Source organism: Spea bombifrons, chromosome 7 (genome assembly GCF_027358695.1).
Source record: "Spea bombifrons isolate aSpeBom1 chromosome 7, aSpeBom1.2.pri, whole genome shotgun sequence".
Taxonomy (NCBI): domain Eukaryota; kingdom Metazoa; phylum Chordata; class Amphibia; order Anura; family Pelobatidae; genus Spea; species Spea bombifrons.
In genome coordinates this window covers 13,010,150-13,071,097 of record NC_071093.1, presented here as the reverse complement: position 1 = coordinate 13,071,097, position 60,948 = coordinate 13,010,150, and the positions used below count along the sequence as shown (strand labels likewise).

The 60,948-nt window shown below is 38.5% G+C and overlaps 2 protein-coding genes across 2 annotated transcripts; one reads left to right on the top strand and one right to left on the bottom strand.

The window, feature by feature from the left end:
* The first annotated feature begins 3,268 nt into the window (after positions 1 to 3,268).
* Positions 3,269 to 16,628, top strand: NFE2L2 (NFE2 like bZIP transcription factor 2). The gene is made up of 5 exons (XM_053471749.1): positions 3,269 to 3,476; positions 12,451 to 12,723; positions 12,823 to 12,915; positions 13,879 to 14,058; positions 14,659 to 16,628. The coding sequence occupies exons 1-5, from the start codon at positions 3,435 to 3,437 to the stop codon at positions 15,835 to 15,837; spliced, it is 1,767 nt and encodes a 588-aa protein (XP_053327724.1). The 5' UTR covers positions 3,269 to 3,434; the 3' UTR covers positions 15,838 to 16,628.
* A 7,112-nt stretch (positions 16,629 to 23,740) lies between these two features.
* Positions 23,741 to 28,292, bottom strand: HNRNPA3 (heterogeneous nuclear ribonucleoprotein A3). The gene is made up of 12 exons (XM_053470644.1): positions 28,165 to 28,292; positions 27,334 to 27,357; positions 26,956 to 27,078; positions 26,698 to 26,844; positions 26,406 to 26,616; positions 26,018 to 26,107; positions 25,832 to 25,924; positions 25,333 to 25,404; positions 25,104 to 25,244; positions 24,617 to 24,733; positions 24,475 to 24,538; positions 23,741 to 24,386 (listed from the first exon to the last, which is right to left on the bottom strand). The coding sequence occupies exons 1-11, from the start codon at positions 28,183 to 28,185 to the stop codon at positions 24,489 to 24,491; spliced, it is 1,089 nt and encodes a 362-aa protein (XP_053326619.1). The 5' UTR covers positions 28,186 to 28,292; the 3' UTR covers positions 23,741 to 24,386; positions 24,475 to 24,488.
* Between the last annotated feature and the right edge of the window lie 32,656 nt (positions 28,293 to 60,948).

Sequence of the window (60,948 nt, the reverse complement as noted above, 5' to 3'; positions counted from 1 at the left end):
AATAAAGACATGGAAGATTATCATTGTTTGTGTGTTATTAGATTAAGCACATTGTGTTTATCAATACTTGTGACTTGTAAGATGTAGATCAAATCACATTTTATGAACAATTAATGTAAAGAACCAGATAATTCCAACAGGTTCATTTACTTTTTCTTGCAACTATATACAGTTGTGTGAAAAAAGCACACCCTCTTTGAATTGTATGGTTTTACATATCAGGACATAATAACAATCCTCTCGTCCAGAGCAGGTCTAAAAATTAGGTAAATTGCAATAAGCAATGACATGCTGCTTGGGGGCAAACAGTGGCCCAGGCTGTTTGGTTGCAAAGATGTAACTGGGAAGCTGTTTGGAGGCAGCGATGGCACAGACAAGCTATTTGAGGGCAAAGATGGGCCAGACAAGCAGTTTTGTGCAAAGATGGCAAGCAGCGGAGGTTGTCTGCGTGCATCGCTGCCAGAGAGGAGAACCCAGGTCCCCTGCAGCGCTGCCGGGGGAACCTCCTCGCTGGTGAACTGGATCTTAGTCTTATAGTCAGACTTCTATTTGAGGTCGGATTATAAAATGACCTTGAATATAAGACAAGGGGTATTTTTCAGAGCATTTGCTCTTTAAAAAACCTCACCTGCATTTGAGGAGTATATATGTACACATTGTTCTTAGCAGTTGATTAAAGTTCTTATATATATATATTTACACACGCATTATGTTCATATTGTCTAAACCTGTCATAATTTAGCAACCCTGCTCTATTCACGCCCTAAATCTGACACATTGATTGACACATGGCAAATATTTGACATAGTACATACAGTTCTCCACTTCTAGTACGGACATGTACAAAGTTTACTGATATGATTTCTCACCACTTTACTTGAATTATTTTTTGTGAACTAATAATAAGGTGTTATTGTGAACAGCATCCTGTAATCATTTTGGTTGATGCTATACAATGTATGCAATCCTTAGAGTACCCAGTTTACTCTGATACAACAAATCCCTACAAGGTAAGTTACAGATTCACATGAGAAAACACTAGATTGAAACATTGCAACATTTTTGCTTTTGCATTTGAAATGCAACAGGACCAGAATAAGGACATTGCTCTTTGTGTATGCACACAGTGTTGCAGACATATATACAGTAGACCCAGAAGTACTGGGAGCTTCTAATAACTTTCTAACTTAGCTCATTCATAGCTTACTTTACTGACAAATATTAGGAATTATTGTCCCTTTAAAGGATGTGACTTTGGATAAGGATATTCCTTTTATCAAATCTCCCAAAAATGTGTATTGTGAATGAGAGAGAAATCAGAATCATTTGGAGTAATCAAGCAAGTTCAGCCCACCTGAAGTAGGTGGGATTCACTGTTCTTATATCCTACCTCTTCAGTTCTTCTAAGTTTCAACTTAACTCATAGACCACAATCTATAGCTAAGTATTAAAGCTGTTGAGCTGGGGTATACGAAATCTTTATGAGTGGCAAGTCTTGCAGTAGATGCATTCCACTTAAAGCTCAGCATTAATATTGCAGGGCGGATGTCACGTTGATATAGATACTCACAAATTACTAATGCAATCTTCAGATTCCAATGTGTCCCATGTTGGATGAAGTTCAGGTTCCTCAGTGTTACAGTGCAAGTGGACCTCCTGGCAGGGTACTGAGTTACTTCTCTGCATGGGGTATTATATGATCAACCCAATCCGACAAAGGCCAGGGGATAAAGCACATACAGTACAATGTTTTTTTCAGTTCTACTCAATAAGACATATTGTCATATTGTAATTGAAGAATATCTCAAGGTCGTATGGATCATTACATTGTGTTAAGTTCTGCTTTGAGCACATAAAAGAAAATCCTCACTTACAGTAGGGATTTGATTCACCCTGATTATGTTGTGGTTTCTTCTAGTATAAAGTAGCTAATAAGGTGGCGGTTTAATTTTCACTCCTTCATAGAACACAGAGCATACAGGTCTATTTCAGGAATACGCTCTGTATATGGAAGAAAAACATGAGAAAGCTCCTAAGGAGAGAACGTTAACAAGAAGTACACAAGAACCCACCCGATCAAATTTAGCACTGAAAAATTTGTATTTTGCATAGGAAGAAAAATGAATTATACATGGTTTTTAAGATATAATTCTGTCCAAAGACTATACATATATTTTGAATCCTGTGTCACACTTCTCAAAACCAGTTGAAAATAACAGAGATAATGATCAGGAACCTTTAATTGTATTATACCATGGACTACGATAACGTTTTCAGGAACAATAGGGTAAAGGTAACATTTTTTACTGCTGATCACAGAAAACGAGCAGGTTAGTCAGGTTCAAGTGAGTTCGTTACACCGAAATATAATTTACATTACAGAATGGAATTTTTAGAATGTTTTGATTTTCTTAAACTTGTAGACTGTAGTCTCAGGAGTTTGCCTGTTTCTATTGCAAAAACATGGCACAGAATACAGTAAACTTTCTTAATTATACTGGTTCAACCTTCCCTTCTGTGCACGGGGACTCACGCCTGTCGCATTAACCATGCGGCATTCCTTTTCAGGTTTGCCTCGTGATTTTTTTTTCTTAACCCTGCCTGTTTACTTTCATTAGCTTTTGTTTGATGACCACATTTTGGAAATTAGGTCAGCTGCTGGTATATTTAGCATATGAGGCACCAGATCCTGCTTTGAGTAAATTCCTCCATAGTACATTTCCGCATCATCTGGGCTTGACGCTGTACCTAGCACTGTACATGAACTTCCCCACTCTTATTACATTCAGCCATGTTGATAAAGAGCAGTTCTGGACTAGGGTTGTAAATGTGGAACATTCATTATGTGGATTCTATTGGTATCCATGGTGATTGCTTCTTATTCAGAACCACCAGAATTTCACTTTACCCATTGGACCCATTATATGTGGCTGGTACAAACAGACCATAAGTTTACACTTAGACAGATAGATAGAAAGATAGATAGATAGATAGATAGATAGATAGATAGATAGACAGATAGACAGATAGAAAATGAATCTAAAATGGTTACAGTCCAGTTTAAATAAAACTATTCCCATTCAAACATAGAGAGTACAGCAACAGGAAGCATTTGTTCTTACACAGACTACCTAAGAGTTAAAATAAAGGGGTGTGGACGAAGGGTGATTGGAGAATATGTCTTACAGTAAACGTTATCGTAGTCTATGTTGTCATGGCAATGTGGGCAGGGCCTGCGTATTCCACCTTCGGATAGGCTGACAGTAGAGGTTTGCTACACGACCGTACTTTCCTGTCACATTACTTGGGACGTCCGCAGGCTGTTGCCGTCGAGGCCGGGTAGAGAGAGTGGGATTTGGGCGTCCAGATACACCAACACGGACATACTGCTAACATATCCGACAGGAGCCACCCGGCCAGGGTCAGGGGCCAACATGACGGAGATTGCCTTACCTCTCTCACAGCAGTCACAACAGGTAAGGTAACGCCCAACGTGGACGGCGAGAGCTGCCACCTGCCCTGCTGCCACCCTTTGGCTAATGGTGGGGAGAGGGAAAGGGTCTCGAAGAGTAAGGGGGTCTCACGGGAGGCTGTGCGTTGGCACTGACACCCTGACAGTCCCCTGAGACTACCCTCCCCCAGCTCTGTAGCTCTTACGCAAGAGCTGTGCATGTGATCATTAGATCTGGTGATCTGAGCACGGGCGGTGGGAGGAGATCTTATTAACACTTCCATAACCACGGGGGTCCTTTGGTACCCGTAGCGTTCGGGAAGATTGACAGATGGCTTTGGTTAAAATAAAGCTTGGAGAAATAAGAATGAATGTATGTGCGACATTCTAATGTGAAACAGGGTATCGCCATCAGTGCATGGATTCAGCACCGAGTAACCAGGAACTTTTCTTTCTACTTTGAACCTCCGATATTAGGGTCTCGTGTAATAAATAGATATATCCTATAAATTGGACCACGGGTGTGTTTAGAAATACTGAATCTCTAAAGGTTCATCGTGATCACGGCCCCCATGTAATAAGGATGGATGGGTTACAGCTGATTTCCAGGCCGGTTGTCTCATTTCCCAGAAGTTGTTCCAGAAGAGGGTGTTTTGGGGTATTTCGAGTTTGTGGAATGCGAGCAGTAAGACTTTATTGGGACAGACGGAGATGGAAATCGCAACAACTGGCTAAAAAATGGCATTCTAGAGATTTCTGTTCCAATGCCATTTAAATGAACCGGCGTTTGTCCTCCAATGTCACTTGGTCACCATTAAAATACTCCTGTTTTATTGGCCGGACTCTGTTTGCACGCTCTATCCTTGCGGTCACCAGGGTTCTCTTTACAGGGTTCATTGATCACATGCCGGGATTAATGTTTCATGTATGGAACATGCTTTTTCTTTATTGTAGGTGTCATTTATTGTTCTTTTCTTGAGTGTAATGTCATTATTTAGACTTTGAGTTATAACGTATTAAGTCGTCGAGTGCCTGCTGGTGTGTTTAATGCCCAGCAAAGAACTGTTAGCATGTGGGAACAGTGCCCTCCTAGGACTTTTACTCCAATAAGTGGCACAAATAAGAGTAGCTCTGCCTGCCCATTGTGTTGCGCTAATCCATAGGTTGCTTTTGTGTGAATAAGCCAATAATATTGATGTCCTGTAGGTAATATTTGCCTTCTGTCATGAATGCAGAGTTGCGATTATCATAATATTAGGTAAATAAATATGTAGGTTGGCTTTGACAAATATATAACCTGGGTACATGATTTCTTTATCTTAACCTCCCTGTGACTTTGAGCCTTGCAGGGAGTGGTTGGTCTAAGAGAATTGCCAAAAAAGATAAGATAGAAAAAAAAATTTACATTTTAGTCTGTGCGCTAAAAGGAACATGACTGCAACTGGCTGCTATTTGACAAACACATCCTAGGGGGATTTGTATAACATTGATGTAAGATGTTACGGATCCCTTTTGTGCCTTTGGTGCAGCTTTAGGACATTCTTTGCTCTTCATGTGTAGAGGATTGATTGCTGGATCATATTTACTATGAACTCCGATATAAATGGTGGTTAAGATGACAAAGTGCTGTGCATCATGTTAGGTGATTGTGTTTGGAGTGCCAAGGTCTATACCATATGGTTTGTCAGGGATGGCTAACACTGATCACCTTGAGTATTCTGTAAAATGGGCCCGGTTACACTCGCCGATTGAGCTCAGACATTTTATCACAAAGTTCCTCCAGTAGAGCTGAAGATATAAAAGCCATGAACGCAAAAAGTTGTGATGCAGACATGTTTCTAAGGACAAGCATGGCGAGCGTGTGCATTCATGTCTATTAGCTGTGACTTTCTCTGCTGGTTTTACTGCGATTGAGATCCCATTTCATAAATGTCTGTCCTGATATGTCCTTGAAACAATGACAATACCTGCAGTATATGTGAGCTCTTGTCACGTGTATAGTCGGATTTCAGGGAGAAAACATAAATAGGTGCCAAACGTGATAGAATGTGAACGTAAACATTATATACGGTTAAAATGCTTTTAATGTAAATAGGGACCAAAAATGCCCAATTTGTCCAGTCTGACAGCAGACTCATGCATTGACTCTCCCTACAGCACCAAGAAGTGCTCATCATTCACCAGTCATCTAGGAGCTCGACACAACGCAGACCTCTGAACCCACAGCTCCTTCATTTTTATACTTTGCTTAATGAGAAAAGGTGTGGGTTGTATAGAGAGAATTTAATGTAATTTTGTAGCAATTTTCTTTTTTTTCCCCTTATACATGGATTAAAAATCCTCTAAAGTAATCAGAATCTGTTTCATCTAGAAGCAAAAATAAAAGAAAGCAAACTTAACCTTACAACATTATCCGGAAGCATGGAAAATGCATTAGAGTGTTGGCATAATTGTTTTCAAAGCACACCAAGTAAGAGACCTGGAATGAAAAGTTCTTGTGTGTATCTTGAGCGTCGTTGAGAGCCGTGGTTGGATGTAGACAATCCCTTTGAAGGATCCCTGTGCGTGCGAGCGTGCGAGGGAGCGCTTATGGTCTCTGTGCACAGCGGGGACTTGTTGGAACTGCTGGGAAGATTGCGCAACCAGTCCTGTGAACTTCCTCTCCACTCCCTCCTGGAAAGGCAACTTTTTTTTTTCTTTTTTTCCCCTTTTATGAAAGTTTCCCCACTCAGAATTGCACAACCACAGCTGCCAACATTTTCACAAATTTTCCACATATGCTCGGTGCTTCAAAAACTGGCCGCTTGCTGTTTCTACTTCCATCCACTTTGACTTGCAGCTCCACTATACGTGGGATAAGGCAGTTTGCTCAGCCTGTATTAACAAATGTCACCTGTCACATTTTATACTTCTGTGTTTCTGAGATTCTCTTTTAGAGATAAAATGTAACAAAGTCTGCGGATCGTCTTTAAACGTCATTTGTTGGGGCAGTATGATTATTATTTAATGACTTATGTAGCGTCATATTCCGCAGGGCTGTACAATGGGTATGAGCCTTTCAATAATGGGTTATTTCATGGTTGCAAATACGTATGCCCTGATTTTAAATGTGAGAAAAAAGGTAGGCTCTTTTTAATTTCCTGTCTTGGGCAGATAATGTTGGTTGAAGTATTTGATAAGCCTTAGTGATGTCACATAAAACATATTTTAAGGCAGTAAACAACATCGCACAGGATATTGTTGGAGCTGAATATGCCATATAATTCATCACTAATATGCTAAATTTCTTAGATGAATATCAAAGCATATTATTTCTCTAGGTTGCATTGTAAATGTAGGATGTATTTGTTTATTTGGTGCAATTACATTTGTATTTACATCTCTTAAAGATATATTTTCTTTTAAAGGAAGGTCACAAAATAAAGGAGGGACATGGACTTTTAATGCATGTTAATTGCCTTCGTAAGTCAAAATATTTTTCAATTTATTATACTTTATAATTGAGCGCTAACACTGCCCAACCCGAATCGGTTGCATTTAGTATAGTCTTTTTAATATTTATAATGGATTGTCAAAACCATCATTGTGGACGTTGCCCATTCTTGTCTGCGCCAGTAAAACTGGAAATGCCTGCTTTTCTTTAAAGGAACTGTTATGGTATTTATTTTCTAAATAAAACTTTCTTTGAGCAACTCTATAGAGAATTCTATTCCATTGTCCCAATGAGATGAAACATTAAGCCACGGCTTAACAAAACCCAAGGGCCAGGCTGCCATGGTGACTAGGAAATGCATCCTGGTGCTGGGGGTTTTACCTGCCGGACACGCAAATTGGCTCTATAGAGCTGGTTTTGTATCCAGCTACTGGCTTATGCTAGGAATTGGGAGCTCGGTGTCATCTTATTACCTCACAGTAGTAGCATGACATTTCCCGGATTGTTTGTCTGGTTCCTGCGTAAGGGACAGTCTACTGGCCCTGACTCTCCTACTATAGAATAATGCGTACTTTAATGCATTCTTCCAAAACAAATAAATAAAGCTGGAAACAGAATTTGTAGCCGTGCTGCTTCCTGGATGATCCAACATCTCTTCCCACTGATTGGCTGCTTGAAGCTTTCCATCAGTGGCAAGAAAGTGTTTCCATTGAAATCAATGGGAAGGCTTTACACATGCGCACCGGGGTCTTAACAGACCCTCTCTACCCAATGTTGACCAGAGCCAGTACTGGTGGTGATTACATTATGTGCAGGGAGGAAGCTGGGAGGGCGGTAAAAGAGGCAAATGCATTTAAATTTTACAAAATGGGTAAACACACTTTTCACCAGAAATCTATATGGGTCACCCCACAAAACATAACTATGCATTCAATACTAACAGCAATAAAACCTACATTTTGCAGCCTTACGCTGTCTGAATTTCTTGCCACTTGTGGCCAGTCGCTTGCAGTCGCTTGCAGTTGAAATCAGTGGGACATCTTCTTGCAAATGCATTCGGCCCCCTGGAACTCTCATGCACCCCACACTGGAGCTGGCTGGTGGAAGGTATACCATGAGTGCACCCTGCTGAACAGGAGATGCATTCTGCATCATTATTCATAGAAGGGAGTTTAAAAAAATCCCTCCACAGGGAAAAAGTTAATTTATTGGTGACAATATGTGTCAATGGTGCTGGGGAAAGAGTAACACAACTCAAGGTAAAGATAGCGGTGTGTGGAAGAGCACTTCACTCCTCAATGCAGGATGGAACTAATCTCAAAAACCAGGTACTCATGGGTCCTAACATCTAATCAGTGATCCCCCAAGTTTATGTGCTCTGTTATGCTAATGCCTAAAAGTTTCTGTCTAGCTTTGCCTATGATTACTGTAATGTAACACTTGATGGTTCAGGTTCATCCCCTGAGGTTCCAAACCCAACATTATTTGCGGTAAATGTGGTTATCATTGTGAGCACAACGTTGCTGAATGCCCATCAGTATGCAGTCTCCGGTTATTACACATAATGTACCAGAATGTGTAGCTGATGTGGAGTGTGCAAGGGTTTCAAATAAAAGGATTAGGGGTAATATGTATGATTTGTTTGTATTTTCTTCTTATTGTTGTCTATAGAGAATCTTCACTTTGCAGTAATGAGCATGTAATCACACCCGTGAAATGCTGGTACACATTTTCCATTAAATGTATTGAAAACAGTTTCTGTATTGTTAATGCCCATTGAACACCTTCTAAACATTGGATGTGTGACATTGGATATGGCGGTTACCAGGCAGCGGTATTTTGCAGTGTTGAAATAAGGGAATTTGAATTCCAAGTGGAGCGGAATTCTAGTCTAAACCAACAATTAGTACTTGCAACAGTGATCAAGGAGTATTGTAATACAGCTAAGTAATGTCGTAATACACACATTAAATATCGTAGTTCCATGTTTATGGAGGAAGCCATCTAGGAGAATATGTTGAATTGATATATTAGGGGATAAGGAATACTTTGGAGTATTCAGAGTCCTTGACGATCAGCAAGTTCTTTTTCTCTACTCTCCTGAAGAACTTCACGGCTTGAGAGAAGCTTTTTACTGGTTCCTGTTTCTTCGTTATTTTGCTGTGATGAGTTTTTTGCTCTCATATCAACCTACCCTCCAGATATTATTGTGTGACAAGTTTTCTGTAATGTGTAAAAGGCTTGCAGTAAATACAGGGCAGCAATTCCTACGGGGCACTTGCATACAGCTCTACATCTTGTAGAGCCAGAGCACTACAAATAGTATATAATCCACCCAATATTACCGTATTATTAGTGCTTTATAAATACAATATGTGTATATAATATACACATTTACATTCACCTTTTATCACAAGTAGGGATACCTAATGGGAGGTTGCTATCTTGTGATGTATCATATACGTAATTGTCCGCCAAGTACATTTTGAAGGACATTGGATCACTTCTCTGGCACGGGAAGGTTTTTGCACAGTTGTACATTTACTTTCTGATTTCCTCCATCCCCGATATTCCAGCAGCGACAGTGTCACTCCATAAAAATTACTAATTATTATTATTATTAATAATAAAACAAAGTACATTTAGTACTTTTTTTATTATTAATAATAATAATAATTAGTAATTTTTATGGAGTGACACTGTCGCTGCTGGAATATCGGGAACGCCTTATTAATGGTTCTGTTTCCAAAACAGCAGATTAAATTTATCATAAGACTAGATAGTTGTCATAATAACAGACATGTCTGTATCTTCCCATATGGGAGGCGCTTTGCAACTAAAGTCTTCTCTGTATTAAGATGAAAACAGAAATGTATGTGGGCCCAACTTCTATATGGAAATTGTGTAATGCTCAACATCAATGTCACTTTTGTTAAAGGTAGAAAGACTATTTTGTGATGGACATAACAAGAGAGTCTATGGCCAAAGAGGGTTTGGCATATCGCTCTTCCTCTTCCTCTGTCATTCATATTAAGGTTTTAAGCAATTCTGTATTAGAATAACATCTAAATACCATATGGGAGCTAATTTTATTATTTCTAAGAGAAAATGATTTGTTAGCCTACAAGAATAAACAAAGATAAACTGTACTATTGCAACATGGATTGATAAAGCTTTCTAAGAGAGATTGTTTTACATAATTAGGTCACGCTGCAAACAAACTTTGTCTCCCACAAACCAGGAGGGGCAGAGCGGAATCATGTAAGATTTGTTTGCAATAGAGACGGGAAAAATTGGGGGAAAAAACATGGAGTGTGGAATATGTTCTTTTACAATGACAAGTAATAAGCATACGATATGGTATTCAGATTATATCAGATGAAGACCTTCATGAAATACTTATTATGTAAAGCCTCAAATGGTGTATCCTGGGTGGAGTTGTTTCCAGGGCCTGCACTCTCTTATCTTAGTGATTTATTATTAGGGAAATAGCGATCAAAATCAGTCTCTTAGTTAAGAGTAACTGGTACCCAATCCCATCCGCTTTGTGCACCATCCACAGAAATCGTCCTGATCGAGAGGGCCTCCTTTTTTTTTTTTTTGCAAGCGTTGGACAAATAGCCATATTGTCCACTGAATGAGGTAGCTGTGCACCGTAAGCGTAGAGCGGAGCTCCCACCGCTATTGTTATCCTGTATTGTCAGTAGGGTACGTAGCATTGGGTGTTATATGTGTTTTTGATACTTGAAACCACACGAGTGTCCCAGTCCCTGTTATCCCAAGGGTGATTGCAGTCAATTCTTTGGACACTTCAGTTGAGTGTTGCTTTTCCAAGATGGACTCTGGACACTACGGGGGGGGGGGCATGAACCTGAGCCGACGTCATACACACGGTACTCTAAGCCAGAGTATCGTCGCACAAAATGTTTTCTTCTTTTGTGTCAATATGTAGCTTGTATAAGAACATTTACACCACAAATGACGTCAAATGTTTATACATTTTTGCTGCACAATTTATGGTGATATGTATTTCATCCATCCTTAGCTGAATTTGGAAAAGGCAAAATTCAACTTCTAAAACATTTTGTACCACTGAACACACATTATCTCTCATGTTCTATCAAAGACACACTTCTATTCTTTAAGACACTTATGGCATAGAAGACAAGTTAGAGCCAAGGTTATTTGTTTTACATAGCGCCATCATATTCCACAGCGCTGTACAAGGTTCAGGGACAAACAGATCTGGTTCATAATCGTATGGGTTATAAGAATGTATATATTTATCTGCTTATTTTGTTTAGCCCTTACCTGGACACCATATTGGTGGGTGGGCCACTTGCAATCCTATTTTTTTTTTTTTTTTTGTGACCTCTCCTGTTTGTGCGCATTATTCAGAATATGATCCTCTCTCTGTTGCTAGCAAGTAGCGTGTAGGAATGTGCACTATCTTGCTTGGCAAGGACAAGGCCAGCCTGTGAATTATGTGTTTTATGCGGTAGAGCTTAATAGTTCTGCGCCCAACCCAATCTACTTTAGTAATTGGAGACCTTTTCAACTTCTGGTATCCCCTCTCCAAATCAGTGCTAATGGTTTTGGCATTGTTTGTTATAAAACAGGAAAAAACATTGGAAATAGGATAAACTCCAGACATTTCACGCAGGTGTATAGACTGTAAGAAACACAATGATAACAAACACAATGATGTGTCCGTGTGACCCAGTGAATAATATAGTGGGAGAAAAAGAAATGTGCTTCTTCACAGCCGTAAGGGGAACTTTCGAAGGTTATGCACAACCATTGGATTACTCATCCCTTTACAATTCCGCAACATGGTTTATTTAAATTGTCAGGCGTTAGGAGGAAATATTAATTTCCAAGTTACGCAATTTATGGTTTTTTTTTTTCTCTTCCAGTTCTCTGAAAAAGTACAACACAATTTTGGTTTAGTTTAAGTTTTAAAACTGGTTATAATGATGTGGTGTCAAGTACAAGCTCACATGGGTGTAGAAAGTACCTTTGTTGCCTACTATTAAAATTGTTTGTTTAGTAAGCAGTCCCAAGCCATGACCGACAATTTGGTTGCACAGTTTTGGTTGTATGAGCTTGGTTAAAATACTTGTGTTTATTTGCCATCCGTTGGCTACAATGAATGCTACGGAAAGCGTTGGTCTTGAGTGAGGTAAGGATACATCGCTGATTAAACGTACAGTTCACTAGGAGTAGGTGTTTTATTCTCTCAAAGGTTTGTTTCACTGACATGTTATTGGAGCAGCCGGTCTCTTATATGTAGCAGTAAATAAAAACTGCAAAGAAGTCGCATACAGACATATAAATGTAGCAAACCATTTAAGCAATAGACAGTAGAAATGTGATATCTCCACCAATAAAAAGGGTGTTTGCTTTTACTTCTATTATGAGTTTAAAGGATAGCCATTTGTGCAAATAAATGTGGACTTGAATCAAATGGAAAAATTTGATTCAACAGGAACAGGAATAATACCCCTGATTAATTTTGTGCGAAAATCTATAGAATAGACTCATTTTCTCTTACTGCTTTTTGTAGGATATGGATCTGATTGATATCCTTTGGAAACAAGACATTGACCTTGGTGTGGGCCGTGAGGTTTTTGACTACCACCAAAGACAGAAAGAATATGAACTGGAGAAACAGAAGAAGCTTGAAAAGGAAAGACTAGAGCAGCTGCAGAAGGAACAGGAACAAGCTTTATACACCCATCTGCAATTAGATGAGGAGACCGGGGAATTCATTCCCATCCAGCACCCGGCACCGGTTGAGCCAGCAGTATCCACACAAGCGCTTACCAGTTCCATGCAGGTAATACGCAGAGTTTTTTTTTTTAATTCTTGAAGAAACTGCTCCCTAAACACATCCTGGCATTAAGAAAATACCTTACTTTTGTTTTTCTCTACGTAGAGTAAAGATGGCATAGGAACAGTAACTGCCTTGTCCTCGGAGGATTTCATAAATCTTTTGACCGATACATTCCCCTTTGTCGTAGAGAATGTTGTAAGTACTGACGAAACGACAAATGTTTTATTCTGCCTTACTAAATATAATGGAGTTTTTGCTTAAATATCAACATTGGCTATTCTTTATATGGGAATTTGTTTTTTACACTTGTAATAATTTTTTGAAAATCACACTGAATAGTTGGATGGATGGAGTATGTATGAATGTACATGTTAATATGTGTGTGACTTCGCTTGAATAGCAACCCCGGGCCAGAAGGGGTCAGCCCTTTCGCGGATTTTCACTGCTCAAACACTACACTGAGCTGGTTTGTAATGAAGTAATTTCCTACATAACCTCATAACGTTCATGAGTGTGATTAAGACTGAGGCATTGTGTTTACCCCAAGGCTGTATTAAAAGGAGTATGTGTCTAGTAAGACTGATACATATGTTAAAACACAAAAGAACACTGTTTTAAACTAACTTTTACACTAGTAATACAAATGTGGTGGAAGTTCCACTTTTAGTTTTGAACCTAATTGTTTTGGTGTAATTATAGGGGTAGCAAATTGCTGCCGTTTTCCAGGGGAGCTTGATTTTCGGCATCTCCTGTAGCCGTGATGTACCGCAGAAGCAGGGGAACCTCTGCTCTCCTGCCGGCCCATGAGTTGGTAGAGACCGAACGAGGAGCATTACGGCATTATGACCAGCAGCATATTCTGACCTTGGCCGCATAGGCCTAGGGTGGTTGGTCCAGGAAGGACAGACACTATGCCACAAAGCCAAAGGGCATATGAGCCTGTTGGGCAGAAGTAAAGGATGACTGCTACAGCTGAATCCCATGGTTGGTTGAGGCACTGCCCTGGATCAGGCCTGAATGCATTGCCAATTATAACTGAGCGCTGTGAGTTTGTTCACTCCGGTCCAGAGTGCATGGTTTACTATTGTAATATTACCAATGAAAAGGTATAAGAAGTGATTTAACAGTTTACCAAAATCATTGTTGTATTGTCCACAGGTACCTAGTGCAGAATACCAAACGTGGGTTCCCGATCCTCCAATAGAAACCAACCCGAACTTCCTGTATACAACAGCAAACTCCGAAGCAGCTCATTTGCAGAACACAACTGCTGATGGAGAGAGCTTGCAAGAAATGGAACAGGCCTGGGAAGAATTAATGTCTATAGCAGAAATGAAGGTAACGTATTAACTCGCCAAAGCCACGACAAGCTGACTAATATTTAGAAGTCAACAAAAGCCCCAAATTAACAGCACAGCTTTATGGAAGATAGAAGTCTGTAGTCTTCTGTCATTCAACTGTACTGGCATGTCAGCCATGAAACCCGATGTATAATTGCAACTCCCGTGTGTTTTGCCATCCTGTGAGGTTTAGTTATAGAGATGCAATTACAAACCCAACAATTGGTGTAGTTCTTCAATCTCTTGGGTGCTGATCCAAGAGTAAGAAAACAACAGCTGCATGATAGCAGTCACCCTGGTTACATCATCTGACATATTTACAATACATTATGCAGGTTCTTACCTTCTTTCATGAGCATATCACTGTAATTGGACCTGGATAATGTATGATTTGGGTAATAAAAAAAAACATCACCATAACAACGAATGTGCCCTGTCAGTTTCCAAATCTGGGGTTGTCCAATGGAATAAGTCCCAATAGGCTTGGAGCTACATTATGTGTTTATTGTCCCTTGCAAGTATCGACAAACGTTTTAAATGTTTTGTTTGCATCTATGTTCCCAAAGTAACATTTCCCCCCATTTTTATTACCCTACAGTGTTTAAACAATGACCTTGATGGTATGGTCAATCTAAGCATGTACTCAAATCCAGAATACCCGGTGCTGGCAGAGACTTCCAATAACTACAGCATGTCCAATCCACAGTCTGGTTTTGAAAAGCCAATTGACAACACCATTTCCACCTTTTCTGGTGAACTTGGGGGTTCATTCTCTACAAACATACCTGCAGTGAACACAAATGATTCCTTTAATTTTTGTGACGACCTGTTGACCCTCATTGACACAAAAGTAGCCAATGTTGTGCCTTTAGAAGAAAGTTTAAACCAGTCTCTAAGCGAGTTTCTAAATGAAACCGTTGACATTACAGACTTATCATTGTGCAAAGCTTTTAACGGAAACAGTCCGCAAGAATTTGATTCTGATTCAGGAATTTCAGTCAATACGAGCCCCCGTATCACATCACCGGATCAATCCATGGGTTCTTCTCTTTACGAAGATGCTCATTATGGCTACAGTGATTCAGAAATGGATGACATTGAGAGCACACCTGGAAGTGTACAGCAAAATCCGCCAGAAAAATTTACACACACACTTTCAGAAGAGGCTTTCTACTCCCTTTCACCTTTAGTTCCTCATGACATGAATTTATTTGAAACCGATGTTCTCAGCCCAACAACAAAAGAATTGCCCACTGAACCTGGTCACAACAAAACCCCATTTGCAAAGGACAAGTCTTTGAGTCGCATGGAAGCTCGTTTCAGTAGAGATGAGCAGAGAGCTAAAGCTCTCAATATACCATTCTCGGTTGAGAAAATTGTTAATCTACCGGTTGACGACTTCAACGCAATGATGTCCAAGCATCAGTTCAATGAAGCCCAGCTTGCCCTGATTAGAGATATACGCAGGCGCGGCAAGAATAAGGTAGCCGCTCAAAACTGCCGGAAGAGGAAAATGGAAAACATAGTAGAGTTGGAGAGTGACCTGGACAAGCTAAAATATGAAAAAGAGAAATTACTTGCAGAGAAAGGAGAATACAATAACAGCCTCCATCAATTGAAAAAACAGATTGGAAGCCTTTACATGGAGGTCTTCGGCAAGTTACGCGATGACGATGGAAAGCCATATTCTTCCAGTGAATACTCTCTACAGCAAACAAAAGATGGAAATATTTTCCTTGTCCCCAAAACAAAAAAGCTTCAAATTAAAACAGAGTAGTGTTGATTTATGTCGGTTTCCTTTCTTTCCTTATTCTGGGGTGGAATTCTTAGGGTCAGTGAACGGGACGTGCATAGCAGGTATCTCACGCACAACTAGCTTTCCGGTGCTGTAGCACTTACATTTATGTGGAAAAAAGACTTTTGTTTTGCAGTTTTATGCAGTTAATGAAAAGTATCTAGTTTTGCCAGCTGAAATGCTACTACATTTATTTTCATATTTCAAGATTTAATGATGTATAGTACAAAATTATTTAAAGAGCATGATGTGTTTAAAGAACTATCATATCCAAATACCACTTTGATTCTACTATAATAATAGGACTTGAACATGTGTGGATTTGGGGTAAGCGCAGGAGAGAAGCATGCTGCCAGAAACCACTAAGAAGTTAACCCCTGTTGCCAGCCTACTGGCACTTAAAAATAATATTCTTTACCTAAGGCTTGGGCTATGCCAATAGTACCAATTTAAGTGCTCGTGGTCTTTCCGATGCCTTTGGAACACGCATGGGATTTATATTAAATGTGTGCAGTCTTTTTATACAGACTATACTTCCCACGATAACCCTATTGTCATTCTAATTAACTGTAAATAGTGCAATACATATTTATATAAATGTATAAAATTCTTATTTTCTTTGTTACGAAGTGTACCAAAATTACATTTACTACACAAAATTTGTTGAAAGAAGTTTGTTTTGCTCTTTTGTAGAAAAAGCTTTGCCTTAATTCTCTCCATTTTTTGTATGTTCTCTTTTTAGCATCAATAAAATCTAAAATTTGGTATTGTAAGGCATGTACGTGGAGTTCATTGTACCCAAGATAAGCCTAACTGCATTGTTACTTATGGAACGTTATTTCATAGAAAGAAAAAAAAATACAGAAGTAACCCAGTGCTTGTCTCTTGTCCAAAAACAAGCGAATGTCAAATCTTTCTTCCTCCTTAAGGAAATACGAGTACATAACGTGTTGTGTGATGCATTCAGGCGGGAGGGTGGGGGTAAGAGGAAAAATGGAGGGAATTCTGCTGAAAGGAAATATATCCCAGATATCTGCCATCTGTAAAGAGCCCCCCCCCAACCAAAACATCACATACTGTGTGATTCATTACCTACTATATTCAAGGATGTTGCTTCATGTTTTCAGCAGCAGCTCCAAACCTGTTTAAGAATTCTTAACCAAAGTGGTGTGTTAACATAGCTTAAAACACAATCTCTTACTGTATGTATGAGACGAGTACACTCCATGAAGAAACGAAGGCAAAAATTGTTTGTAGGTTGTCATTTATTTTTAATTATGCTATATTTACAAAAAGAAAATGAATTGGAAAATTTACTTGAATTTAGGTACACCTTTTTGAAATGAGAAGAGTGTCAGGTTAAAGAAACAGGCTAATAAAGCCCCCATAAACTGTTGAAAGATATTGAGCCAACCTTTAAGTCACCATGAAACCCAAAAATCATTCCGCAAGCCTGTGGGGCTGACGGGGCATTCGTTCAGGATGTCCTCAGATGCCAGGTTACTTCTGAAGTAGACCTGACCACGAGAACAGCCTGTGCTGACAAAGGGAAGACAATGAAAAATGGCTGGAGGTCTTGACTGGTACAGTTTAGTGAACGACTAAACTGTTTTTACAAGGCTGATAAATATCAAGTTTGTAAGGGAATTACTAATTTCTATAAACGGCCATCCAATGAACATTTGCACCCTGTTTAAATAATTTAGAATTTAAGCAAAGCACACATACGATCATTCCACCATGCAGTAAAATAGTTCAAAAACTATCATATACCGTAAACTATTAACTCCCAAGGACCCAGAGCTCACTCCAGTTTCCATTGAGAAGATGAAATTCGGACACTTCTTCAGGAGATCCTTATCTTTTCCATCCCCAGCACCGCTGTCCAGGGATGGAAGTGATTGTCCTCTTACAGTAGAAGATATGAAAAGTGTTTAACCCATTACAGCAATATACAAGTTTTTTGATTTTTTTTAATGCGTCTCAATTATGAAAAGAAAAAAAGCAGGGATTATATGAAGAAAAATTCACTTAGAAAAAGCTGTATGAATTTTAATGTAACTGTCGAAAACCAGTATCTGACAGCGGATAACGACCTCAGGCAGTTTTGTGGCCGGATGCGACAATAATAGCTGCCCGAATAGGGAACACAAGCGATATTTTGCGACCACAAATCTGTTAGGGACTTGGACGTTCCAGTGGAAGACTGCTACTTTTTCTAATGCACTTGCAATGAAATGTTAGCTCTTCTGAATTAGTTATTTTTAACATCTGTAGGTTTAGATTTCAAATTCGGGTAAATAAGAGGGTATGAAGAAATTGGTTTACTTACTAAAGCAGCTGGCAGGAGAGTTACGCTTTTAACATAATTAGGTCTAGACTTGTGCTTTCTGATTTGTAAATTTCATTTGTACACATGCCTGAAAAACAGACACCCAACGAAGAACAAAAACAGCTTGAAATGCTAATTCGCATTGGTTTTTTTCGCTCTCGAGGTCTCCCTTCTCCGCAGCTTCTCTTATACTTTGTTTCTTTGTCTTTCTTGGTCCAGTACCCCCTCCGCTGTCCCATTTGTGAACATGGCTTCAAGGAGCACTTCCACAAGAGGCAGAGCCTCTGCACAAACTTCTCCCAATTGGAGAAATGGGGAGGAGGCTATCCCTGTAGAAGTTCTCCAAGAGGCTGGAATAATGCAGACAGATCCACTGAGAAAGAAGTGTAGAAACTTTTCTCCACAGACCCTTCTACATTCTGACCTGATTTAGGACTTCTGCAAAACGGCAGTACATCACCAATCCAGAGTAATGCAGATAGATCTGCAGACAAAGAAGCGTTTCTACATTGCTTTCTGTGGAGCAGTCTCCATTATTGTGGCCTCGACGGCCATGGAGGGTGCGCCCTTTTAAGTAAGTGATCCGGTAGACCTGGATAACGAGCAGCGGACCAAAAATAAAAAATACCTTAGAAGCAAAGCTGCGGACAAGGAAACAGGTATATAGAAGCAGCTAGCGGAGAAGGCCGGAAAGGCAATGAGAGCGAGTGACAATAAAATTAGTTTCCGTATCGAAAGAGGCCTTTGAATTTCAGCTCAACCAAAAAGGCAGGAAACAGGTGTCCAAAAATGAATGGACCAAAAAACAAAAAATTGGTCCGCGTTGTTTTCGCTCCATGTGCAAGTCTGTGTTCATTATGCAATTATACAGGGTCAAGCAAACCTTTCGCATTAGACCAGGGCTACACAACTAAAGTCCAGAAAAATCCACACTCAAGTAACGTTACTCAAGATGGAATATCCAAAAATTGTGACTTGTTTGCAGCACTTAAGGACTGGAGCTGTACAGCCCAGCATTAGGTGTTCACTGAGGTACCAATTTTAGGATCTTAACTTTTAAAACATGTACATTTTACAGGCTACACTATGCGGACTTTTAATCCATCTTGAGTGATAACAGTTTTATTCATTAAGCTAGGTTAGGACTTTTGGATCCCTGCAAGAACAAGTTTTGTAAACTAATGCAGAAGAGAGATATAGTTAATATGGTGCATTTACAAAAAGCACTCTACATCATTTGTGCGTATACAGCTAGTCCTCACATCACCTATTGCAGATTCCTTGGAATCTGCAACTTTAGGTGAAACGTAATTCAATTCTAAGGTCCCCGTCCTATGTCGCAGCTCTGCCTTAGATGCATCTTTTGTCTTCACCCACTTCTCCCGCATCTTTCTTTGTCCATATCTTTGAATCAGGCCTCCCGGAGGACTTGCAAAAAAAAGGGCGGAGCTTCTGGGAACAGCCTCTCCCCATTTTTCCAATCCAGAGGTTATTCTGAGGAGCTCTGTCCTGTAGCAAAAGTGTGCCGGATGCCTGATGCTAACACATGCACCAAGAAAGAAATATGACCCAAGGAGAAGTGGATGAAGACAGAAGACTTCACAAGAAGATCGGAAGTGGGGCTGCAGGGAAGGCGACAGGGACAATGAGGTGGTCGGTGGAGAAGGCAAGAAGACATTGAGAGCCTGAGTGTTACTCAAGTACTAGCTGTATATGTGCAGAGATCCATATATTACAGAAAGGAGAAATGTTCTACAAGTTTATAGTAATTCTCTCTGGTTCTAGGCCACTAGAACACTATATGTGGAATATCACCAACATTATCAACTAATACTTTACCCCTTAAAACCTTCAGGACGTTTCATGAAGAATGTCATGACGGCATTGAGCAATCCAGACTATTTAAAAGGTTTACCCCATATGTTCTCAATAAACAATGCTCCATCCGTTGTGAATGCTGCTGATCAGGTTGCCAGCTGTCTGGTCCCTGGTGCCATGCAGGGGGATCAGATGTTATGGCAAAGCCAGCCACTGCATATAAAAATCAATAAAATACCCCAGAAGCAAAAACATAACACCCTAGATGTTTAAGAAATTGGCTGATAAGAGCGATGGAAGTTGTGGCCAACAAAAATGCATGCACGAGAAAAAGGAAAACTGGCATTCTTTAGATAAAAAAAAAAAAAAGATACAAAGGTTGTGAAAATGTATTTAACCAATTATTTTCTGTGTTGTTGTGAGTGTCAAAATGCTGCTAGTGAAATACCCTGTGGTTGTCTTCTCTACAAATATATATACTTTACCGAGGGGGATTTTGAGCTGGTGGGCTGCTAATCAATCCTATATAAGACATACAGGCCTTTACAAAATAAAATAAAGTTTGGGCAAAGAAACTGGCATGTTCCATTTTGTGCCACATAACTTTCAGAAAAACATTACAAAAACAATCTATCCATGTTTTCTCAAATGCAAGACACTTGCATTCATATATTTTGTGGTATTTTGGTCAACTGAACTGGTCTGAATACAATTTTCAAAGTAAAACATTAGAAAAAAACTATTTTCATTATTTTAATGTGTTATTCATACTACAAACCATATAAAAATCAAAAGAATGCTATATCTGGGAAAAAAAAACAATTTATATTTTGCATGTATAAAAATGCTGAAGTCTCAGGTATTTGGGCAAAAAACACCCTCACAGTAAGGAAGGGGTTAATCACGGGAGAACCACTACTCAAGCGTAGTTTAAACCTTCACAAAAATCTACTTACCCGCAGGCAGCAGTGCTGAGAGAAGTATTTCTCCTTCCAAACCCTCGGGCATCAGTCGCCTCCTGCAAATGGAAAGGTAGTTACTTTCACAATTCAAATATGACTTTCTTTTGGGTAGAGAATGAAAGCACACCTTACCTATGCTCAAGACCCCTGCTTTCAGGTCTCAGTGCTAGTCCTATCGGTTTTTGGTCACACCTGTAGTAGCTATCATTCTAGAAGACTCCAATAGATGTTGCACTCTTGCTAGACTGTCTTCGTTATTTCAGCTGTAACTAGCCTTGGGAAAGCTGCTCACTACCAGTATAGTTGCTGCCGTTACATCTCAGGAACTTGAAGCTGTTGCTGTAACGCCTTTATTAATGCGGACTGGTTCCATACTGTAAAGGCTGCAGGAGGTCCTGTGCTAGAGAAGTCTCATTTAATCATCCTGTGTGTATGGGGGGGGTGTTGTAATTCTCTTAAATTCAAGCAAACCCCCCCGTTCCGCATGAAGTTAAAGGAACACTCGAGCTAAGGCTCTTTTATAAGCAGAAGCAAGTAAGGCTTTAATCCATCAAATATGTATCCTTTATGTTATTGGGAGAATGTAATAAATCTCATGTGAATAGTAGTTTTTCATTTTTGCTGCTTTTTCAAGCAGATGAGAATGGAAGGAAGTTAATTATGGAGGATTTGTCACTTTAATCACCACATAACTAATAACTACAAAAATTACAGTGCCTCACATCTTGATAAAAGGGTGCGTACCGCGTTAGTCGTTGAGAAAACCGGAGAAAAGTATAGTTACGATACCATTTATTGGCCTAGAGTTTCATTGCGAGCTTTCGAGACCAAGTTGCTAGTCAAACGCTCGCAATTAAACTTTCAGCCAATAAATGGTATTAACTATATTTTTAACATATCTTGGCAATTATAAAAACGATTTAAAAAAGTTGAGTTTGACCACAAACTGAGAATTCTCAAAAAAAAAAAAAAAAGCCAGCAGGATGTAATATTTGGGATTATTTCCAAAAGGCGTGCTTACCAGTTAGCACATGAGCCACCTGCTCAGCCCACACAGCCACAACGCTGTGCATTGCATGAAAGATCAAGAAAGGTTTTACGTTGTACTGGAAAAGGGCAAAACAAGAAAACTAGAACCCAAACAGTATTTACTGTACCATTAACAAAACCAAAATACATTGACAGTTTTAACTTGTTTTCCAAGTTACTTGATATTTAGGAAACACTTTTCCAAAACAAATGAACTAGGCAAGTATTCTATAGAAAAGTAGTAATACTTAAAGTATCTAAAAGCTGCACACAACATGTGAAGCACAATATAGGTCTATTGATTACACATTACAATTGATAAATACACAGGTGGCACTAATGTGTCTCCCAAACAATGCAGTTCCCTTTCTATTTAACTCATCTCAGTAAATGAAAGCCTATTAACCATGTCCTTCGAAAAAAAAATTGTTCCTCTGCTAAATATATTTTTGGGTTCTGTGAGGGACGCTTCATAGAATGTAACATTGAAGGCATCCACACCTGTAGCGTGTTTTATGCTGTGAACCAGTAATGTGTAAAAACAAAAATAAAGCTGGCCTTTGAAAGTCCATAAGGAATATTATGATGTAACTTATGGCACCCCATGGACCCAAGTGGCAGCACAGCATTCAGAAAAACAAAATCATTTTGTTCTAGACTATACTAATTGATTTCTTTGTGTATGAACCAAAGCAAACCCTGTAATGTGTTTATTGCAGAACCTGGCTTTATCTAGATTAATCACCACAATCCTTACATAAAGCGCTGTGGAATCTGCCGGCGCTTTATAAATAAATGTAATCACAATATTTGATTGTGTGTATAGAAGACTCTTTTCCAGTAGTTCTCAGTCATTCTATTTCAATGTAGGAATCATGAGCCGGAATACCACATACTTATGATCTGTGCTTTGGGTTATAGGTTGGTAATTTACAGGGATCAACAAATGTGGTATAATAAAATGTTTTACTCTTTAGTAAACTGTTCCACTGGCTTACAAGAATACAGAGTTTATTTACTGTCAAATGCATTATCTGTAAGCTTTGCTCAAGAATTCTTCCATGAATATATACCAAATGGGCAAACATTTCATTTCTTTCTCACCCATTTATAATCCAGTAATCCCAATTTTTACTGCACTTTCAATAAAAAAAAAAAGAATTCATATCTGCCACTGATCATGCATTTAGTCACATGACCAAAACGCATTGGACTCCTTTGAGGGTGAAGGAAAAAAAAAGCTGCTATAGGCATTAACAAGACTTTGGTATAAAGGAGAAAACATTGATTTTATTACATGGAAGAACTGAGCCCTGAAGAACATGGGGGAAAAAGCAAGCTTACAGATCAAAACTAGTTTATTTAGTAGAAAACATACAGGCGAATGGCGTTTGTTTTTTTCACTTGGCTCAAAAAAAAACCCCATCTTTCAACTGCCAAAGTAGTTTGCATCACAACTTAAGGGATAACAGAAATAGGACTTTAATTAGGCAGACACATACTGTGCCTACTATGCGACAAGCACAAAAAAACCCCAAACAGTAGCAAAGGCCTAAATCAACATGTCACAACAGGACAGCGGGCAGTTGATCCTAGTGTTTTAACACGCAATCCACTAAATTTGATATGCAAATACAGGAGAGGAAAAGAAAGTTTCCCTCAGCGGATTCATTCAATGACTTCCAAGTCACATAACAGTGTGCAGTCAATTAGTACTATTAAAAAAAAAAATAGTATACAAATACTCGTTTTAACATTTAATATAGCTATTGACACACTGATCTTTCACTATAGCGAAAAGGCACAATGCACTCATTTCATACAGACCTAGATGACTGACACGCGCGATACTACTGTAGTTCACAAATCTGATACTTGTAACTTTATATACAGCACGGTTTCATAAACCTTACAACACTAACTCCAACTTAATAAAATAAAAAAGCATGTTTATTTTGGTTGAGCAACACCTTAAGCCCTGATTAATTGTTGAAACACTGAACTACACAAATTGTTTAAAAGTTAAAAATTCCTTAATTCTTTATTCCTGATACGAAGAGCACAAATTTACAGGGCAATATACCTGATGTAATGGGAGAATGGGAGACACTACAACAGATAAGGGGGAAAAAAAAAAAAAATAACTCAGGAATGTACATCTAAATCATGACTACATTGCATTAATTATCAGCTGCACTCTTTGCAAACTGTGGCTATGACAGTTCTGAACAAGAAAAGCCTCCTGTATAAGCTGTGGTAACTTTTCTGACTATGGATCATCACGCCTCCTGTGGTAGATTTTACAGTTCCTCTAATGCACATGGACGACTGTCTCAAAGTAACCTGCAGCTTTCCTGACAACTCCTCGCTCTCTTGCTAAGAACTGTAGCCTGTTGAATAATATAGGACAAGAAAGTTATTACTCAGTTGAACCTTAAACCAGTCCGTAGCACAAAGAAAAAAATTGAGATTAATCACCTCTGTTGCGAGTCCTAAAACCTTCTGCTTCCATAGCTACTGCCACCTCCAGAGCCATAGCCACCTAAAAACAAAAACATGTTTAATACGAGCATGTTCAGGAACCTTTACTTGTCAAGTCTAGTGAAGAAGCTTGACATACCACCATAGGGGCCGCTGCTGCTTCCAGAGCTCCTTCCACTGAAGCTTCCACCACCCTTCATAGGTCCATAGTTAGACTGCTGCTGGCCACCATAATTTCCAAAGTCATTATAGCTTCCTGAAATGACAAATGTGTGAGGATGACCAAACATACAACCGAAGGTAGAATTCAACAGGACATTCTAGATTACCTTTACGCGGCAGTCTATTGCCCCACACAAAGGATGCTTTAATGGAGTAGCAGCATTTGGCAAGAGCAAAGATGAATTCCACACTTTAAAATGTCAACTAATAACTACTTCATTTAAGGCAGTATTGCAAAGGAAGTATAGGAGCATGCACTATGTAATGCATATGTACCTATGATGCTTAATACTGCATACATTACCAATACCTAATAGTCTATTTTCATAATATGGCTTTGCAGAATTTTCAGATTTCTGAATTTGGATTTCTGGAGCTCCTCAGACATTTTGTCAGGAACTTACCACCTCCAAAGTTTCCGCCTTCATTGTAGCCATCATATCCGCCACCACTTCCACTGCCATATCCACTGCCCTGGCTTCCGTACCCTGGACTGCCACCATAACCTCTACCACCATAGCCAGGTCCGCCGCCATAGCTAGCGCCTAAGTAAAGAACAAATATTAGCCTGGTACAATTAACTGTTTATACAAATAAAAATGCATATCATGTCTACATCCATAACATACTCACCATCACTGCCAAAGCCATTGTATCCATCACCGCCACCACCGTAACCACCTCTACCACCACCACCGTAACCACCTGCGGAAGAATGTTATGCAGGACATTTAGACACCGATTTTTGTCACAATAGGAATACAAGATGTTTCCCCCCTAAACAAGCATATAAAGGCTATATACAGAACACAGGTCAGTACAACACAACTAAACTGACTCAACTAGAATCATAATGTATATACACAGCATAACAGCTACACATAATATGAACTGTAATAACCATATGAAATGTTAGAGCTGTGATGGGGCTGAAGACAAATGACCTCAGCTTTTCTGGCATCTGTTGGGAAAGGGTCCCCATCATTCTACTGTAGTAGCTATGCAATGAATCATGATTTACATTATATTGATTAGTGCACTGGATATATTGGGTGTGTGTTTAGTATGGAAAAATAAAGCATTTGCATATGACATACTAAAAACCTGTATACAAATTTAAATATTACCATACCTCTGCTTCCAAATCCCCCTCTGCCAAAGTTACCACTGCCTCCATAATTTCCACCACCTCTGCCCATGAAGTTACTTCCTCCGCCACCACGGCCTAATAAAGAAAAAAAATCAAAGAACAGTTGAATTATTTCATCATGAAAATACTTTTTCCCCCATGCCTTAATCCAAGTAACAAGTAACATACCTCTCTGTGAGCTGGCGGCCTGCATCTCTTGTTTAGAAAGGGCCTTCTTCACTTCACAATTGTGTCCATTAATTGTGTGGTATTTCTGAACTATAAACAAAAAAAAACAAAAGAACAAAACTTCAGTATAATTTTCTAAACGCTAGTAGTCGAACATTCCCCAAAGGATCATTTTGTTTAGTAATGGGTTGGATCAGTGGATACAGATATTAACTTTTTTTATTTTTATATATAGACAGGTGTATTGAGCCTCACTTATTTGTACTCACTACCAAGTGTTCAAACGCTGCTTTGTCATCACATTTAAATTGTACAGTTTAAAATAACAAAGGCACTCAACAGCATCTTACAGTAAGGATATGTTTAAACATGTATAGCCGACACTTACCAACAATTTTATCAACGGTATCATGATCATCAAAGGTAACAAACGCAAAGCCCCTTTTCTTGCCACTCTGTCTATCTTCCATAACTTCAATGGTTTCAATCTTGCCGTAAGTCTCAAAGTAATCTTTCAAATGGTATTCTTCTGTGTCTTCTTTAATGCCACCCACAAATATCTTTTTCACGGTCAAATGCGCACCGGGCCTAACTGAATCCTAAAATAAATCTTGTTTGAATATCCAAAAGAGGAGGACTTCCCTTAAAAAAAATAAAATAAAGCATATAAATTTGCTTACTTCTCTGGAAACTGCTCTTTTTGGCTCCACCACACGACCATCAACCTTATGCGGTCGAGCAGCCATAGCAGCATCTACTTCTTCTACACATGAATAGGTGACAAAGCCAAAGCCCCTGGAGCGCTTTGTCTGTGGATCTCTCATTACCTAAACAAAAAAAAAAAGACAGTTGAAGTTGTGAAGGGTTGCCAGAAGTGAACTTTACTAATAAAATATATACACACACACACACACACTGAGATAAAAAAAAAAACCTACCACACAATCTGTTAGCTTTCCCCATTGTTCAAAGTGTTCCCTCAAGCTGTCATCTGTTGTTTCAAAGCTCAAGCCTCCAATAAACAGCTTCCTCAGCTGTTCAGGTTCCTTAGGCTCATGGCCCTGCAAAAACAAACAGCTATTTACAACCCTACACAGTTTATAAATGACACGCATCACATTGTGCATAGCTAAGTGATTATAAATAATAAAGGACCAAAGGAAACCACCTGGGCAATAACAGCACAAAATACCTTAACTTTCATGAATTCACTTAAGATACAGTACAGCGCTTTATGGGCCTCCCCGTATACACATGCAGGGTATAAGGTTGGCTACATTCTATAAGCGACCATTCATAAAGTGAATCGTAGTTACCTGATCTTCTGAGCTCCATTCATCCTAAAAAAAAAAATACAAAACATGTTTTTACTATATACACGAGAAAATTAACGTTTATTTAAATTCAGGATATTCCATAATTTACATATAATGCGAAATCCGTCTCAAAGATATAGGCTATACATATACTAAACGTTAAACCTCACGATCGTAAAACAAAACAAAAAAAAAAAACAAAAAAAAAAACACCCCGGAACTTAACAGTTTTGAAATGAGGGAGTGAAACGTGATCGCGTAGTAGTAGCAGCAGTAATAGTAAAATAGTAAACAAAAATCCCAACGCTAGCCCGAGCACCTTTCGTTAGGCGTTTATCTACGGCAGGGTTAACACGCAGGGTCTTATCTGCCTAAAATCACACGCTCTGCGTCAAAATTCACCCCTTTCAAAATACGGCGTTAGTGGGACCGCAGCACTAAACCTGGCGATATTTCAGCGGCTCCCATTTTCTCTAGGCCTTGTTTCCTGTTGGCGGCCATTTGAGGCCTTAGCCGCAGAGGGGGAGGGGCTTTAGGTCCTCACGGAGTAGGCCTTGCTCGACGTGAGCGCTGGGGTGACGGACCACGCGAAAAAGAAAGGATAAGTAAGCCACTGCATTCCTTACTCACAGGGCTGGTAAAGGCCCTGCTGTGGCTGTAAAGACAGCTGCACCCCCAAACCCGCACAATACCCATCGAGGCCGGCTACACTTCCCACGAGCTATCCTCAAAACCCACCTGCTCCGGTTATTATGCTCGCTCCCACAGCCGGTAACAACCTAAATCAGCACAGAACGGAGTTGAAATTCCACAAACCGAACGACCACTTACCTCCATTCCTCCGCGAGGCATTTAGCTACGTTCACTCGGTGTTACCGCCAGGAAAGAAGAGGTTGAAGGAAGGCGCGTTCGCCTCTCACGTGAGACGTTCCAGGGCGTGAACCCCGCCTCTTGCCTTTCTTCCCAAATGATGGCCCCGCCCTCACATACGTCTTACGCTGCTGCGGCGGCGCCATTTTGATTTTCTAGAAGTGACGTGTTTAGTGGAGTCGTAATGGTTGAATTGTGGAGAAATTATTCATTTATTTTTTTTACCGTAGTCAAAGTGTCTGGATGACGTGGAGCGATAGCATACAGTCTCCTTATACTTTGTATAACGTAAGGGGTGTTTTCCCCCTCTCTTTCCAGGGCACATGTGATATACACGACTCTATATAGCGCAGGTACCGAGTCTCGTTAAAGTTCCGTGTCCTCTAGCAAGACGATTTTCATCTATTTCGGGGGTTATAGAGGAAATATTACGGGATGTATGTCACTTTTTTGAAACTCCTGTTTCGCCCCCCCCCCAATATTGAGCATTCTGATTTTTGTCACAGACCCCGAAACCACCACATAAAACTATGTTACTAAAAAGAAAGGGTGCCTGGGTATGTCACTAGAACCATTTTGACACTTTTTAGGCACCTATGTCATCATTAATCACTGGCAGTCAGTTTGCGGTAACTTTATTTTTTTCCTAGTTGTTGCTCGTCTGTTGTAATTTTGCTTTGTATTTCTTGACCAAAGAGGTGACCGCAGAAAAGGTCCATTTTAAGTAGAGTTGTGCATTCGTATTTGGGATCAAGAATGTTGCGTTTTCGTTGTTCAAAAGGAATATGGCGGCGCATAAACGTACACAAAGACTCACGACACGTTTTCCTGTCGCGCCCGCTATTTCTTGAAAGAGGGACATTGACTGACTGAGCGGCATATCAGGGAAGTTCTTAGCGCTGGCTACCCGAAGCCTTCCTTTATGGGACTCGGCCAGGACTGCCCGCTGATGCCAGGGGCATTCCCGCTGATGTCAGTGGGCGTTTCTGCTGACACCGCTAACACCCCCAATTAAAGGGGAAATGGGTGGGACATGTCAAGACCCCGCGACCCGGAGGATTCAGGTGTTGATCCGTAGAGAAGAGGTGATCTCCCGATCCCCCGATTCAAACCCAGAGAGTTCCCGGGTATGCTGAGCGGATCAGCTCACTTTTGTGACATCATGCATTTAATAACACATATTCAATTTAAAATTAGATAATTAATTAGATAACCAAACTGGTACACTACTACTATCGTTAACTTTACATTAACTCTAAGTCTAAACTTAGTTTGAGTTTTTGACCCACATTCTTCCATCTGCATACCTGCCAACAGTCCCGAATTTCCTGGGACAGTCCCATTTTTTGTAGTCCTGTCCTGTCAATTGGGGTTGTAGGTATTGTGAGTTGTCCCTCTCAAATATTTTAGTTTGTTTTGCAATTGAATTGTTCACATTATAGGTCACAGTAAAGGTGGAACAAGTTCTGAAATGATTTATCTTTGTCTCATTCTTTAATATCACAAGAACCTGGCATTTTAACAGAGGTGTGTAGACTTTTTATATTCACTGTAATTACCCACAATTAAATCACCCACGTCAAGCCATTTGTATATTTTTGATACAATATCATTTTTTAGAAACCTTTTTATTTTCTATTTTTCTGCGCTACTCTCTGGGATGACCCCTGGTATCTCTATTGGCAGTATCAACTGCAGGGTTCCCCAGCACAGTAATCACGGGGTTCCCTTGAACATCCTATGGGGAGCCCTTTGATTACACTTTGCAGCCCAATGACAGCTCTGTGATTGGGACTGCAGCATACAAGCTTGGAAACGTAGCTGCTGTGGCCTCTCCCCAAGTGGCCTTATAAGTGGCTATTTAAGAGTTACACTGGAGTTAAACGGGAGGGAAACGACATACCACGTACCACTGCAGAAAGCGGCTACAACACCATCAGAACCAGATCCACACATCCCAATCCAAGTAGTCCTCTCCTATTGTCTCACTCAACCACCGACTAGATTGTAAGCTCACAAGAGCAGGGCCCTCTTCTCCTTTTGTACCAGTTATTGTATGTGTTTTTGTATGTGAAATTTGTTCTACTGATTCTAACAGCGCTGCGGAATCTGCCGCCGCTTTATAAATAAATGTAATGTAATACATTTGCACACCCTGAATAGGAGACCTGATCAGGGTCTAGGAGTCGTGTCACATTCAATCTGACAGGCCGGGGCCACAAATTTTGGACGCAACTGTCAGATGGGAGATATGTGATTGGTCCTCATTTTCTTGTGGCGTATCCTCTATGTCCATGGTCCTGAAGAGACTAAGGCTTCTAGCAGCCAAATACCCATGCACAATTTTAGCAAAGTAACGACTTTTTGGGGGATATGTAATATACATATCCCCCAAAAAGTCGTTACTTTGCTAAAATTGTGCATGAGTATTTGGCTGATAGAAGCCTTAGTCTCTATGGAAGCAGCTAGGTTGTACACATGGCTGATCCATTTTGGCTTTCTTCTTGTTAAATAAATCATGACACAGTGTGATATATCATGTATTGTTCATCTGAAGTTGTATTTGTCGGAAATGGGTATCTATTTTGGGGAAATGAGGGGTTTCCAGGTGCCAACCTTCGTCTAGGGATAAATTGTTTAAATTCACTTAGCTCAAATAATAACAAGAAAATGCTTCTTTGATAAGAAAATGGAGGGTTTAATACTGCGATGAAACCTATGAAAGGCTAACACACACAGGGTTACATTGGTAATGAAGATGTATGGAAACAAGGACGTAACAGAGATGTAACTAACTGCAACAAGAATGTAAAAGATTGTAACAAGGTATTGGGGGAGACACAATTCTTATAGGGACAATTACATCACGTTTACAGAGATCAAAAGGCTCAAACTAAACAAAAGCTTCAGGCTTCTTTTTACAGATCAGATCTCACATTATTTACAAACAGGCCCTACTGCTTGCGCAGACAATGCCATACACTATTTACAGTTGTACATTTGCCTTTTAATGTGGGCTTCAGGAGACTACATTTGTATTTAAATTAAGGTCTCCGCCTTTCCTTTCTGTGCGCTCAGAATTCAGCTGGCCAACTGTTGTTTAGTTAAGTCTGAACACTTTAATTCCTTTTACACCCATATTACTAATATATATTTTTAATATAGATATGGTATCATGCTCTCTAAGGTGTCTGACATAGTCTGCATGCTACCTCCACAGTATTCACCTAATTTGTATACCTGCTAAGAATTGTTATTATGTCCTAATATGTAAAGAATGTACATAATTCAGATGTATAGAATTCAAAGAGGGTGTATGTTCTTTTGGACACGACTGTATGTATAGATAGATGATAGATAAGTATATTACAGTATATATTATATATATATCTATATCTTGCCATATAATGTAATATCACACTAACTGATATTGTAAAGGGGTATAAAATCTTATTGTTAGTAGGGCAAGTTCTTTTTCTCTCTTTATTCTCCATAGTTTCAAGAACCTTGAACCTACAGCACCAAGTTGCATCATCTGTCATCCACTGGTCCTGTATATATACTTTGTTCAATAAATACATCTAAAAGGTGTTGTGATTTTGTCCTTTGTTGGGTCAGAGAGACATTTAAATATTCCTGCAAAACAAAACAAATATCTAACAAACAACCTCTTACAATCCAATAGTTTTAATTCATGCCTGCTTATGCCCAGAATTCCAATCAGCCAATATCTGTGTTTTGTAGGAACTGTAGAATGCTACAATATTTTAATATACATGCTCCGTGATTGCAATCACATTTTCATGACATTTATTATAACTGGTAAAACAAAGCTTATCACAGGGCCCTCGCAAAACCATCCTCCTACAGGACGAAACATTATCTCTCTTTATGAGGTTGCCTTTCCTCATATTCTCCTACCAGGCCATCAGACTACTATTGGTTTATCTTTTGTTCCTGTACCTTGAAACAATGACCAACTTTATTTGCTGATCGTTACATGGATTTGTTCCACTGACTTGTTTACCCTGTGTTCTCGTTTTATTTTTATAATGCAAATATTACATCTTTATATAAGCTATATATAATCTCTGCATGTTTAGGTACAGATGGGAAGTAACTCACATCTTAAATATGTTCTTACTTGTAACAGTATGGGTTGGTAGCTGGTTAATTAAGAGCGTAAGCCTGAAAGATAAATCTGCACACTATTTTAATAAGCTGGTTCCTGATTCAATTGGTAGCAGTATACAGTTTTTGACTTGTGCTGAATTGATATATCAACGTGTCTAACTAAAAAAAGTCATATTTTAAAAGAGTTGTTTAGTCACATTTTTTCAGTGTATTCAATCACGCTTAACGTCTAGGTCAAATAGTGAGGGACTGTGTTAAAAAATGCTGAATATTACAAATATATATGGCAATATATAACAGGGTGACATGTTTGCCTGTAGGATATACATCATTTGAGTTTGCCATATTTTCTCTATTGTACTATTAATCATTCCATATGCCTGGTGAAAAGCTCTAGTAATAAATGAAATAGTGTACATGCCGTAGTTAGGTTTTTCTTAAAATTTAGATTTGAAAATAATATGATCTAGTATCATTAGAAATTGTTGTGCAGAATTTTGGTTTCTGTTTTATTTTTACTATTGTAATGTCTATTGCCGTTTTACATTAACTAAATTTTACTAACATGGGTCAGAAATGTATAAGGCTATAACCTGAAATGGCTGATGGTAAGGAATTAGGTCAGAATGAATACCAGGAATTATTCAGCTGTCTGTTCCCTTTAGCTTGGCTACCTACACGGCAGGGAAGGTAAAATGTGCTCTATGACATTAAGGTATTGGAGATTAATTGTGCCATATAACAAGCCATTATTTTTAGGGACAGTCTGGCAACTTTGGAGTTAATGGTTATCCCTATCTTTCCCTGCAACTCAGTCAGAGCTTCATGGGTCCTTTTATGCATGTAAATACCACCTCTAAGCTTACATCTTGAGGATGTCTATCCCTTTAAAGTGCATCAGGTGCAAAATGAACATAACATATCTACCACTTATGTTTAGTAAGATATCATATGCTGAACCATTGATTCATTAAGACATAAAAAGTCAAGCATGTTACCACACATCATTGTTGCTTATACATCTGTGTTTTTATTAGACTTGTGCATTTGTATTCATACGAAATGCAAATTAACCAAATTTAGATAAATTCTCCAAAGCCAGAAAACAAGGCCAGACCCCCGTGACAAATAGCTCAGAATTTGTAATCCAAAATTCAAGGGTTCACATTCACTCACACTCTCTCTCACTGTCACTCTCGTTCATTCAAACTCTCTAAATGTTTTTTCCTTACCTTGACGACCACTTCTGTATCCACATCTTGTTACACATTTTCTTCTTCATCTACTATCTTCTCACTTCGCTTTTTACATCTCTCTTCAATATTCAGTCTACTATCTTTGTCCCTATCTTCACGTATATAACACATCGGGAACTTCCACCAAAATGGTGGTGCTTGCACTGCTGCCCTCCCCCCAGTTAGAGAAGAGGACATCAATGGCCGCACCATCATTTTGCCCTCATTTGAAATGATCCTTTAATTGGGGGAGAAGACATCAGCGAAAGCACCATCATTTTGTCCTAACGTGAACTGAGGGCAATATGGTGGCGCGTTCATTGATGTACTCTCCCCCGATTGGGGGGGCTGCACCACCACTGCGGCATAATTAAATGGCAGATTGCCTTACTGGGCGATCTGGCTCCCTGGCACTCCACTCATTCATATGTTTAGTTGGAGACCTTGTTACCAACTCATATACACAATGGAGCACTATGCCTAGCCACCACGGACTCCATAATGATCCTACTCTGCACATCACCACTTGCATGTGTTAGGCTATGACATAATATCGCTGTGCTCTGCATACAAGACATCTGCTGAAGAGGAAACTGGTGGAGGATACATGATTGACCTAAACCAAGCCTTCGAGCTTCCTGATTGTCTGAAAAACAATCTGAAAACCAAGTCCTGGTGATCAGCAACAAGTGAAAGCTTCTTTTGAAAAGGTCATAGATGCGCCAAGTTTTATGGAAATAATACATTTAGTATTTCTATTATTTTCTCATAAATAAATCAATGTAATATTTAATAGTTTAATTAATACATATCATTGCAGTAAATTAGTTGTTGACTATTTAATAAGTACAGGTAAAACAATCTAATCTAAAATCCTTAAAATTGTATCTTGTTCATAAGCTAAACAAGGTACAATAATTGTAAAGCTATTTTGTGTAAGATTTGTTTTTCCCGCTTTGGATATATAAACGTTTGAGAGAATACGAAACATAAGAAACCTTTTATTCTTATCTTTATTTTCTGGTGTAACAAAATGATACATTAATTACAAACCACTACTACTCCAACTGTACATGAAACAGTAATCTCTCACAGCAGAGAATCAAGTTCATGCCCTGAAGCATTTAGAAAATGGGAACATCTTTGGTAGGCAATCTTTCTAACTTTCATTAAGTATTTACTGAACTGGAAGCTGGAGAGCTCTCCAGAATGCAAAGTGGGATAGGGTCATTATTTATGCACATCCCATTGTACATAATTAAAAAGTATTCTGTATTCTGCAGATATAATTTGTAGAGAGTTATTGGGGTTGCCAAGCTATATACAGCAACTGTACAGTAGCCAGGATTCATACGATGTATTTTATAATAGGGTAGCACAGTCTACAAAACATAGCCAACTAATCTCACTATCATGTTTAATGTGAGCGTAGAATATGAAAGTGGAGATACAATGCCAGAATTATTTTAAATGCTTGGTGTTTTCTGCTAAAATAACGTTTTGGACACACTTCTTACGGAAATCATGGACACCATGGTAGAATAGTGTTTTGTTTGTTTTTCTGCATTTTAAAAAAATTTAAATTGCTTGTCTTACCTCTTAGAGAAGCAGTGTTTAGAAATCACAGAGCTCTGATTCTTCCAGCGGAAGAAAAGTGCTATAATCAGTAAGATCAATTTTCAGTTTGAATTCACTGACACCATTAGATTCCTTGTTAAATAGGAAACCTTCAGATTGATTTCTGCTAGATTAAAAATGGGTAACAATGGAAGCAGTTAAGCAGTCTGAAATAAAAGGGGTTAAAAGAGGGGATAGCGAAAGTGGGGTAGAGGAAATTCAGTACATCCTGCCACTGGTTCACTGGTTGTAAAGGTTTTTTATTCAAATAAGGAAGCCAGGTAGGTTTTAACCAGCTGCACATCTGATTACTAAAGCATGTGTTTAAATATTGCATGTGCGCTGCTTTACTTGATTGAAGCTTTAGGACCGATTCTTTTTGCATTCAGTCAATTTAGAAATAAATATTTATCCTGAACTGAACATGCGCAGTTAACACTATTAGTGCCTGGTGCCCTTTTCAGATTTGCTCAGTTGTTGTACTCTTACACAGTATTGCAACTCAGCGTCTCAGAACCTGCTCTTCCAGCCCCTATTCCTAATTCTTGTTCCATGTACCCATGGCTCCCTGACCTGCTCCTGAACCTGGTTACCTTGTGACCTAGGCTTTGACCCCAGCTTGTCTGAGACTACACTCCTGTTGATTAAGACCTTTTGGCTTTTGGTTCTGATCATCATGACCTTGGCTACTGACCATGGCTTTTCTGAGACCTGTCTGTTCAGCCCTTTTGGCTTCTGATCCCAGTAACCACAACCTTAACTTTTGTCCCTGGCTCGTCTTAAGACCTCGCTCTAGTCAGTACATTTTTCTCTCCAGTCTAACTTCTGGGTTACTGCTTTCTTCTGACTGCTGACCTTAGCTCACATAGACCCCCTATCTGTTTCCCATGGCCTGTTCTGCTTACAATGAGAAGCATTGCCTATCTTGTGGACTACAGTGTCATGGCCTACCTGCAAGTGTTCCTAACTCTCATCACTACGATTCAGGTAGGACCTAACACTCAGGTTCATTTTATGGTGCTGATAGCAACCGCTCCTCTGTGCCACTGTCCTTACTGCTGAGCACTAGGATATGACGTTACATTCTTGTGAGTCATCTTCTGAGGAAGTCAAGTCATAGGAGACAATGGAGGACTGGGCTGACTCAGCACCCACCATATAGTTAATGGGCCAGTTGGGGAGAACAGTGATCTCACTCTTAATTAGCCTATGGAGCAATAGGGCAATTTGCTCCTTGTTATGCAGCAGTGCCCGGACCTTCTGTATAACACCTGTTGGCCTAGGCCAGAATATGTTACTGGGAACACCCAGTAGTAATACAATTTAAAAAATGTAGCATATTTAACAAATATCTCAAATCAGAGATGATGATATAGATATATATATATATATATATATATATATATATATATATATATATATATCTATATCATTTTATTATTATAATTGATATTATAATTATTTGGAAGGCAGAAACAGATTCAACAACCCTGTATAATGTCACAAATATGCATGTTTACAATATATTGCAACAGACGGTATGCAGGAGCCCTGCTTGTTAGAGTTTACAAAGAAACCTAAGCTCCTACCTGAGGCCCGCTAGGTAAGTTGTGATCTGTGCAAGAGGCCACAGCAAACATTACATGGTTCTGACACCTTCATCTGGCTCTTTGTACATGTATGACCCACTTAGACCTTCATCTATGACTTAGTTGCTTAAAAAGAGGCATTAACCAGTAGTTACAATGTACATACCTTGTGGTTTGCCAGATTCAACTAATACTCAATATTCCTTGTTTCAGTAGCAGCCAAGCTGATAATCATTCTGTGATATTGTTTTATTTGGTAACTATACCATTTTCAGCAAGCTTTTAACAATCATGGTTAGATCCTGATAATATAGCTGACAGGTTAAGAACTGGCACAAAATTGTTTACTGTCTTTGCTGTAAAATGGGCTTATTGCTATTTTATTTCCTAACCACCCATATAGATTATATCCTAGTTATATTCTTAAACAGTGGAAATGCATGTTCATTTTCTGATTATATGTTTGTTTGACGCTGCAAATATATAGAATTTATTAGTGTGATAGGACATTTTCAATAATCTGTTCAATGCCATGAACCTTAAAAGCTACCCAAAAGTTCAAAATTACTTTAAAAAACATACACTGTTTTTATGGCAAATAGTTTTATAACCAATTCACGTTTCTAAAATTATATATTGGCTTTTTTTCAGGACAAGGAGGGCTTTCTTTAGATACCATTATTTTGACCATATCATCTAAGTTACTTTAAAAAATATATAAAATATGGTAAAAAACCCTTTTCTGACTTTTGTTTGAAAATATTTTACTCATCTACAAAAGCTAATGGAAAAAAACTGCTAAATAGATTTAAATACTTGTCCTAAATTTAGAAATGCCCAGTGTTTTTATGCTTGTGGGTTTTTTTTGTTTTTTCCCCCTGTTTTTTGCAAGTTATAGGGCAGTAGGTACAAGTAGCATGTTGCAATTTCAAAACTATTTTTTCAACCCATATAGGTTTCAAAACTAGACACTAGTATTTTATTCTTTATTCTTTCCATACACTAAGTCTACTACCAGCCTTTGTCAAACTTTGTGGTAGTAATTTTTTTCACACCTATTGTACTTCAGGTATGAAGCCGGCACCATATTTAATAGGGCATACCCTTAAAGCTCCGAGGAGGGATCAGATGGGCCCCTGCTGCAGTTTTTAGTGTTGCTGAATGCCTCAACATCGAGCATATCAGCACAAACACCTCATACCAACTACCAAGCACAGTGGTGGAGGGTTAGAGACTTGGGCTTGGTTTGCAGCCACAGGACCTGGGAAACCTGCAGTGAGTCGACCATGAACCCCAATGTATACCAAAGTGAAATGTGAGGTCATCTGTCCAACAAAAATTGGGTTATGCAACAGGATAATGATCTCAACCACACCAGCAAATCTAAAACAGAATAGCTGAAAAAGAAAAGAATCAAGGTGTTGCAACGACCCAGTCAAATTCCTAACCTCAACCCGATTGAAATGCTGTGATGGGACCTTAATAGAGCTGTATATAAACAAATGTTCACAAACCTCAATGAACTGTAGCAGTGTTGTAAAGAAGAGTGCGCCAAATTTCCTCCACATTGATGTGAGAGACTGATAAAGGCATACAGAAAAGATTAGTTCAAGTTAATGCTGCTAAAGGTGGTTCTACTAGCTATTGAATCATAATGTTTACTTAGTTTTTCACACATGGCTTCTCTATTTTGGCTTTATTTTTGTTGAATAGATCATGACACTGTGTTATATGTCATATAGGTTGTATTTACCTAATTTTTAGACCTGCTAAGGAACAGATGATTGTTATTATGTCCTGATATGTAAAACTGAAGAATTCAAAGAGGGTGTACTTTCCTTTTCACACAACTGTATTTACCATTTTTTAATACGTAAGAATAGCCTGTTCAATAAGAAAATAATAATCATTTTTGTATGCAATGTTCCAGTATGCTTTTCAGTATACTATTATTCTGAGCAATAATGTTTCACTGGGATGACTTCTTGATTTCTTGTAATACAATGTTCTTGGGTAGCTATTTGATCCCCTTGGGTAACGTGCATTTTTGGAGCCTCATGGGTATGATAACCTTGTAGTTGATTGAAATACATCATCAGACATAGGGAGGTAAAGCTTAAATGCTTCACAGCAAGAAAAACAAGTTCTTTGCCTGAAGCGTTTACAAAATGGGAACATCTTTGATAGACAATCTTTGTAAGTTTAAGCCCTTACATATAAGTTAGAGCGGTTGCTAAATGGCAAAAAATAACTTGAGGCTATAGCATTTAATTAAACCGTGTGCGTTGTTTATAACTTTCTTAATTACTTGTGCAATCAATTAATGCTAATCTAATATAAAAGTTGCCCAATACAGAATAATGAGAGGAAAGAAGATGCCACATTTTGCCTTAAGACATAAAAAGTATTTTTTGTGTAGTCATGTAAAATAAGAGGATCTATTCACTAAGGTTGAGTTGGCCATGAATAATGTTGGGATAATTTTTTGTAGCACATGCATTTACTGAGGATTACAACAGCTATTTTGACCTTTCTTTTAGAATTTCTCACCAGCTCGCTTCTGTAAATTCTATAAGAATTATATTCAGCACCTGAATATACAATATATTACAAAATTTGATTGGTTATGTCCCAACAGTTATCTAATAGATAGCTATCTTAGACGTGGCTAGATTGAAAATTGTTTCATACACTATACTGTACCATCCATACAGCAATGTTCTTATACTGCAGGGAACTGCCACATTACTGTTTTTACCTAATAAGTTAGGTGTACTCTGCCTTTGAGTGCAACCTGGGTGCTGGGGCAAGTCCTCTGAGTGCCACCTGGATGCTGGTGAAAGTCCTCTGAGTGCAACCTGGGCACTGGGGAAAGTCCTCTTAGTGCAATCTGGGTGCTGAGGCAAGCCCTCTGAGTGCAGAGTGGGGCAAGTCCTGTGGATTCAATCTGGATGCTGCTGCAAGTCCTACGAGTACAATCTGGGTGCTAAGCAACTCCTGTGAATGCAACCTGGGTGCTGGCATGTCCCGTGTATGCAACTTGGGTGCTGGGTAAGTCCTATGCGTGCAACCTGGGTAACTGGTTTGGATGCAACTTGGGTGCTGAGCAAGTGGTTTGGATACAACTTGGGTCCTGAGCAATTCCTGTAGATGCAATTTCGGTGCTGCGTAAAGTCTTATGAGTTGGATCAGGGTGCTGAGCAAGTCCCATGGAGGAAATCAGGGTGCTGGGCAAGTCCTGTGTGTGCAACCTGGGTGCTGGAGCAAGTCCTGTGGATGCAATCTGGGTTCCAGGGCTGGCCTTTACGGGTGTGCGACCTGTGATCTATGCCTGCAATGTAGGTCAATGAATACTATTGTGCATTTTTCACTTGATCACACTTTGGTAGTTTCCTGTTTTTTTTTTCTTCTAACTTTGTTAACACTATAAAAAATTAATTTGTTGATCTGTGATGAATCAATGTTCATTTTCCTAATTGTGCATTCTGATGGGCCAACCTTTTATAGTTTCTTCTAGCTAGTCCTTTTATATATTTAAACTGACCATTAATAATGTATAATTATTGGACACATGTTTTACCTACAGCTATATGTTATAAAAACTAGGAAAGCTTGCACCAATGGCCCAGCACATATAATTAAAAAAGTGATATCAATATACTGATGTGATTTTGGGAATTATGCTATACCACCGTCAGTGTCTGGCTCAGTAAATAGTGATGGGAGATATGCCGTACCACCATCTGTGTTTATCTTGCTATAATGATACACTGTACCACCCTCAGTGTCTGAATCACTATATAATGAAAGGAGTTATATTGGTCATGAACGTATTGTTATTTAATTACTGACTTCAAAATAACCTCAGTAAAGATATGGTGGTGGGGCACAGTTTTCTGTTCTTCCCTTGGGTGCAAAAATAACTAGCTATGGCTTTGCCCCTCTTGCTCAGAGGCTTCTTTAAAGCGCTGGATGTCACTGACACATTTAGTGTAATGCTGTTTGGGGGCAAATATATCACTGATGACCTGTTTGGGCCCAAAATGGCACTGACAAGCTGTTTGGGGACAACGCTGGCACTGTGGGAAGTGAGTGACATGTTACATGGTTACATTGGAGAGTCCAAAGAGGTGGAGTAGAAAATGGGTGCCACAAGTTTTTTTGTACCCAGGCGTTAGTGACCCTAGGCTCGGCCTTGGCGGACTTAGTTGATCATTGGCATGGTTATGAAAGCTATTCCTTCAACTATGCTTGAGAGGAATTTAAAACTGCACATTGCAAATCCGCCACTTCCAAAGCAGAATATTATTGTGTGGTACAGCCAAGATTGTGTCTCTATTAATTTAATTTCAAAAAACAAGACCAACCACAAAAAAAGAAATAATTAAGAGTTATTTCAAGTGTCCCTTTAACCCCTTGACTGCTAACGACAGCATGGTGCCGTCGCTAGCAGTCCCAGTCAGGTGCTAACGACGGCACCATGCCATCGCTAGCACTACCCTACCTTGATGGAGGTCTGTGGACCCCCATCACCACCTACCCCGGCGATCTGCCCCTCACACTGAAGGGCATCACCGGAGCCACTCGATCCGGCCGGTGACGGCACACGCAATGACGCGATGATGTCACTTTATTAATTAATTAATAACTTTATTAATAACGGTTTATTAAAAGCGGTATTGGGGCATGCTGCTTAGATGCCTGTATCTGTAGATGCAACTACATATACCGTTGGAAAGATAATCGTCTTTCATAATTACATAATGCTTGTGAAAAAAGAATAAAAAATATGAAGTTAAAAAAAAATTAATGTACAAAAAAAGTAAGCAAAATATTTGGGGGTCTCTTAAGGAAGATAAAGATCAAAATTGCCTAGAGACTCCAAAATTTAATTACCTAAACATAAACTAGTTTGACTTAAAAAAAAAAAAAAAAGTTTAAGTATTCTAGCTAAATGATCACTATGGTAGCCAATGTTACCACAGTGATCATATAGCTATAAAAAGTCACATTCCCTTTTTAAAAATGACTGATACTAAATTTTAACCCCATGATCCCTTTGATCATGTGGTTAAATTTAGCCAATGGTAGAGGAAGGCAAATTTTGAAATCCTGATGAACTGTAAATCTTATTAAAATCAGCCATTTAGCCTGTGCGGTACGTGAGTAACCATCTCATCCCTGGAGCTCCTTGCATTTTTACTGCAAAACTTATTTTTGCTGTAAAAGTGATTTTTTTTCTCCCTTTACCATCATTTCTTTGGGATTGTAAGGGGAAAGAATGGTGTGTGCTTATGTGAGTGAATGTATGGATAGTATGGTGTGTGCTTCTGCGAGTGAATGGAGATATGAAAGGCGTGTGAATGGTCAGTAATTATGGTTGAAGCCTTGACGTGGCATTACTGCTCACGTAGGAAGTTAAATTATGGCACAAAAAGTACACATTTGCAAAAACTACACCCCTTGGCGCATCAAATGAGGGGCTGCGTGTGTTTCTAGTACAAACCTGGAGTGCGCAAGATACAAATGAACATGTCGCTATGGTTAGAAAAAACATATTTTCTGGCCAAAGCGACATATTCCATCATTATTTGTGCACTCAACTTTTGTCCTAGAAATACATGTAACCCCTCATATGAAGCGCCAAGGGGTGTAGTTTCTTGAAATGTGTACTTTATGTACCCTAATTTAACTTCCCAGATGTCTACACCACTTTAACTTCAGATTTGGCAGATTGGAGAATCTTGTTAAAAAATTGTCTTAAAACATTTAGGGAGTCACCAGAATTAGGAATCTGCACACACTCCCCACAGGAACTCAGGTGCTTAGCTGTGCCAGGAAGGGCCAGCTCCCCAGTAAAGTACTTGAGAAAGACCTCATCGTGAGGTCGAAACGTTGTTGTCCTTCTCCTTCAATAAATCTGCCTGATGGAACCCTTGAGTGCCTGGAGCCTTTTTCTATTTTAAAACATTTAGGGGTGATGCCTGCAATTAGACAGCTCTAGACAGCTGGGAAGTTAAATTATGGTACATGATGTATACATTTGCAGAAACTACACCCCTTGGTGCATCAAATGAGGGGCTGCATGTATTAGTAGCACAAGACTGGAGTGTGCAAGACATAAATGAGCTTGTCGCTTTCATTTTTTTATTTTTTTTTTATAAGTGTGATATTCACTCATTTGTTGTGCACGTCAGATTTGTGATACAAATACAACTAAGACCTCATTTGCTGCAGCTGGGGGTGTAGTTTCTAAAAATATATAGTTTTGTTGGCATATTTTAACATCTAGAGCTAGAGCTGTTTATTTGATGGCAGTCATGCATTAAATTTAAAGATGCATTTTGTGATAGTCTAATAAATTGAACTTTTAGCAATACAATATTAGAAAAAAACACAATCTACTGTTCTCAATGTCTGTTTATTTTAGACCGGTTACCTACTACAAATATTTAGCAACACAGGTTTTGATATTAGAGTTTAGAAAAATAAAATTACAAACTAGTTTTTATTGAGTCGGAAGTGAAAAAATACACTTTATTTATGGCTTTATTTTGCTAACCTAATGAGACATACAAAAAATAGTATATTTTAATCTGCTGGGTGTGCTGAAAAAGATGATGCACCAAAATGCCGAAAACCAGCTTAGCACCCAGGTGGGAAATGGCTTAGCAGCCAAGGGATAACTGAATGGTAAACTGTTAAAAAATGAATTACAAATAACATTTATTGAACATATAATACTGCTTTCTTTAACAACCCCCCCAAAAAAACAACAACACAGGTCTAAAGTAACCACTCTAAAGTGACCACCGATTTGCAAAGGGAAATTGATTTACATCCTGTGCCTTCTAGCCTTCTAGCAAACTCATCAATGACGTGATGAAATCTAATTCTTCATTGCATATTAATGTTCAATTGAAAGTATGGCACCTTATCTCACTCGTGGTGGAGCAAAATAAATTTTTTATCGTTATTATATAATGTGCAAAAATAAAGAACCCTCGCCCATAGTAAAGACAATGTGACTCATATGTAAACAGGAGAGGAAAAAAATAATGGGTGGGGGCAGAGGGGAGAGAATGGGTAAAGGAAAAGGGTAAAAGAGGTAAAGGAAAAACCAGGGAGAGATGAAAAAAAAGGCGGGTGGAAACACGGAGAGGGGAAGTAGGCTGTTGGTGGAGGAAAGAGAATCTTTGAACATCCGAGAAGGGCCTATGTCAAGTAGCATTTAAGTGGGCGTGTCATCCAGAAAGGGGCGAATGTGGGGGCTATAGAGGAATTGCATCCAATGGAACAAAATGCGGTGGTGTTTCTCAGACCTATCGGTTGCAGAGTGTATCAGCTCCTCGAGGACTCGCTTCTGTTCCACTCTTCGGATCCACTCCTGAATAGTGGGTGGACTTGGGTCACCCCAATGTAAGAGGATCAGTTCTTTCGCAGCAGATAATAAATGACGTACCACAGAGGACTTGTACCAAGAGATCGAAAAGGGCAAAAGGAAAAAGAAGGGCACCAGCTTGTCAGTAAGAGCCTGAACATAGGCAAGACCACCAAAGGTGAAATAGGGGACACAGGGAGGCTCCACACCTCCAGCATTCATCTTTCATTAGGGTTATACCGAGCAGTTGTAATCCGGGGTCTATACCGGAAAGCTAATAGTTTGTATTATAACTCCTGGTCCTTATTACCGAGAGAGCAGCGATGAGTTAGAATACATATCTTCTCCCACTGCTCCTCTGTATTTGTAATGACATTTCCCATTTGCCCACATGAGGCGGGAAGGCAGGATATATAGCTGATAGGAGCAGGCCATACAGTAGTGAGATGCCATGAGCTGGATGCTTTTCAGAAGTGCATAGTGTCTCAAATTTAGTGAGATCTCTAAGAACCTGATGTTTGCGTGCTAGTGACCGACACCGTCTGATGTCAGATATGCCTGGATCCCAACGACTCCCCCTGGGGCAACCTAGGGAAATAGGTCCACTCCCATACCTGGAGGAAAATCTGGATTGGGGGAACAGTTTTGAGCACATAAATCCAACAAGTTTCTCTCTGGGATAAAGTTTTAACAAAGTTACCTCCTCTCCAATGAGGATTTACCTTGTCAATTCCAATTCAAATTGGTAAGCCAGTGGAAAATGCAGGGCAATTATTAAAATGTTTGGTATTTCTATCTCATATTATTGCTCTTTTGACTGTCTGGAACGCATGCTGCAATACAAATATCGCCAGTGGAGAGCACGTTGGAACACAAAGTTGCACTTCCGGTTTCCATTGACACGCACCGGAAGTGACTTTAATCCGGACATTTGCTGCATAATACAGAAACGGGGTTCATCACCATATCAAAAGAGCTTGGAGGGAATTAAATTTGCTCCTGATGAAGCTGGAAACGCCTACATCCGGTGAAACGCGTAGAGAGGCTTGATTTTCTTTTTTATCCGGTTTGGCTGTACTTTTATGTGTACACTTGCTGACTTATTGTAAGTTGCTTTACCCCAGCAGGAACTGTGTTTGCCTTGATATGCTGCACTATTTTGTATACTTCTTTTTATACAGAGATTAAATACCTCATGAACCTAGATCTCTATTTCGTTTTTGCTTTTATTGCACCTACACTTGTGAGTGAATTTACACTATGATTTGATTTTTTTTCCCAAATGTGTTTGCCTTGACATTTGCTTTTACATATGAACCTTGTGAAGATACGATAGTCGATTTTGCTTCATACTGGTGTTTTCTGAAAAAAATCATAATATATTTCTGTTGTAGGGTCAGTCAAGGTGATCTGTCCTATGTTTCTCCCACATAGATTAATTTTAACTGATAAAGTTTCTAAGAAGACTATATAGCTATATATATATATATATATATATATATATATATATATATATAAATATATATATATATATATATATATATATAGTGAGCTAGACACTGACTGTGGTACAGCATGACTCCATTACATAATAGGCCAGACATTGACAGTGCTACAGCATAACACATATCACTATATACTGAACCAGACAGTAACACAATCAATATTTGGAATCCCCCACAAATACATTTTTACATACTTAAGAATTAAACACATTGTCCAATCTACCTTATCTACACAACATTCACCATTAACACTAAAGGTGTCTCTCATAGAACATTGGGACTCAAGCAGGAAAATCTTATATAGATGGTACTTGGTGTCAATGAGAATCCAGAAAATGTACCCAAGCACCTCGGGACAATGTTGGAGACACTTTGGAAATAGATCAATGGTACATGTCTGGTGTGACTGCCCCACATTCAAGAAATTACTGCACTTAAATTGATCTTTACTCCTGAAGTTGCCCTCCCGAACTTCTTCCCAAACAGGCTCCCCAGAGCAACAAAGAAACTAATTATAGTAATTACAACCTCCACTAAACAAACAATTGCGAAGAATTGGAAATCACCAAAGGCGATAGCTATTTAAAAAGTGCAGGAGGCGATCAACAAAACATACAAACTTCAATACATCTCACACAAAATGCAAGGCTCGCTACTTATTTTCAAAGAAAGATCAAGCAAGACATTAAAATAAGGCAAGACTCACCTAAGATACTTACGTGCTTTATTCACACATAATAGTAATAATAATAGTATCCCAAAAATGTTTTTTGTGTAATTAAAATTTTCAAAAAACAAGTAAAGTTAGAGCTGAGGACTGCTTAGATTTTGTCACCGGAAATCCAATTTATATAGACTATTTTTCACTATGCTTGGCTAATCCACACAATATACTGTATCATTAAATGATTATTTTGGTTTTAAAAACTTTATTTTATAGTCATTGTCCAGGCTAATCTTAAATTTTGTTTCATACACCACTTGATTCCACGGATTAATATGCCCCATGACATTTAATAAAGCTGAGCTGAGGTGGAAGAAAGCAGAATACATTTCTAATCCGGCTATAAATTTACTTAGAAACCAGGTCAACAGCAGCAATGTAATATACAGTAGCTGCCACCACACTGGAAGGGATGCAACTAATACAACAAAACAGACAGGTAGGAAAATTTTGGGACCTAGACTAAGACTAATATTGCAATGTGCATTCATTTAAACAATGCACTGCATCAAGCTCTCTTATATCAAAACCTAAGTTATGGTATAGGACCTTTTTCCTAGTATTGTGTGACTTTCCAAGTCTAAAAGTAGACAAGGGAACATAATAAATGTAAGATAGATAATACCCATGGCTATCTCTGTGTAGACATATGCATACAATGTTGTAAACTTAACTTAAAAAAAGTTTTGATGTTTTGATGTCTAAATTGTTCAGTTTTAAATCTTCGTCTTTAGTCATGTTGTGGATCAAGAAAACTAGTGAAACAACTTGTACTGGCTATGTATAAATGACATCATCAATGTATACACACTTGTACTACTGGATTTGGTTCACCCACAAAGGTAAAATTACACCTGTCCAGTTTATGATGATTTATGATTTAATTAGCAAACTGGAAGTGTTGGCAGCTTCCAGCATTAAACCACAGATCTATTTGTTAAGCCCAGTGACAAAGCCACAAGTAAAGTGGCAGGAAGACCCTCTACCTGTTTTTAAATATTAGGTTGGTGGAAAACAAAATGGAAAGGACAAAAGAGGTATTTGAACAGAAGAAGAGATTAAGAGGAATTAGAAGAATAAAATGGAACGGTGAGATTGGGGGATGAGTTTGGCTGAGGGTAACAAATGTAGGACAGGGTGGACAGACTGAATTGAAAGCAAAAGGGAGACGGAGTGGAGTGAAGAGGTGAATGGAAGAGGGAGGCTGAACTGGGTTGAGCTGTGAATCTATGTAGTAATACCTGTAGTAACTATGTAGTAGTAACTATGTTGTACTGTATGAAACTGTGTATCAGACTCTGACTAAGTAAATTTCTGGTTGCCCTGAGAGTCTTTACTGCTGCTCGAGTGACAGATCTGGTCCCTTAGTGTGCAGCCACCAGCTGGATACACACACACACACCACACACTTTGAGAGTGTAAGAGCATAGCTTGTGGCTGTGTATCTAAGTAACACTCTAGTACTGTATGAGGCTAGGTGTATCTAAACTGATTATTGCAGGTATACTTTCCTGAATACATTGTTATCTATTTTTACTGTCATGAGGCTGTGTAGCTATATACAAATAGCAAATATGTTGTACGGTACGCAGCTGGTTTATGGATTTATGGTAATGCATTATTCTGGAGGCTTTTTAGAAGAATGATATATTGCAATCTACAGCCTGCTATTTTCAGGAAATAACTGAACTTGTCACTCAGCTCCGCTTATTTCCAGTCACGGCCGTAGCACTGCGTTAAGGCACAAGGGTTCCTCGTTGTGATATCTGTGGGTTTATTTAGCTTAAAACCACAGACCGCTTCAGTGTGAGGCTTGTTTTTAACTATTCACGTGGGTTTTCTTTATCCAAATGGTCCTCCTGGGAATCATGGAATACAGCACTGTTTTATAAGACATGATGGAGTTAGATATAATATTCTAAATGATTAGTGTGTTTTTCTAGGAGAGGAAGGTATGGTTAAAATTTACACACATTACAAAAACAATCCAAGTACGCAGCAGATATAAACATCCCATATGATGTACACAGTCATCGCATTGATGTCGAAAATATGCAACACTTGTATTCGTTGTTTGTCAGCTATTGACAAAAAATGGTTGACTTCCCCTTTAAGGAGTTTTATGTGCATTTGATTTACATACGCACACAATATGACCTCAAAATGCACTTGCAGAAGATAAAAAATGCAGACAGCGGCCAGTGTGACAGCCACAGGGTGGCACTGCAATCCACACTTCAATATCCGAAATCTCAGCTGAACGAAACCTGATGGATATTAGCGGAGCAAAATAAAAAAAAAAAAGACAAATGCCACCCGCAGTACAAAGAAGAGCTAAAATAAATGAAGCATGTGATTGATGTGTGCGTTCAGGATAGTATCTAACACATAACCTAGTAAATCTCAGGTTATTATGAACATCATGCGGCCATTCATTTGACAAGGAAAAAATAGCAGAGAAAGAATAGGGGGATGGGCGAAGGTGAAAATGAGGTCTACTTAACCCTTTCAATACATAGAGGATTTTAATGGATTGATTTGAACCTGCTAATCATTGGATGATCAATGTGGCATGTTTAATGGACAGGGCTTTATTTCCAGAACGCTGTTAATTGTGGGCTGTGGGTCTCCTTTTCCACAATGATTTTTTTTGTTTACATTGTTAGCGGATCTTGTTATATTGTGTAATCCCCATTGTATTTTAACAGTGTTTGCTTTATATTTCAAGTGCGAAAACTAAGGTTGCTGTACATCAACTATAAAATAAGCATTATATTTATTTTAATAATGGACAGCATTGATATAAGTGACAGGCAGACTGTGTATTTTAATTGATTGTCTCTGGTTATTTCTTTTGTTTCTTTTTTTACCCTACACATTCTCTGAGCACAAAAAAATATGAAGAATCTGCAGTTTTTAGGATGCTGACTTCGAGAACATGCCTGTACCTTATAAAGTACCCTCTCCTGAGACAAAGCCTTGCTTAAGGACATAAGCGCACATGCATTTTCTCTGTCCGCATTATTGATTTGCAATGTAGCTGCCCCAGTTTGCCTTCTAGCCAAGATTAAGTAGTCAGCAAGCCTTCTGAATTTCATCTTAGTAGAAATTTGTGTGCATTATTTGAAATGCAAAACATTGACATTTTGTATTTATTCTTCATTACAGAAGTACTACTTTTAAATGGGCGCAGGCAAGGAATGGTCCTTTAATCAGGAATGGAAAAACATGTTGTATGACTGCATTAAAATTAGCCCTATACATTTGTTTTAACAGGGGTCCCCAATTTAAAAAAAAAAAGGCCAAAAATTAGTTTGGGGTTATTAAAAAGCAGCATTTCTAGTGCTTGTAGTAATACCATGTTAGGGAGATTGCAACACTTTCCACTGCACATATATTCAATGGAAATTATTTGAACTTAAGTTTGCCCCTCTGTGTGCTTTTGTTAATGACATCACAAATAGCATTATCAATGACATAGTTCCTTGATTAGCGCCTTCATAATTTTTCATCAACTACCTTAACCACAGAGTCACTAACGATAGCATAAATAACGCAATCACATTAAAAATGACCTCATCAGTGGAATCACTAGTAACATCAACGATCAAGCACCACAGCTTATACCTTGGACCATCGTGCATTATCTGACAAAGCTAACTTTACATTTATTTAAAGCTCGAGCAGCAATTCAGTTTAATCCAGAGTGTGCCAATGATGTAACTGCACTTCCCTGTCAGACATCCACCCATGCACTGACCCCTTGTCTTCTGGCAATGGGACTCATCATCCAATAATAACCCAAAATCTATACGGGTATATCCTAGTAGTAACAATGCACCAATAACCTGTCATTCCAAAAACATGTTGTACTGCTATTTTATGCTAATGTAATAATCCTCATAATTTAACATCAAGCAGTGACCCTGATAGCCCTCTATCATATTAATGTGTCCTAAACATGCCAGAATAAATCTTATATCACAGAATTTAACTTCTAACTTTCAGTGCCAATTCCAAGTGATGTTGTAATTTGTGATGTAATCACAATGTCATTGGTGATGTAATTTCTGATGTCTCCCCCAATTCAGCCACCTCATCTGTCTCTTCAAACACCCCCTTCCTCATGTGCACCTTTCAGCCACCTCATCCCCCATCTACCTTGACCTCTCAACTGCCCTTTTCTGTTCCTTTAACCCCCAAATGCCTTTGTAGATACTTCTGCCCCCAGAAGAACCAGACAGGGACGAGTAGGTAAAGGTACTAATGTCAATGAAACCCGCCAGTAGGGGGAGATGAGGGGCTGAGGCAACATGGCCACGTCTCCATATTAAAAAAAGAACTAGCAGGGGGTAGTGAATTTAAAGTGAGGTCATGGGGGGGGGTAGTTGGGAGGATGAGAGGGAGGTAGAAGGGCATTTCTATTTTGTTTGGTTTGATTTAGATTTTTCCTTTGTTCATAGGATAATTAAGCATTCTTACTTTAAAGCATTTTTTCTGCACATACCTAAAACCTTTGCACAGTTCTGTATATCGTAATAATGTGCAGTAATGTACTATTGTTATAGTATAAAATATTTGGCCTATGTTTAAATATAATTAAGTCCTACTGACAAATCATGTCACAGGTGATTGCTGTATCTGTTCTTGTTGGTCTGCATATCTTTAAGATGGACTAAAAGCTATGTTTTTACTTGAAAGTAAGTGAAGCTTCCTTAGTGCCAGTATTCTGCAAGTTTTGGACAATGTTCTCTTTCATTTTCTGTATACGGATACAGGTGTGGATGCTTCTTGCTGCAGCAACGATGAGCATTTGTGTTCGTCTTATTTATATAGACCTGACATTTATAATAGCTAAAATATTAAAATACCAGACAGTAAGCCTGGTCCTTTAATGAAACAATGAAAGTGATGGACTTATAAATCATAGCTTAATTTATAAATTGCTACTATTTAACAATTTATAGCAATATAGCAAATTATATAAAACAGGCCATTTACTGAAACTCTTGTTTAATTAACTAAATTTGCCGGATATACTATACATACATTCTGGAATCCAGTATATTTAGAAAAAGATTGGTGTGGCTTTAAATCCATTTCACATAAAAAGTGCAATTTTTGTTAAATTTAAGGTTACATTTGAGCTTATTATACCCTTTCCAAGGCACAGATCTGCATTTTGTTTTTTTTTATTTTTAATATTCAGATTTTTTAAATATTTTTGTGATGCCACAAATATTCTGGTCTAGCCTTGATGGGCTACAATAAATAAAATGTTACCTTTCCGATATTGTTGGTAACAGATTGGTAAATCCAGCCAATTTAATCTCTGATTAGATTGGATGGTAAATGATTAGAAGCAATACCCTACAGCCAATCAGCATCAAGAGAATGCACCCACTGGAGTCAATGCCAGCACTTTCTGCAAATGTGCAAGGGGTAAGACTCTTGTGCAAGCTGGAACTCTAGCAAGGGTGGGAGCTGGGAGTGTGGTAAAGGCATTTGCATATTGGGGGACTCTGCAGAACCACTCCATACATTTGCAAAGGTGACCAAACAAGAATACAAAGGGACCACTCCGCTATCATTTGAATTAAGATGAAGTGAGATGAGTTTGACCAGCTCAATGAAATGTAACCATCATACCAAATCAGGCTACTCATTCCTTACATGACTTGGTGTGTGCATGCTTGTCATCATGCATTGGTCCATAGGACATTCACAGATAGCGCCCAGTGGCTGGACCCATTTTTTACCAATATCCCCTGCACATCACTAATAAAAAGTTCAGGTAGTTATCTAACGTTTCATACCTGAAACATATTAACCATTGTTAGTGTTTTGTTACATTTACAAATGTATAGTTTAATATTAGTACTACATGCAAAGTCATTAAGTGCTTCTCGAACCTATTTCATGACTAGAAGTAAGATTACAATGATTTTGTTCCAGAGCTGCAATCATATAGCTACCATGGAGTAATAGATCAGCACCTTCTGAGTAGGGGGATCACATCAGCTATATTTTCCAGGACATATAAATTTCACATATTGCTTACTCGTCCATGAAATATGCTGCCCTGCAGTGCATGAGATATTTAACTAATTGGTTCCCTTTCATGAATTTATACATATTTCATTCCCGTACTGTTAAAAAATGTGTGAAAATTGAGTCATGTGCTGAAAAACATTACCAGCCCATGGCCAGTGTGGTCGCCCTACTCAAGAGATTACTGAAGTGAGAACCAATAGTAGCACAGAGGACATTGTATGCCATGCATTACAGGGGTGAGGCCAAAAACAAGAACGGACATTGGAAATAAGGAACAGCTGGTACATCTCAAAACGGTGGCACAAAATCCTTAGTGCGATTTATCCCTATGGCAATTATTTTTCAGAATTTAATGTGGGAAATGTTATATTTTTGAATGTTTTTGAATGGTTTTACAATTGTAATTTTAAAACAAATGTGACCTTGTTTGCCTGTATATAGTCCAAAACTTTGAAGCACTATAGAATGGCTCATATTCTGGGAAAATTTAGAACAGTGAGGTGATTCTCGCCAACACCACAATGCAGATGCACCGAGCAAAAGAATATATCAGGGCACAGGAAGTGAGTGAAATGGCAACCCTTTGCCAATTTGCAGATGCTTACGCTCGGAGAACCAGTTACAAGAAGGTAGCCAACAGCATATTGAACAAACCCATGGCATTTGCAAATATACGACAATCTTCCCCCAAAATTGCTTTCAAACACACAATATTATTATTACGATTATTATTATTTTTATCAGATTCCATGGCGCTGTACAATGGGTAGATAGGACATAACAATTAGAATGTAACATAACAAGATGACATACAGAAACAACAGGTGAGGAGGGCTAATTATATATATGTAAGCTTGTTTGAGCAGGGCCCTCCTCACCTGTTGTCTCTGTAAGTCAATTTGTTATGTTACATACTACTTGTAATGTCCTGTCTACCCATTGTACAGTGCTACGGAATTTGATGGCGCTGTATAAAACAATAATAAATAATATATATATATAAATAAATATATATATATATATATATATATATAGAAAAGTATAAGGACACCTGACCATTACACCAACAGGGACTTTTATAACATTACATTCTAAATACAGAGGCATTAATATGTAGTTGCTCCACCTTTTGCAGCTTCCACTATTCTGGGAAGGCTTTCAACAATATTTTGCAGTGGAAAGTTTTGTCCATTCATCCAGTAGAGATTAGTGCAGTCAGGGACTGATGTTGGAGGAGAATGCTCGCAATCTCTGTTCTAGTTCATCCCAAAGGTGTTCAGTGGGGTTGAGGTCAGGGCTGTGTGCTGGCTTCTTCCACACCAAAACGCATCAATTTATTATATATTTAGAACGCAACATCATTGTTGGTGTAATGGTCAAGCTTCTGAATATTTTTGTCCATATATATATGTCTTGCAAGCGGAACTTCACATTCTAGAAGGTTGATGCATCACCTGCTGGTCACATGAGGCACTGCAGCATGTGAGGGGCAATACATAACATTACTTCCTTGTATGCCAATTGCCCTCAGAAGTGCAACTACAAATTAAATGCACGGAATGACTTTGTAAAGATTAATTTATTTTCTGAAGAATAGATGACGTCTTGGCAGCACTCATGGAGTCCCCACTGGTAGCTACTTTTTTATGTGTCATCGTAAGACACACATTATGTTGGGCAAATAAATTGTATCACTGCCTAAAGACCCCATCTTCTCATGACCATTTTCCTGATCACTCTTCTTTTAAAAGGTGATAACTGTGATCCATTTTGGTAACCAATTAAAATTACTTTGCAGGCCAATAGCTGTCAACCTCCAGTCCTTACACATGGACATTTGGTGGTATTTACTCATTTTTTGATTTGTGTTTTTAAAATTCAGAACTGGGTGGAACATTGTATTTTAATTTTACAAATCTGTTAAACAAATTATTCTTTTTTTAAATTGTTCTCAGTAGACTTGCGCATTTGTTTTCATATGAAAGAGTTTTCGTGCCGAATTTTACCGTTTGGTCCATTTGTCCAAATAACAAACGAATGCAACATTGGATGAAAGAAATTAAAAATGAATGTGTACAATACCAAAATCTCCATTCACTCTTTAATTCATTTGCCGCCATTTTAACTACACTAAGGGGAATCTTGCCATCTTAATTCAACTTCTTCTACACATTTATTTGTTGTTTCCATGGCAACCCAGGTGGATGAATGAGATTTTCGGAAACGAAAATATTGGACGAAGTTCATCTGAACAGAAGAATCGACGGGCAAATATCGTCGTATATATGAGGACATTTTTCCCCCGATAAATTTTTTCCAAAGAATGTTCCACTTTAGGCACTTAAAATAATCCCACCTGAATATATGATCAGGGCCTATGCACTTTTAGGACAGCGGCCGTTCGCCTTTATATGATTCAGAAATATATTACTAAAGTAAGAACAACTTACTTAACATGATCTTTGTAAAAAAAAATCTATTTCTCATCTATGAACACATCCGAAACGTGTGTGCTGCTTCAACACTGTATGTGGTAACAACCTCTATTTTGTATCTTCTATAGCAGAGTTTTAGAAGTTCTCCCATGTAGTTTACACTCTACTAATCACAGGTGATCAACTAGTAATTGTATTTGACACTTGTGCTATCTAAAGAACCAATTGTGAGCATGTAGGAAGAAAATCAGTACTGTTGGGGGCATCATCAATTTCAGAGACCCCAACATTTTATTTTTTTAGTGTCGTTTTCAAACAGGAGGTTGAATCAGTCACACACCTTGTGTTTATATTAGCAGTTTGGGTATCTGTAAGGATTTCCTGAAAAACTGAACTGTTTGTGGCCTCGCTTAGAGGACTATGGGTAATGAACACTGGTATATAGTATAAAAAATCACTTATGTGAAATCAATAACAAGTGTTGGCTTTGTGATACCCTTGAACATGGTCAGCCCCGCAGAACATTAGCTGACTGCCTCCCATTAATTCAGATCAAAAGTGGGTTTGCCTCCCTGCACAACATATAAGCCAGCACGCTCAGTCTCCAACAGACCGGATTTCACTGCATATCCCCGGCAGATGATTGTATCAGCAAAATTACCTATACTATACTGTAAGATCCTGTGTAATAAAGCCAGTGTAAAGAATTTTGTGGTTACTAATAATTTACTTCTGCATTTATCCAATTATAGGTCATTCATCAAAAAAGCTTAACGGACTATATGATTTTGCTGTAGATATGAATGGCTTTCTTGAATAAAGGTTTGTTGACAGCAGATATATTGATCTGCTGATATGATATCTTCATGCTACTTTAACCAGATGTAATTCATGATTGTATCTTGCGCCACAATGATAATATTATATGATAATATTAAATACAACAATTCCAGGTAAGAGGCTGGCAGTCAGGTGTAATCGTGATGGGAATTGTAGTCAAAGACCACTGGGCCGCCAGATGCTGCCTGTTTTGTTTGCTATATAATGAAAGGCACCTGAGGACAATAGAGAAAGGCCTTTTTTCTCCACCTCATGCCTGGAAACAAATGTAACAAAAAAGGAAGCCATGATTTTCCTTTTCCTGTCTGTAGGTGTCAGTGTTTAACTGTTTTTAATGCCATCACATGAAGGATCCATGACTTCCTTCACTGGCGGCGTCACTGTCTGCTGTTTAACCATTTGTTCAGAGATCCAGACCTTCCATCAAATCACATCCTGAATGCAGCTGTGGGGAAATAATAATGTTATTGTTGGGACACCTATTATTGTAGAGGTCATCAGCGTGGCAGATGAGGAAGTTTATGTCTGTAGTTTGAATATAAAATTAATCCCAATTGATTACTTAAAATAATGCAGATATTTAACCCAAAAATAACAAATAGTTATATCTGATATCCAATGATTTTCCGAGAGAATTGAAGTAAATCATTAGCATATATTCTGTGTAAATAATACATATTGAACTGTTGATTTATTAAATAGGGAAATTAATTATGAAGAAACAATACATTTTTTATGAATCTGTGGGTGCATTGGAAATTGGAACAATTTTACTGGGATTTATTCAGAGAATCAAAGACTTTGCAGTTGAGTTGTTAAACATTCAAAAATAATTATATATATATATATATATACACACAGTACTGTCCAAAACTTTTAGGCAGATGTGAAAAAATAGATATGTTAATAGTTTATTTTTATCATTTAAAAATGCAAAGTGAGTGAACAGAAGAAAAATCTAAATCCAATCACTATTTGGTTTGACCACCCTTTGGCATCAAAACACCATTGATTCTTCTAGGTACACTTACACATAGTTTTTAAGGAGCTTGGCAGATTGGTTAGTTCTTCAAGACCTTTGGAACAACCTAAATTCTTCTGTGGATTTAGGCGGCCTCAGTTGCTTCTCTCTCTTCATGTAATCCCAGACAGACTCAATGATGTTGAGATCATGGTTGTGTGGGGGCCATACATCACTGCCAGGACTCTTGTGCTTCTTTACGCTGAAGATAGTTCTTAATGACTTTGGTTGTATGTTTGGGGTCATTGTCATGCTGTAGAATTAATTTAGGCCAATTTGATGCCTCCCTAATGGTCCTGCATGATGGATAAATATCTGCCTGTACTTCCCAGCATTGAGGAGACCATTAATTCCTTTTGCAACTCCATTTGCAGAAATGCAGCCCCAAACATACAAAGAACTTCCACCATGCTTCACTGCGACCTGCAAATGCTCATTCTTGTAGCCCTCTCCATCCTTTTGCAGCACATTTCAAATTTAGACTCATCAGTCCAGAGCACCTGCTGCCATTTTTATGCACCCCAGTTTCTATGTTTTGGTCAAAAGTTGAGTTGCTTGACCTTGTTCCCACATTGGAGGTATGTCTTTTTTGGCTGCAAGTCTTCCACTGTTTTCTGCCAATGTTGAGCTGATGGCACTGCTGGACATCTTCCGATTGCAAAGGGAAGTAAGCATGATGTGTCTTTCATCTGCTGAACTGAGTTTCCTTGGCCGACCACTGCATCTGTGGTCCTCAGTCTTGCCATGGTGTATGACCTTTGACATTAAACTGTCTTCAGCAAACTCACCTTTTTAGTGAGTTTGGTTGTTCCTTATCCAGTGTTATTCCTCCTACACAGCTGTTTCTGTTTCAGTTAATGGTTTTATTTCAACTTACATATTAAATTGATAATGGTTAGCACCTGTTCGGTATAATTGTTTAATAATACAGCTAACTATATGCCTACAAAACCCCTGACTTTGTGCAAGGGCACCAAGAAGAATTGATGCTGTTTTGAAAGCAAAGGATGGTCGCACCAAATATTGATTTAATTAAAATTGTAATTTTGTTCGCTCATCTTGCATTTTGTTAAATAATAAAAATAAACTATTAACATGTCTAATTTTGAAAGCATTCTCACTTAGGAACATTTTTTGACACTTGCCTAAAACTTTTGGACAGTGCAATATATACAGTATAGAGATTGATATAAAACAGAAATGCTATCACATCTATTATTATTATTACCCAGTATGGTATGCAATATTTGTATATGTAATATATTTATCCAGTCCAGTACTGCATGCTTAAAGCAACAGCATATGCAGTTTAGGCAGTTTATTTTTTTTACCTTTTTGCCCTTTTTCCACCCTACTGCAGGTGAAATACTACAGCTATTGTAGCTCTGGAGGACTGGAGTGATTTGAAAAACTGTTATTTGGAAGAAGGTTCTGGAACAAGTATAGGCTGGATGTAACTTGAGGTCTATAAACACTTATTTAAAAGACCCAGTAAATGGCAAACATACCTTTTGTACTCAAAATGATATTCTAGAAGTCTGGTGTGTTTCTTTAAGTTCTCACTAGAACTTAGCATATATATTTTTTACCTTGTTTAGTGTAAAATGTAATCCTTTGAATATCCCAGTGGTGTGCATACCCCTCTGACACATAATCATTAATCACCCTATTGACTATAGAGCTGGGCAACACAATCACACTGGGTACAACAATTTAAATTGGCTTTTATCACAAACCTCTAAACTTTCACAGATGCTCCATTCCAAGATATAGAGGACATGGCTTCTGCTGGGGTTTTCAGCCAGCTATGTCTGTTTGCTGAGTTTATCCTTTACAGTGCACTTATGCATACACACAACATTGCACAACACTCATGCGCATGAACAACGTGCTGTATCATGTGCTCACATTTCTCAGGACAAATAACTTGGGTAAAGGTAGTCTTCACAAACGGTCCTCTCAGACATTAGCTAGGGTGCTATAAATATCAATATTTTAAAGAACAGCATATTACTAACTGCATGCAATCTAGCTAAACGTTATTTCTCTCCATTCCACTGCCTGAGGATTGGTGAATGACAGGTGAGCCATTTTTAAAACACAACCCTCTACAACGCCATCCACGTAAACTTTACATTATTTTTTCATATGCGTGTAAATTGATAATTCCAAAGCGTACCTAGATTCAGTAAAATGCCTTAATAACAAGGCAGCCTCAGTGAAGTATTGACACAGTTAAGAGGAAACAGACAGTGAGAGACTGGAAACAAGGCCATAGCCTCAGTCTTCCCAGCACCATCAACACCCTTTAGCTTTGGAAGTACAAAGAAGAACCCGAGAGTAAATTGTGAGTCTCATCTCCTCCCAGGAAGCAGGGACAGAGATTTGCAGCATCTGTTTCCTTAACTATCACCAAGAGGATATCCATGGTAATTCACAGCTAGTAAAAATAGGAACAGGAGATCAGCAAAAGAAGCATCAGATATTTTCAATGTTTTATATGTATATATCTATATTTATATATATTTTTTCATTGCATTTGGTGGTGAGATGTACTCTGGTGTCCTAATATAGATAATTTTCACTCCAGTGAGATATTTTCTAGTTTTGTGCCTTTTTATCAACTATTACAGGCTATTGATGGCATTCTAATTTGATCAGAAACACATTAGATTGGATATAATATATATATATATATATAGAGAGAGAGAGAGAGAGAGAGAGAGAGAGAGAGAGAGAGAGAGAGAGAGAGATAAAAAAAATCTATAGAGATCATGTGATGGTAACAGGCAAAATAAAGCAAAAACAAAAAGCTCTGACCTATCTTCAAGTATTATTAGTAATAACATTTGAAGACTGGACCGCCAGAGACATTTTAAGGTCATTAATATCCAGGGAGGTTTGGCAAGGGAGGAGAAAGAGCAGTTGTACTTTGAGCACATACTGGTATTCTCAGTAATAACTGTTTTCAGGATTTTTTCTTCCCAGTGTTCATTGAAAGTCGCTTACAAGGGTAATATAAACATAATGCATTTTTCTACAGTTTTCTCTACTGACAACTATTACATTCCAGCAGGAACACAGATTCCCATTCCTGGGTCTCTCTTGTCCTAAAGATAACAAAGAGCAACACTACCCTTATAGAGTTTTGAAAAGATTATAATCATTTTAATAATAATAAGAGTAACTGGTGGTTCTTTAACACTTTTCACCTTACAGTATACCTTGCTGGCCCTGTGTTGTGCAATGCAAGATGGCTATATTGGCTGACAAGATGGCTGACGCTGTGCCTACTATTCCCTCACCATACCTGGTTTTACAAATACGCTCCAAAGTTCCCATGCTTTTATGTGCTTCTGTATACCTATATTATTTTCATATGACTCTTAAGTTGAGCTAAGGTAGAGACCTAGGATACATTCAGTATGTTTTATTAGTGCGTTATTGGTGGGTTTGATCTTTTTTGTTCTCTAAATTATAAATACCAGCATGCCAATAACAAATATTCTCTATATAATGTCATATTACTTTTATAATTTTAAGGAAACTAAAAAGAAGCAGACCCCAAATCAAGCATTTGAATATCTACAAAACCAACGTTTTAAGAAAGAGGCATATTCATTATGTGAGTTGTAGGTAAGATTTGCTATGGGCAACACAAGGCAACACAAGGAGAGTAAGATCCTAGATCCTTGTGGGTATAAGAGAAAATGTTATGAAGAACCACTGAGGGTTTAATATTATATGTGTAATGCATTATGCATTACACAGGGCCATACTTGGGAATTTCCCAGGACAGTCTACCTGTAGCACTCTCTTTTCTAAAGGAAGTGGCTCTGTGAAGGGATGGGTAGCCCCTGACAACCTTTACCATTTGTGGCATGCAAAAAAGTTGTCAGGGAGTAGGCATAACCAAATGCCATGAGAAAGAAGATAAAGAGAATCTAAAAAATACTGCTTTAAACCTACAACTTTTCAACTCTTGGCACACTGATATTATGTAAGCTCATGCCTGTTATACTTTAATAAGAAAAGAAAGCGTGCACATATTATTGTTGTGTCAGATAATCTGGTATGAAAAGTCTGCTGCTTTTTATCTAGAAAAAACTGTATGTAACATTCATGGGTTTATTGAATTTCCATATCCATACCTTTTCCACGACAAGAAGCCGTATACCTGAATTACATGAAAACAGGAATATGAAGACTG

Bases quoted from the DNA above. Each gene is read 5' to 3' on its own strand.
- NFE2L2 (XM_053471749.1), top strand. From the start codon at position 3,435: ATGACGGAGATTGCCTTACCTCTCTCACAGCAGTCACAACAG. The intron at 12,724-12,822 runs GTAATACGCAGA...TTCTCTACGTAG, and splicing joins CGCTTACCAGTTCCATGCAG to AGTAAAGATGGCATAGGAAC. The intron at 14,059-14,658 runs GTAACGTATTAA...ATTACCCTACAG, and splicing joins TGTCTATAGCAGAAATGAAG to TGTTTAAACAATGACCTTGA.
- HNRNPA3 (XM_053470644.1), bottom strand. From the start codon at position 28,185: ATGCCTCGCGGAGGAATGGAG. The intron at 26,845-26,955 runs GTAGGTTTTTTT...TTTTTTGTTTAG, and splicing joins GAAAGCTAACAGATTGTGTG to GTAATGAGAGATCCACAGAC. The intron at 25,405-25,831 runs GTATGGTAATAT...ATTCTTCCGCAG, and splicing joins AGGGGGATTTGGAAGCAGAG to GTGGTTACGGTGGTGGTGGT.